Here is a 72089-nt window from a genome sequence, read left to right as displayed (position 1 = left end):
CAATGGCTAGCTGTGAATGGGAAGTTCAAGAATATAATAATTGCTCAGTCCCATAGAAAGAGTTTTTCAGATGGTCTGTGTAAGCTGGAATCCTGAAGAAGTGAATTCCAACAGATATACAGGAAAGTAAGTGCAAGCAGGCTAAAAAGAATGAACTCTTCCTCCCTCCCCTGTCCTTATGTAGGCCTCCAACAGAAGGTATGGCCCAGATTAAAGGTGTGCCTCAATAGCTGGGTCAAAAGCTTGTGTTTTCTATCCTCAAGATTGGAGTCATATGTATGCACTCCATTTACTAGTTCATTCCAGATATAATCAAGTTGTCAATCCAGAATAGCCATCACAATCCATTCCTTGCCAATTGGACACACAATTATATCTCCTTATGTCCAAATGAAAAAAATAACCAAGTCATAATGATGTGTAACATTATATAACTATCCCTTGTTCAACTGCAAATGAATAAACAATAAGCTTAGCTGGGTGGAATCCTGCCCCGAGGTCACCACTCCCTTAGTTCCATTTAATATCCTTAAACACAGGATTTGGCTCCATTCCACTTCCTGGTAGAATAATCTTTTAGCCATATATTTTATATATTTTCTTTCTAAACTTGCTATGCTTGATCAAAATATTCTTCATGAGAGTGAACCACAAGAAAGAGTCCATGCTAGACTTTTCTGAGACCTCCTTTGTCAATGCATTTACTCTCTTCACCATAGCCTCAGGCGGATTGTTCAGACAAGGGCAAAAAGCAGCCACATTCTTCACCAAAATATTACAAGAATGATCTCTATGCAACATACTAAAATTCTTTCCTCTGAAACCTCCTGAACCAGGCTCCCAAGTTCAAATCACCCTGAGGACTACTGTCTTTAATGCTTCTAGGAGAATGGTCCATTAGGCACCACTTAAAGCATTTTACTGCTTTTCTAATTCAAAGGCCCAAAATCAGCTTTCCTCCAAACAAAAGTGTGGTCAAAAACTATCACAACAATACCCCAGGTCTTGGTACAACTTCTGCTTAGTGTTTCATTGTTGTGAAGAGACAACATGACCAAGGCAACTCTTAAAAAGGATACCATTTAATTGGAGCTCAATTACAATTTCAGTGGTTCAGTCCATCATCATGGTGGTGGGAAGCCTGGCAGCAACCAAGCGGACCTGATGCTAGAGAAGGAGCTGAGAGTTCTACATCTTTATTAGAATGCAGCCAGAAGTGGACTGTTATCCCAGACAGCCAGAAGGAGACTCTAAAATTTCACACTGGGCAGAGATTGAGCACTAGGAGAACTCAAAGCCTATCTCCATAGTGACATGCTTCTTCCAACAAGGCCACGCCTACTTAGACAAGGCCACACTCCCTAATAAAACTTCCCATGGGTCTATGGGGATCAACCCTATTCAAACAATCATAGGAACCTATTCTCTCTCTCTGTCTCTCTCTCTGTCTCTCTGTCTCTCTCTCTCTCTGTCTCTCTCTCTCTCTCTCTCTCTCTCTCTCTCACACACACACACACACACACACACACACAGAGGCGGGGGGGGGGGGAGAAACAGTCACACAATTACCTTTGTTGGTTAAAGAATGATTCAAACACTCTTGTATAATAAAAGAGCTAACATGGTAGTAAGAAAGTCAAGCTTAGCCTTGTGCCTGCTGTAACAGTAACTGAGTTCACATGTGCAGCTGCCCTACTGTGCACAAAAACACTGTTGTTTCCCTAACTTCATCTACCACCTCTAGCTCTCACACTCTTTCAACCCTTTTTCTGCAATGATTCCAGAACATTTTGAGGAAGGAGGTGTAGAGACATCCTGTTTATGGGTAAGAATCATTATGCAATCTCTTTTTCTCTATCCTTTAATATTTATCGGTCTTTGGGTTAATCACCATCTACTGCAAGAAGTGTAACTGAAGAGGACTGAGAGATGCATTAATCTGTAGATATAGCAAGTTGTTAGGAGTCAGTTTAATATTATGTTGGTTTAGCAGAGTAAAAGTAATACGTTCTCTCTTATGATCTTTGATATGTTTAGCCATGGGTTGTTAGCTCAATAATGGTGGTAGGTATGAGTTCAAGCTTCTAGAGCAGGAATTGAAACCAAGCAGAAGGTGGTTGGTTGTTCCCATGGGGTTTATGCCACTATTACACCAGTGGACACGGCCTGCCAGGGCAGGCATTGTTGCAGTGCACATGGTTACTGCTGTGTATGTCTGATGATTACTTTGCTCCTCCAACAGTAAAAATAGAACTCCTTGCACTGTGAAAGTTATCAATTAGGGATGAAACTCCAAGTCTGTACCAGGTTTGTTCTCTGTCACATTCTAGAGGGTAACCAGGACCAATGGCAATACCAAGTCCAACTGTTTTCTAACTAGGAAAAATTCTAATTGCAAATCCTCGAAGATTTTTGTTGGTGGTGATTATGGTGGGAGTAGTTTGTTTTTAAATGTTTTGTTTTGTTTTGTTGTCTTAATTTCCTTGGTCTCACAAAGTAGCCTAGAGTTGTTTCAGGTTCACTATCTTCTTTATACATGCCTCAGATTCACAGAAATCCTCCTGTCTCAGCATGCAGAGTGAAAGAATTATTGTCTTGAAACATTATTAGAGACAACATTCTGGTTTTTGGTTTGTTTTGGTTTTTTGTTGTTGGTGGTGATGGTGGTGGTTTTTGTTTTTGTTTTGTTTGTTTGTTTGTTTTTCAAGACAGGGTTTCTCTGTGTAGTCCTGGCTGTCCTGGAACTCACTCTGTAGACCAGGCTGGCCTCAAACTCAGAAATCTGCCTGCCTCTGCCTCCCAAGTACTGGAATTAAAGGCGTGCGCCACCACCGCCCGGCTAGAGACAACATTCTACTGTTTCAACAAATTCTTCTCTAAATGATACTCACCTTACATAGACTTCTACTATCTAGGAAATTGTGGAACTGATTAATCTCAACAACTTATCCAATTCTTTCATATAATGCAACTATACATGGGTTTCAGTTTGCCCTCCCACTCCAAAAAAATAAGCCATATAAATTAGTGAAAAGAAGTGGAAGAAGAAAAAGGTACTTCAGCAGACTTAGATATGAGAATTACTTAATTCTTAAAAATCATGGTAGGAAACCTTTCAATTTTATACTGAATAAAATTGTTCATTATCGAGGATTTCAATATACTTGGACATTGTTTAAGGTCTTATCTCTTTTAGAGGAATAGAAATGTTTTTTTCTTCTCTGTGTTATGAATTTTTTCTCATGAATATGCAATACTGAAATTCTAAGCATTTATGACTCACCTAAGTTATAAAACTATGGACCCCATGCTTCATAATATTGTAAGACATGGGGAATCAGCCTGAGTTGACAGCCTCCCACAACTGCATTATTTGCCACCATCTTCCAGGAAGCATTGTAATGTCTATGTCACAGCAATGTGAAGAGACAAAAGAAGTCTTCAGGATTTATCTCCCATTGAATGAATATGCTCTGGCCATTAGAATGACCTATATGATTTTAATCAGTGTAACTTAGAAGCTATTAAATTACTTATCCTTGTTAATTTTCACATTTTTCTAATGAAAAACAACAAAAGCAACTTAATTTTGGAGGGGCTTAATTTAGCTTGAAGTTTGAGGGTGTGGTCCATCATGGCATGAAAGTCATGGAATCAGGAGACTGAGGCAGTAGCAGATCACTTTGCATCTATAGTCAGAGAACAGAGACAGATGCATGCTGGTTCTCAATTTTCTTCATTTCATCCAGCCCAGGACTCTTAACCAATGGATTAATTGCTATGCTGAATTAGATTGGGTCCTCCTACCTCCATTAACTCAACTTAGATGCTTTCTCAAAGACATCTCCATGTTTGTTTTTTAGCTGATTTTAGATCTTGACAAGTAGCCTATGAGCATTAACCATCATGTTACCAAATATATGCACAAAGAATGAAGGAACAGATGGATATATTCATGAGGAGGATCAACAGAATGTGTGACACATTGAGAGATTTTTACAAGTATTCTTCTATGGGAGTAAAAAGAGAGTGTGAAGGCAAAGTTGGTAACACTCATGAGTACAATGAAACAAAATATGGAGGAATGTCTGTAGAAATGGAGAAGTTGCTGTCCTCACCTGTGCATTGTCTCAGACGGTCATACAGAGTAAGAGAGTGCAAGCAGCTGGGTAGTAGATGACAATGGTACACTGCATGATTGGGCTGACTAGAGGTGTCTCTGGCTTCAAATGGAACTCTAAGAAAAACAATAATCAATGCTAATAGGTATTGATTCTTCCTCCCATAGGGGAATCTGTAAGTGGAACTACCAGCCCAGAAAAAGAGATCAGAAACAAAACATACGTTGATACATGCACAGAAGCAGAGCAGTTGACCACACAAATATGTTACTCTCATATGCCAGAGATCCTGCATTTTATTTGCTCTGCTTTTCTACTGTTCAGTTGAAGCAGTGAGACAAGGCTCTGATGTGTGCCTACATAGAAGTTCATACCTCAAGACCTGCTTGGCTATCTGAAGGCATAAGAAATACTTTGATACATGATAACCCCTAATTTCAGAGTATTTTGAATGAAAACAAAGAGATGTCTTAGTATCATGAAATGTTTTTAGCCAGCATCATGCTAGCTATAACAGATAACAATACTTAATTTACAGAGCCATTGACTTGCTTGATAACAACTGGTCATGGGTGAGTCTAATGTCTGATAATGGATGAAAGTCTATTTGAATTTATCATAACACACAAGTGACCATTATAAATATACTTCTGCTACAGCAGTGGAAAGGATTCTTGGGAGTGGACTGGTTATTACTGATAAGGATGAAGGGAAAAAATGTGGGAAAGCATGTGTCTAAGAATGTAAATATATTTATTATCCACAGCCTTGGATTGTTAAAAACCACAGTATAGATAACAAGTATGAAGGACATTGAGTAGGAGAGGACAAAAATGCACACAAGGATCAAGATGGTTTTTGTGGCTCTGTCTTCAGGGGAGACTCTGAGGGAGTGCTGAGCACCGTGAATGTACTGAAGTTGACTCTTGTGCCTATAAAGAATGCTCACCATGGAGACACTGGCCCAGACCATGAGACTCAAACACAGACCATCAGCGAAACAAACAAAGAACAAATGTAGTCCAGTAACACTATTGCCAAAAGCAAATGCTGAACAGTACCCTAAATTGATTTTCCTGGTGAAATTTTTTATAGTATTTGGTCCAATCACATCTATAGCTGTCTTGATATTTAAAAGCAGATGCAGAAGCCAGCTTACAGAGCAGAACTGAATCATGTATTTGGAGACGGAGTGTGTAAGTGTCATCAGCCTGGAGTGGCTGAGGCTGATTGTGATTGCTTGGAAGCAACTCAAGAGGGAGGTGCAGTGCAGGGAAACACCCCGGGACACTCGATTGCTGTACAGAGTAAGTTTACATAAGAGGTCATCCAGGAGATACTGCAACCCCAGCTGAACCATTATGTGAGGTGTCACTCTTGAGATAATAACCAAGGAATTGGCTAAAGTCAGATGCTTTAAAATCTGGTCTTTGGGCATCAAACATTTTCCAGTGACTACAGATGTGACATAATGAAGGAAAACTGACCAGTTGCCAAGGATCCCCACAGCTGCTTGAGAAAAGAATAAAATCCCCATTGGCAAGTTCTCAGGAATCATGTTCTTTTTACCTGAAGTAAACAAATTTAACCACATCAATACACCCAGAAAGAAATCGTTTGAATGTGCATTCATTTATCATAGCCTAAATTGTATCAATGTCTCATCAGGACAAATGTCTATCTTATAGCAGGTTACCCAAACAAACAAGATAAAGCACCATATTCAAATACATTTTGGGTCATCAAATGTGGGAGCAAGGCAAAGATGTAAACTTCAAATCATGGTTTTTACACTTTCTATACAGTTTTATAGTCTTCAAGTTTCTTCTACTGTTTTTTTTTTCTAAATGAATGTCCAATAGATATTTCTAACTTTTCTGAAAGAAGTTGGTGTATTAATACGAACAGTAGACTTGATCCACTCCTGTAATCCAGCTACTAAAACACACAAAAAAGTGGAAATTAAAAAGTATATCCAGAGACAGAAAAACTTGTGAGCAAAGGTAATGGAAAGAATAAATATAAGTAAAGAAACAGGCTGAGACAAATCAGAAAAAAATAGTATTTCTTAACAATTGAATTAACAAAAATGCCTACTAGCATTTTCTTATTTAAAAAATACAGTCATTTATGTTCATATTTCCCTAATTTAAAATGAGAGAAGAGTTTTTCTGTCTATGACTCTCTAATGTCTTTTGAGCTGACAAAGAATATGAAGTTTATAAGTAAGTGTGGTTCACCCAGCTAGAAAAAGTTAGTGAAATCCCAGTGTCAATAGACAATACGTGTCTCTTTGAATGCAGAGTCTCGCCAATAAATATTTATTGCAATGACATGCTACTGCACATTATGTTAGTCTTGCTGCAAGGTGAAGAAATGATAAGAAATGTTAGCAAGACAGATCTAACAGTCAGTTAAAAGACAAAGTGACTAACTGTATCCAAAGGTTCAAAACTGTATCAATGCTTGCACAACTCTGACTTTGAGAAAGCAACAACAAAATAAAAGAGATCAAATGGAGAATAAAAGGATGGAGTGAGAAGGCTATAGAGAGACTATGAGAGTCAGTACGTGTCATGCTAACACCTTCGAGAAAGAAAGGCCAATCCAAGATCGTCTCCTTAACCACGTAAGAAACATTTTTATCCTGAGCCAACAGGTGTTATTCTTTGACAGGGTTCCAAGAAGGAAAGTCTAGGGAATAAGACATTTAAAAAGGAGAGGACAAGTGACCTTAGGAGATCATGTGTAAGCTATGTCTTATGCCAAGCAAGCTTATAAAGAAGTAGAGAGGCAGGAGAAGAAAACATTCTGAAAGAAGCTATTGGAATTAGTAGGCATTTCAGAGGCAGTTAGAAACCTAGTACAATGTAAATTCCATGGAACCATGAGAGTAACTTTACCAAAGAATTTTAGTATTGGGTAACAGAGATCCTAAATTCACTATCTCCTGTAACTAGGCAAGGTCTGATTGGGAAAACAACCCAGCCACAAAACCTTCAACTTACAGTTTGTCCTCTCTGCAGAGTGCTGGAACAGGAGTCAATCAGAATTGTCATCAAAGAGACTTCATATAGAAGCTTATGGGAGCAGATGCAGAGTTCCACAACCCAATATTAGGCAGAGCTTAGGGAGTCCTGCAGAGGAAAGGCAGGAAGGATCAGAGGAACAGAGGAACTAGATCAGTCAAAGATATACCATGAGAACAGGGCTCTCAAAATCAACTTACTGGGACTCATGGGAACTTGAGAAATCAGGGAGCCTATAGGCATCTGACCTAGACACTCTATATGTTAGAGATGAGTAGGCTGGTGTTCTCATGGAAATCCTAATAGTGGAAGCAGAGACTCTTGCTGATTGTTTTGACTTCTTGTGGGACCCTTTTCTTCTTATTGAGTTGCTTTATCCAGCCTTTGATCTGATCATATATACCTGGTCTTGTTGTAGGTTCTCATGCCCTTTTTGATTGGTATCCTAGGGAGGCCTGCTCTTTTCTGAGGAGAGGGGGAAGGCTGAGGTGGGAGGGAGACTAAACTTTGTTTGTGATAAAATATGTAATTTATTTATTTATTTATTTATTTATTTATTTATAAAACAGCTCACCATCAAATATTAGACTCATTTGTAAGAGGTCAATAAGTAAAAAGTACTGAAGTAAGCAGATAGTATAAAGATATTCCCATAAGCAAATAGAAGTTGGTAACAGTGGAGTTAATAATGAAATTCATCAAAGAATTATGATTATTGAACTGGGGAAAATCTATACAGACCACTAACTAGACTAAAAGGCTGACATGTAATGAGTTGTTAAAGAGATTCCTCTGTGGATATTAGTTTACTCCTAGCATACATGCATTCCTGATGAATAACGATATATAAAGAGCCTGAATGCCCTACGAAAATAGCATACAACCTGAATGTTCCTTTACCTCCAAAGGATGTAAAAGCACTCTCTCTACGTCATCAAACAGTCAAAGGAGTCCTCTTCTTGAACTTCAGGAACCTTGATCCTAGAGAACAGGAATTTTCAAAGTTGATATGTTATTACACAGTGTAAATGCAAATGAACCCATGCCGTATGTCTCAGTCTCATTTTGAACAACAAACTTACTTAGATTTAAAATTTATCTAAAAATAACTACAGCACTTTATATGCTCTTTTCAGGGGAGAAAAGGGACAAAGTCAGCAAGAAGCTTATCAAGCTAAGTCGCACAATGGGACACAAAATGTCTCAAAGGCCTCACATACTGAGCACACACTGGCTTGGACAGATAACTCCAGCTTTTCAGGGGCATAAGCCGAGTTCCCAGGAACCACAACCTTAACTCCTTTGAGGCCCTGGTCCCAGCCCCAAACAAGGGAAAGAGTCCACTCTTCCAAACAGACCTAGGGTTGTTTAGCTTTCATAAGGACTTCTGCAAAGTTTTGTACAAGTCTAGCTCTCAGTGAATTTTCTAATCATGTGCCATGAATACATGGGCCTTAAGAAGGGTCCAGTGTAGGAAGGTGTTCCTGATGGCACCCGTATCAGAAGACGACACTCATGTAATTCTTTGTTGACATTCTTCTACTCATATACTTTTATACTTAGTCACATGGCAGTTGGATTAAGCTTCTACCATTAAGAGCTGTTACAAGACAGGGAAAGAGCAATCAAATACAAAGTTTAGAACAAGAGCGACTTAATACAGCCCACCTGCAAAGAATTAGACAGGAGAAGGGAGTAAGACAAAATATATTGGTTCATAGGGTACAATATGTCAGGCTATTAAGCAATGCTGGAATTTCAGATAAGATAATAGACACTGTATTCAAACAAGACAGCTCCAGTGAGTCAGATTACATGATGAACACCATATAGAGTTCAGGCATTCCAACCATCTATAATGAATAATAATTAATTCAAAAACGGTAGGGGAGGATGTAAAGAAAGATACAACATCTAGAAACAAAAGAGGCCATTGGTATATAAACGGTTCAATATGAAATTTCTTCACCAACGGGTAGAAAAATTAATAAAAGGTCCAAACCAGAAAACAAATGCTAGTCATCTCTCTGACATACTTCAATGGAAAATTTTTCATAAATTCATTTTGAAAAAGCAGAAAACTGTCTCTCAACCTGGATATCAACGGAGTCTGACAAGCTTTGTTTATAATCATAGTGGATGCACAGACAGATGAAAGCACTCAGAAGCAGCAGTTCCCAGAATTCCCTGTGGCTCTGCTCCATGTGCAGTGCTCCTCATTTGAGCCTAGCCTTGTCCAGGCCATTATGCTGTTTCTTAGGCTCTGAAATTGACAGGACTCTCCTCACTTTTTTTACTCAAACCCTGTGCTCATGTTTTAGAAATCTCCTGAGTTTCAGAATACACCAAGAATGATCAAAACCATACCTGTCAATGGTGAGCTTTCTCCTTCAGATTTTATTCAAGACTATTCTCACTGTGAGGTACTGAGGATAATAGTAACTGTGTTTTCCTGCAACCCCACAAACTGGTGCAGAAGGGTATTTATTGTCTCAAATTTTACAAAACTAACTAAAAGAATTCTCAGTTGAAACATAGAAATTCTGGCTGTCTGCAAAGAGAACAGCCAATCACAATGTGTATGAGCCATGCTGCTCAAAGTACATGCTATCCATTCAGTCACACAGAAGAATCTAATTAAAGCATCTATTAAAAAAAAAAAAAACTCTTTTAGGATGCTATTAATGACTTATGTCCCTGTGATTTTAAGGTTAGTAACTTGCCAGGCAGTGGTGGCACTTGGGAGGCAGAGGCAGGTGGATTTCTGAGTTCGAGGCCAGCATAGTCTACAGAGTGAGTTCCAGGACAGCCGGGACTACACAGAGAAACCCTGTCTCAAAAAAACAAAAAACAAAAGGTTAGTAACTTGGGGGTCTGGAAAGCGGAGACAGTGGTTAAGAATACTTGCTGCTCCTTCAGAGAATCCAGATTCTGTTTGAAGCACTAACATTGAGTGGCTCACAGCTGAGCTCAGCTATAACTTAAGGTAGAATCTGATACCTCTGGGCTCTACTTGCACCAACATACACATACCCATAAAAATGTGTGTACAAATAAGTGTTATTTTAAATAATAAATATGAATCTTAAAAGGAAAGATTAGTAATTTTATTCACCAGGAGAAAATAGAAAGAGCAGAATTCGGCCCCTAACAAGGATGATGTAGTGGCAGGAGACACATTACAAGTAAAAGTGTTTACTCAAGAGTCCATATCTGACTTTAGATCATACAACCTGCATGGCATTGCTGGGTGTTGTTGGTCACCAGCTTAGAAAAACACCACACCACACACACACACACACACACACACACACACACACACACACACTACATTTCTAGTATTATTTATCTATCAATCATTTATCTACCTCCCTAGCTATTTATATATCGATCTGGATGTTCTCATTTACAGATACATATTTATATCATAAATATGAATGAAAATGGGGAAGTATCACAAGATAGGGAGGGAAACATTGGAGCTTGTGGGAAGCGTTGGTCTGCACAGGAAATAGCTCACATTTCATGTGAAAGCCTTTTCAGCATATTGCTTCAATACTTAGCAATAGTGAGTCTCCCTTATTCTTTCTCCCTGTGACTTGGTCTAAGAGTATATATACTTACTGTGTGCTCTGTCAAACCACAGTGGAAGACATTGTGGTGAGGCATTGAGTATGCCTTGCTGAGATAAAACTCTGGTTTCTTACAAGCTTATAACTCCCTGGTCTTTGTCCCCTAAGGACCTGTGACTTTCAACTCTGGATTCATGGCAACAGGTGCATAAAGGATTGAGAATAACTTTTCAACGACTTTGCTTCAATTGCCTGTAATGAAAACATCCAGAATGAGACAGCAGACCCACGGAAGCAATTATGAGGACTTGGGAGAAAAACTTTTCTGTGAGTCCTTAGAGTACACAGGGTGTCACAAGCAGAGACACACAAGTCCCATTCCACGGTTTTACAAGGAAGTTACCTGGCTCTCTTTGAATCTGAGCAGATCTGACTGCTTCTCCTCAAGACCTCATATATTGGGAGATTTCAGAAGTTGAATAACCAGCATTAAGATGTATTAAAATTGGAGATTCCACAGTTTTTTAAATCTCACTTCTTAGTATCAGCATTCTCTAAGTGCTTCTTGCTTGTTTTGTTTGCTGTTAGAGTCCATTAATCTTGATGTCTAAAGAAAGTCCTTTGCATGTATTTACAACTATGTGAACTCCAATATTGAGCTATCATAAGTGAGACTTCTCTAAACTTTCTAGTAAATTTATTGTAATGCATTGTGTGCATGTATTTTGATGGCATGGGTTTCAGAGTCAATGAATTTTTGAAGTCTATGGAATTTTTTAAAAATAATTTTATTTACTATTTTAAAATTCCAAACACATTCACAATGTAGCTTGACTATATCTACTCCCCTGCCCCTTCTCCAATATTTCCTTTCCAGTAGATTTACCTCCCAATTTCACATTGTTTCTTTTTTTATTTGTCCTTATTAAACATCACCTATCAAATCCAGTTAGCGCTGCCCATATGCTCATGGATTTGTATCATTCACTATGGCTTGGACAAAACAGTTTTCAAACACCCAGGGAAAAGTGACTCTCCTGCTCTTAGACCCCATCCCCTGTAAATAGGTCCATATATATGAACGGGGCCTCAGTAACTCCTCCCCTACCCATGCTGGAATATGCCAGTGAAACTGAATTAATTTGCAGAGCCTTGTGTGGGTACCTGCAGGGCTGTGGTGTGCTCGGGCATGGGTCTTGTGGGTTGAATTATGGATCCCATGTCCGCCTCCCACAAGGGGCTAGGGCCGTGGCTCAGAGAGGCAGAGGCTCAGGAAGTTGACTGTGTTCACTGCACGCTGGCTCCGGGTGAAGTCAGACTGTGAAAAGCCACGAGACTTTGCTCCAGGGGTAGGAAACACAGTCTGAGGTCCTACGGGGGCCAAAGCACTTGGGTTGGGGGGCCCCTCAGGCCCTTAGACTCACAGGAGCTACTGAGAGGCCATGGAAAGGCCTACTGAAGTGAGGCATACCGGCTGGATCAGCCTGCAGCTGAAGTGGGGTGGGGGAGAAACTCTGGCTGTGTCCCATGGGGATGAGACTCTTGGTCATGGTGACTCACCTGGTTGGGTCTCCATGGCTGGAATGTAGAGAGGTCATCGGTGGGAGATTAGATGGCGGCTCTGTAGTTGAAAACCTTCTCCATGGTTTCCCACAGCAGGTCCCAAAGAAGAAATAAAGGCTATGGTCTTAATATATATATTGTCATGTTGCAAGATGGATTAAGCTATACCCCGGTATTCTCAGGGAGGGCCTGAGGTTAAATACTTTTTTGCAAGGAGGAGGGTCTGGGACAGAATATTTAATTGGCTATGCTCTCTGGCCTTTAGGTATCTCATTAATATAGAGATCTATCTTGAGGCTCTGTGGCCTGTAGTCATGCCCTCTACCTGTGAAGTGGCTAGTAGGGGCACTGTCCTACATGACTGATGGACACAGACCTCTCTGTGGGGGGCTGTAGCTATGTGAAAGGAGCCAGGGGCCCAGGAGCAAGGCCAAATTCCTACCATCTCTGAGGGTCTCCAGGGTTCAAAGCCTGCTCAACCAGATACCCAGATGCCTCTCACAGCCCACCACCCCACAGGTACCCATAGGAGCTCATAAGGGCAGCAGACATGTCATACACAGAAGACATTTTATAGCTCTCCTTCCTATCTTCTAGTTCTTAAACTTCTTTCTGTTTCTTCTTATATGTCATACCCCCCACATCTAGAGAGAAGGATGTTTGTACCTGAATACTTATAACCACTCATTCTAAGCAGCTGACTAGTTATTAGTCTTTATAAACTATAGCCTACTATAAAAGAAACTTCTCTAACAAAGGTTCAGTGTAGCACAAATCGATGAATACAAACATGAATATTTTAAAAGCAGTTTGGCAATATGACAATTTAGCAAAACAGCTATCATAGGTTATCCTATGAGAGCCTATGATTTCTCAAGCATTGGGGATTTGACTGGATTTACAGAACAAGGCATGAGCTCCCTCTTCAGACATGGACCACAAATCAGAAAGCAACTGATTAGCTCAGTAACAGCCATGCAACAACTGTAACTGCACTGATAGGCACATCTTGCTTGGGTAGGACATGACTGTAGCATGCAGGGTCCACTGCTGAATAAGAATGACTTCATTAAGGTTCTGTTGATGTACAGAGATGCCACGACCAGGGCAACTCTTATAAAGGAAAACATTTCATTGAGGCTGGCTTACAGATCAGAAGTTTCATTCGTTATCATTGTGGTAGGAAACATAGTAACTTGCAGAAAGACATAGTGCTGGAGAAGTTCTCTATCTAGATTGGCAGGCAGCATAAAGGAAGACAGAGACACGTTGTCCAGATTTGAACTTCTGAGACCTCAAAGCCTTCCCTCAGTAACCCATGTACTTCAAGACCACACTTCTTAATAATGCCACACCCTATGACCAAGCATCCAAACATGAGTTTACTGAGTCATTCCTATTCAAACCACTACATTCCACTGCTTGCCTCCCATAGGCTTATAATCATAAAATAATGCAGAAGTACATTCAGTACAACTTTTAAAAATCCTCATAGTATATTTAAAAGTACAAAGTTCAAAGTATCTCCTAAGATCCATGCATTCTCTTAGCTTTAATCCCCTGGCAAATCCAAATAAAAAAGGGAGATCGTGTGCTTTCAACATAGAATAGTACAGGATATATATTCTCTTTCTAAAATGTAGAGAACATAGTAAGGAAATACTGGACCAAAGCAAGACTGAAAACCAGCTGGGCAGACTCCAAACTCTCCCTCTCCATGTCTGATGTCAGAATACTCTTCAGATCTCTTACTTCTCTCATCTTTGTTGAATGAAACATAATTCTTTCTAGCGGTCTGGTTCCACTCCATGTTAGCAGTTCCATGGCAGATATCCCATGGCTCTGGCATCTCCAACCTCTTGGGGTCTCCAAGGTAACCCAGGCTCCCGTTCATAGTTTCATGCAATGGCTTCTCTAGGTCTGTCTAAATCATACTCTCAAGGGGTGTCCCTTTTCTAGGCAAGGATACCACTGCCACACACCTGGCCTCAGTCTTTCCTCAGTCTCAGATGGAGATTCTATAATTTAATCCCACTATCCTACACATTAAAGCCAAAGCCTTATTCCTGATACAGCCAGGTTCTGCTGCTTTTTGGGGGCTGGAACATGATCTCCTCCTTCAATGATACCTTCACCAGCTTTCTGTCTTCACTGTATTCCTTTACTATATATGTTTGACTGTCCTGAAATTCAATCTGTAGACCAAGCTGGCTTCAAACTCAGATTCCTCTGCCTCTGCCTCTGCCTCTGCCTCTGCCTCTGCCTCTGCCTCTGCCTCTGCCTCTGCCTCTGCCTCTGCCTCTGCCTCTGCCTCTGCCTCTGCCTCTGCCTCTGCCTCTGCCTCTGCCTCTGCCTCTGCCTCTGCCTCTGCCTCTGCCTCTGCCTCTGCCTCTGCCTCTGCCTCTGCCTCTGCCTCTGCCTCTGCCTCTGCCTCTGCCTCTGCCTCTGCCTCTGCCTCTGCCTCTGCCTCTGCCTCTGCCTCTGCCTCTGCCTCTGCCTCTGCCTCTGCCTCTGCCTAGTCCTGGGATTAAGAAAAAAAACTTATGTTTTCACTGAAGACTCTAGGCTTTTCTTTAATACCCTTTCAAAAGTTGGAAACATAGCTGGGTATAATCTTGCCCAAGGTCACCACTCCCTTTATTCCATATAACATCAGACTTCTTTGTTCTGTTTGTCTCCTCAAAATCAGCATTCAGATACATTCCACTTTCAGATGCTCCTTTTCTGTTACAAATATACATTTTGTAATTTTCCTCGCTCAGCCTGCTCTATTTCATTATAGATTTGCAGAAGTGTGGCCACTAATAACCACACAACATAGTCCACACCAGGCTGATTCAAAATCTCTATAAATGCAATCAATCCAAAACTCTACCATTTAACCTAAGACAGGTTTTTTCAGAGAGTAAAAACAAAACTCCACATTCTTCACCAAAATATCACAAGATGGTCTCTAGGACACACACTGACATTCTATTTCTCTAAAACCTCTTAGAACAGGGCTCCATAGTTCAGTATCTTCCATGTTCCTAAAAGTATGGCCCATTAAGTTACACTTAAAGCACTCAATTGTTTCTTTTCTAATCCAAAGTCCCAAAGTGTTTCATACTCCTCCAAACAAAAGCATGGTCAGGCCCCTTGTACCAATTTATCTCTTTGTTAGGGTTTTACTGCTGTGAAGAGACACCATGACCATGAAAATTTTCCTTAAAAACATTTAATTGGATCTGGCTTAAAGTTCAGAGGTTTAGTTCATTATCATCATGGTAGGAAGCATGGTAAGTAAACATTCAAACACATGAGTCTACAGGGATATGTTTCAACAATACAAGTATATTTTGAGATGATAGTCTTAGATTATCAAAAAGTTACTATATAAAGAACCAGAATGGAGGATAATGAGTAGAAGGAAACAAAAGTCCACATGAGGATCAGAATGGGCTGGGTGGTTCTAGACACAGGGAAGACACTTGAGCAGTACTTGGCATTGTGAATATACTCTACCTGTCCCTTTGTCCCTGCTGAGAATGTTCATTATGGTGACACTATCCAAGACAATGAGACCCAAACACATACCATCAGTAAAGCAGAACAGGAACATATACAGTGTTCCAGAAACAAAACCAACTTAGCATCCAAAATTGAATGTTATTGCCATTTCTGCTCTTTTGGGGACCAGTCACTGTCGTGGCACTTATGATGTTTAGAATCATATGCACAAACCAGCTGAATGAGCAGTGGTGACTGCTGTATTTTATGGCTCTGTATGTAAGTTTCATCCACCTTGTGCTGCTGGACTGATTGTGATTGCTTGGAAACAGCAGAGAACATAAGTGCTGCACAGGGGAACTCCCCAGGACACACAGCAAGTTTATATATGAAGACACTCAGGAAAAATTTTAATCCATAATCATAAATATCTTGACATTAAAAGAGCTAACACGTGGGGTCTAAATTTATGGAAGAACATTCCCAGAAAGGACACTAAATTTCTTCTGTCTGTTGTCCTCTGGTTTCAGGTCCTAGGTCTATGTTCCCTCCAGTCTCTTCAGGTGAGAAGTTTACCACTGGAGAAAAAAAATGTTTTGTGTGCCTGTGGTATGTGAGAATATTTGAAAGTGTGGGTGCCTGTGTGGCACAGTGTACATGTGAAGGTCAGAGCACAACATACACTGTCAGTCATCCCCTTCTACATCATTTGAGACAGAATTTCTTCATTTTGACATTTGATGCTGTATATAGCAGGTTAGTTAGTGAACAAGCTTCTGGAGACTCTCCAGTCTCATCCCCAACTCTGTAGCAGACCTTCTGCTTTGTCTTCTACTCACTGCCCCTATTCCTAGAGGAAAAATTATATCCTGGTGAAATGCCATGATTTCTTCCCTCCTGTGGACCTTCTCAAACCAGCCCCCAAACCAATCCCCATTTCTAAAGTTCAGCTCCCAATACACAGAAACACGTTATACCTGGAACAACAAGTAGCCATATATATCAGGACCCAAGAAGAACTTCCTACCAGAAAACACACAGCTAGCACACACTCCTAAGAACCAGGGAAGGCAAAAGAAACCAAATAACAAAACATCCACCCAACAAAGAAAGACCTGATATCAGTACCCACACTTAAAATTTCCCCAATCCCAGATGTCTAGACACCAGAGTAAAACACAATAACAGCTAGGACAATATGGCACCATTAGAGCCCAGCAATCCTACTAGAGCAGGTCCTGGGTATTCCAACATAGCTGAAACACAAGGAAAAGACTTTTAAACAGTTTTTATGGACATGATTTCTTAAAGAGGAAATTAATAAATCCTTAATGAAATCTATGAAAGCACAAATCATGGAAGGAAATAAAGACCTGAAAGTAGAAATAGAATCAAAGAAGAAAACCTGAACTGGGAGAAATCTAGAAATGAAAAATTTAGGAATTTGAAGAGGAAATTCAGAGGTAAACTTCACCCATTCAATAAAAGAAATGGAAGAGAGAATCTCGGGCACTGAGATGAAATGGATATTATATTAGACAATGAAAATGTTAAATGTTAAATCTAAAAAAGTGCTGACAAGGGGATACTGTGAAAAGACCAAATCTCAGAATAATAGGAATAAGTAAAGGAGAAGAAACCCATGTCAAAAGCAAAAAAAATTATTTTCAACAAAATAATAAAAGAAAATATACTTATCTTAAAGAAGGAGATACCTCTCAATGTATACCAAATTGACAGGGTCAGAAAAGAATGTCCAATCCCCACATAATAATTAGCACACTAAAATGCAAAAAAATATTAAAAACTTCAAGGAAAATAAACTAATATGTTAAGCCAGATTAAGTAGAATTACACCTGATCTCATAGATTCTAATACACAGAGAGACCTACACCCAGCAAAATTTTCAATCACAATATATGGAGAAAGTAAGGCATTCCATGGGGGTGGGGGGAGAACTCCCAAGACACAACAGTGATTACATTAGCTGAAATTCCCAACGAAGGGAGAGAGAACCTGTTGAGACCATATCCAGCGGTTAGGCATAGCTCCCAGCTCCTGGTTGAGAGATGGGGCCACCCACCCATCTCAAAAATATTAGCCCAGACTTGCTCCTGTTTAAAGAAAATGCAGGGACAAAAAGTGAGGCAGAGACTGAAGGAAAAGCCATCCAGCAGAGACTGCCCCACCTAGGGATCCATCCCATCTGTAGACACCAACTCAGATACTATTGCTGATGCCAAGAAGCACTTCCAGACAGGATCCTGGTATGGCTGTCCCCTAAAGAGGCTCTTCCAGAGCCTGACCAATACAGATGTACACAGCCAAACATCGGACTGAACATGGGAACATGGGAACCCCAATGGAGGAGTTAGGGCAAAGACTGAAGGAGCTGAAGGGTTTTGCAACCCCATAGGAAGAACAACAATATCAACCAACCAGACTCCCCAGAGCTCCCAGTAACTAAACCACCTACCAAAGAATACACATGGAGGGACACATGTCTCCTGCTGCATATGTAGCAGAAGATGGCATCAATGGGAGGGGAGGTCCTTGGTCCTGTGAAGGCTCCATGCCCCAGCATGGGGGAATGCTAGGGATGTGAGGTGGGAATGGGTGGGTGGGGGAACACCCTTATATACGTAGGGAGGAGGGGAATAGTATAGGAGGTTTGTGGAGGTGAAATCAGGAAGGGGGATACCATTTGAAATGTAAATAAATAAAATAACCAATAAAAAATAAATAAATTTTTAAAAATAAATTAAAAAAAAAAGAAATACACCCAAGCCTACAGAAGTTGCTAGGAAAAAAAAACCACCAATCAAAAGAGGTTAACTCCACCTAAATCAACACAGGGAATAAATAAACCCAAAGCAGAAATTCAAGTGAGGACAGACAGACAGACACACACAAACACACACACACACACACACACACACACAGAGTAACAAGAAAATAACTAGAATCAACAAACACTGCTCAATGATATCAATCATTACAATTTCCCAGTAAAAAATAAAAATAAAAAATAAAAAATAAAAAAATAAAAACCTAACAGAATCATTGTGAAAACAGGATCTATACTTCTGCTACTTCCAAAAACATACCTTAACATGAAGGATAGTCATCACCGCAGTATAAAAGTAAGGAAAAAGTTACTCCAAGTAAATGAACCTAAGCAAGCTGATGCAGCCATTTTAATGTCTGATAAAACAGACTTCAAACCAAAACTAATCAGAAGAGATATGAACAGATATTACATAATCATTAAAAAAAATCTGCCAAGGGAATATGTAATCAAGCAGAAGGGTACTGAAATTCATAAAAGAAACACCACTACAACTTGAATCATATATTTGAAATGCCAACATACTGATAGTGGAAGACTTTAATATTCCACTCTCACAAATAGACAGGTTATCCAGACATAATAATAATAAAACAAATGCTAGCGCTAACTGGTGTTATAAACCAAGTGGACCTAATAACTATTAATTGAATATTTCACGCAAACACAAAAGAATATAGTGTCTGTTCAGTACCTCATAAAACTCTAACATTGACCACATATAAGGACACAATGCTTATCTCGGTAGATACAAGAAAACTGAAATAACATTCTGAAACCTGACAACTGATCAAAGCTGAATATCAACAGAACTTTCACTTGCATGGTTAGGGTTACCCCAAGATATTTTATATTATTTGTGGCTATTGTGAAGGGTGTTGTTTATCTAATTTCTTTCTCAACCTGATTATCATTTGTATAAATAAAGGCTACTGATTTCTTTGAGTTAATTTTATATCCAGCCACTTTGCTGAAGTTGTTTATAGATGTAGGAGTTCTCTGGTAGAATTTTGGGGGTTGCTTATGTATACTATCATATTATCTGCAAATACAGATATTTTGACTTCTTCCTTTCCAATTTGTATCTCCTTGGTCTCATTTAGTTGTCTTATTACTATGGTTAGAATATGGTTATTGAATAGATACAGAGAGGGCAACCTTGTTTTGTCCCTGATTTTAGCAGAATTGTTTTAAGTTTTCCTTCTTTTAGCTTGATGTTGGCTACTGGCTTGCTGTATATTGTTTTGATTATGTTTAGGTATGCGTCTTGTATTGCCAATCTATCTAATACTTTTAACATGAAGGGGTTTTGGATTTTATCAAAGGCTAATTCAGCATCTAATGAGATTATTGTGTGATTTTTTTTTCTTTCAGGTTGTATATATGATGGATTTTCATATACCGAACCATTCCTGCATCCCTGGGATGAATCCTACTTGATCTTGATAAATGATGTCTTTGATGTGTTCCTGGATTCGCTTAGCTCTTCTTTGAAACTCTGATAGAATTCTGTACTAAAACCATCTGGCCCTGGGCTTTTTTAGTTGGGAGACTTTAATGACTGCTTCTATATTTTAGGGGTTATAGGGCTGTTTAAATGGTCTACTTAATGTTGATAACTTCAGTAAGTGGTATCTGTCTAGAAAATTGTCCATTTCATTTAGATTTTCCAATTTTGTTGAAGACCTTTTGAAGTAAGATCTAATGCCACTTTGAGTTTTCTCAGTGTCTGCTGTTATTTCATTTCTGATTTTGTTTATTGGGATTCTCTCTTTCTCTCTCTTCCTCCCTCCCCCAATCTGTCTCTCTATCTTTTCATTGACTTTGCTAAGGATTTCTCTATCTTGTTGACTTTCTCAAAGAACCAGCTCTTGGTTTCATTGATTCTTTGTATTGTTTTTTTGTTTGTTTGTTTGTTTGTTTCTAACTGATTGAGTTAATCCTGATTTTGATTATTTCCTGCCTTCTACTTCTCTTTGGTGAGCTTGCTTCTTTTATTTCCCAGAGCTTCCAGGTGTGCATTTACATTGCTTGTCTGAGAACTTTCTAATTGCTTTAGGGGAGGAACTTAGTACTATAAACTTTCCTCTCAGCACTGCTTACATTGTGTTCCAAAAATTTGGGTATGTCGGTACCTTGATTTTCATTGAATTATAGAAAGTCTTTAATTTCTTTATTTCTTCCTTGCCCCAGAAATTGTTGAGTAGAGACTTGTTCAATTTCACTGAGTGTGTAGGCTTTCTGGTGTGTGATTTTTTTTAAGCCCAGCTTTAATCCATGATGGTCTGATAAGATACAAGGCGTTATTTCAATTTTCCAAATCTGTTGAGACTTACCTTGTTACCTAGAATATGGTCAATTTTGGAGAAGAATCCATGAGGAAGATGGTATATTCTTTTGTGCTTGGGTGAAATATCCTAAAGATATGTTAGGTCCACTTGATTCATAATGTCTGTTTGTTTCATTATATTTCTGTTTAGTTTTTGTTTGGATGTCCTGTCAATTGGTGAGAGTGGAGTGTTGAAGTATCCTATATGGTTTGGTGTGAGATTTAAGATTTATCAATGTTTCTTTTACAAATGTGGGTGCCCTTGTGTTTGGGACATACGTGTTCAGAACTGAGATATCATCTTGGTAGATTTTTTTCCTTTGATGAGTATGAAGTGTCCTCTGTATCTTTTGATTAATTTTGGTGGAAAGTCTGTTTTATTTTATATGTGAATGGCTACTCTATTTTCTCCAGAGGAGAAGAGGAGGGAGCTGAGGAAAGGGTTGTATGAGGGAGTGACCAGGAGGGGGACAGTGAGCAGGCTGTAAAGTGAATAAGTAAATCATAAAATAAATGTTTTAAAAAATTTAAAAAATATTTTAAAAGATAAGATAAATATTGACTATGGGAAAAAATAAAATTGAAGCAAAATCCCTGATATTTTGAAGCTATATTATCAAGGAGCTATTTTTGTAATATGCAGAAAGGGCTCACAAATTATACAATATTAGAGATACAATTAATACAGAGAAGGAAATATAACTGTATTACAAACAAAAATTTTAAAAAATTCCATCACATGAAAATGTAAATAAAACTAATATTGAGATATCTGAATAAAAAACAAACACACACACTATATATATGTAATATATTATATATATATAATATATACCTTTAATATATATTTATTATATATTATATATAAATATATTAATTATATATAATTATATATTATTATGTATAATATATTAATTATATATAACTAATATTATATATTGGGAACATACATATATATTTTTTTTTCCCAAATAGGCCAGAAGGTATTGATTATGGTTTCATGTTGTCACAGTTATTTAGAAGAGATGAATCAATAGATTTTTTATGTATATTCAAAATGCTGCTTCCCCTCTGAGTGGCTCATCACTGAGTCCCACCCCTTATATCCACTCCCCTTTGTCTCTGAAAGGATGGAGTATTGCTCCACCCTGATGCATTAACTTTCTGCAGGATTAGATGCATCCAACTGAGAAAAGACAAGACAGCCCTCTGCCACATCTGTTCTGAGGACCTGGGTCTAGCCTGTTTATGCTCTTTAGTTGGTGGCTCCATATCTGAGGACTCCCAGGGATCCAGGTTAGTTGACACTGTTGGTCTTCCTACAGGGTTTCTATACCCTTCAAGGCCTTCTATCTTTCCCCCAATTGTTCCATAAGGGGCCTCTACCTCATTCTAGTTTGGCAGTGGGTATTTGCATCTGTTTCAGTCAGCTGCTGGGTAGTCTCTCATGGGACAGTTATGCTAGGCTCCTCTCTGTAAGAATAGTAAAGTATCATTAATAGTGTCACAGATTTTTGTTTGCCCATGGTATAGGTCTCAAGTTGTGCCAGTTATTGGTTGGCATTTTTTTCAGCCTCTGCTCCATCTTTGTCCCTGCATTTCTTTTAGATATGACAAATTTTGAGTGGAAAGTTTTATAGGTGGGTGTCTTTATCCCTCCACTGGGGGTCCTATCTGGCTACAGGAAATGGCCTCTTCAGATTTCATGTCCCTGCTGTTAGATATCTCAGAGGTCACTGGAATTGGCTCCTGGCATCATGACCTATCCCAGGTCTCTAGGACTTTCTAGAGATTCCCTTCACCTACCCCTGGCAGCTGCATATTTCTATGCATTCTCTTGGCCCTCTGGACCTCTCTCCTATCTCTTTCCATACCTGATCCTGTCCCCCTATTCCACTCACTACTCCCACCCAGATTCCCCCTACCTCTGCTTCCCAAGCCTATTCTGTTTCCCCTTATATGTGGGATTCAAGCATTCTCATTTGGACCTTCCTTCTTGTTCAACTTCTTTAAATGTGTGTGGTATATCCTGGGCATTCTGTACTTTGTGGCTAATATTCACTTGCTAGTGATTATATATCATGTATGCCCTTTTGAGTCTGGGTTACCTCACTGAGGATAATATTTTTTTATTTCCACCCATTTGCCTGCAACATTAATGGTGTCCTTATTTTTAATAGATGAATAGTATTCCATTGCATAAAGGAACATTTTTTTTTTATTCATTCTTCAGTTGTGTGACATCTGTGTTGTTTCCAGTTTCTGGCTACCATGAATAGGGTGGTTATGAACACAGTGGAGCACTTATTCTTGTAGCATGGTGGAGCATCTTTTGGGTATATACCAAGAAGTGTTTGGTCTTCAGGTAGACTTATTTCCAATTTTCTGATTAAAAAAAGCCAGATTAATTTTCAGAGTGGTTGTACAAGTTTGCAATCACACCAGCAATGCAGGCATGCTGCCCTTTCTCCACATCCTCACCAGCATCTGCTGTCCCTTGAGGTCTTTTTTCTTAGCCACTCTGCTTGCTGTAAGGTAGAATCTCAGGGTTGTTTTGATTTGCATTTTCCTGATGACTAAGGATGTTGAATGTTTCTTTAATTGTTTCTCAACCATTCTAGATTCCTCTGTTGAAATTTCTTTTGTTTAGCTCTGTAACCCCTTTTTAAATTGAGTTACTTGGTTTGTTGGACTCTTGAGTTCTTTATATATTTTGGATATTGGCCCTCTGTTAGATGTAAAGTGAATGTCTTTCCCCAACCTGTAGGCAGCTGTTTTGTCCTGTTGACAGTGTCCTTTGCCTTACAGCTTCTTAGTAGAGCCTGAGCCATTGGTATTCTATTTGGGGAATTGTCTCCTGTACCAGTGCATTCAAGGCTATTTTTGCTTTCACTTTTATTAGATAGATTTAGTGGATTCGGTTTTATGTTGAGGTCCTTGATCTACTTGGACTTGAGTTTTGTGCAGGATAAATATGGCTCTATTTGCATCTTTCTACATGCAGATGTCCAGCTAAACCAGCACTGTCAACATCTAGTGCTTTGGGATCTCTGGGTAAGGGTTATGCAATAATCAGAACAAAGGTGATGCAGAGTAAAGTGAACAACTTCATATATTATTGAATTCTCCAGTTTCTTTTATGGGTAATCAGAATAAAGATTCCAAACAGCTTCTAATTATCAACAGCTTCTAATTATCAAGCAGTGGTTTATCCAATTTCAAGGTGACCTAAACCTCCTTGCAGACTGAGAAATCTGTCTACAGTCCAACTCTATTAAGTGTTGCTTAGTTTATAAAAATCAAACGATTTTTCTCTTGAGAAAAAGATCATGAAGGTTACTTCCTCAGCCATGTGGCTTACTTGACAGAACATCAGGATTCTCAGATATCCTCAAGTCACCTTGCAGCTAACAGACTGGAAGCAGTTACCTCATGTCATCTCTCTATACAGCACTATGCTCTCAAAGAACCAACTCTTGGTTTTATTATTTGTATTGTTCTGTTTCTAATGGATTGATTTCAGGCCTGAGTTTGACTATTTCCTGCCATCTACTCTTCTTGGGTGTGTTTGCTTCTTTTTGTTCTAGAGCTCTGAGGTATGCTGTTAAGTTGCTAGTATGAGATGTCTCCATTTTCTTTGGGAAGGCACTCAGTTTAGCTCTGTACCCCCTTTTAAGTAAATTTTCCTCTTAACATTACTTTCACTGTGTCCCATAAATTTGGGTATGTTGTTCCTTCATTTTCACTGAATCTTAGAAAGACTTTAATTTTTTTCTTTATCTCTTACCTGACCAAGTGATTATTGAATAGAGAGTTGTTCAGTTTCCATGAATCAATAAAATATTAAGCATGCTTATCAAGGCTTGTTGGAACCTGCCTTAAAACCTAGCACTCTGAAGGCAATGGTGAGTGGGTGGATATCTGAGTGTTTAAGGCTAGCCTGGTCTACATATCAAGTTCCAGGACAGTCAGGACTACATAGAAAACCTGTTGGAAAAACAAAAACAAGAATAAAGAATAATGTTAAATCACCCTGTGTGGGAGGAGACACCTTTTTATTCCAAAACAAAGGAGGGAAAAACAGATTGACCTCTGTTGAGTTCATGCACAGCCTAATCTAGATACTCAGTTCGAGGCCTGAGACACTGTCTGAAAAGGAAGGAGAAAAAGAGAGGGGTGGTAGAAGGAAAAGTTCAGTGATTAGAAGTACTTGCTGTTCTTTCAGATGATCCAGAATAATGTAGTTATAGTTTGAATACCCTCCCAACATCCTCTGTGTGGCCCCAAGAAGGGATAGAACCTATAGGAAGTAGGGCCTTCTGGGAAGTCCTTAGATCCATGAAACTATTGAATTCTCAGTAACTGTAGGATTTTAAACTGTATCTCTTGCTCCCCTTCAAAAAAATTACAAAGAAGCATTATAAATTAGACATTAGTAATTACTCAATAAAGGAAAAGAATGATAAATATCTCCTGCTTAGAATAACTAAAGTTAAAAGCAATACCAGCATTCTGGGAACTCAGTGTCACAGAACACTGCATATAGGAGCTGGAGATCCAGAGATAAATTAGTAAATAGTAGAAAGCTAATTTCCATCACAGAATTGTGTTAACACTTTTTACGTCTCTTTTTTTATTGTTTGAGACTTTCAGATGTGCATATGTTTTAATGAAATCACCCTCCATACCCTCCCTACAATTCCTATCCTATCCCCCACCACTTTAAACACACTTAACCCACTTATGTTTTCTATATGTGCATGGGCTTAGGATCATCTACACCCTATGTTAGGAACATGGGTACACCCTATGTTCTGAATCCCTGAAGAAAATCAAATTTCCCTCCCCCAGCAGTCATCGATAGTCAACAGCTCTTCAGCTAGGGGTGAGACTTCGCACCCACTTCCCTGTCTGGTTTTATCTTGTGCAGGTTTAAGGCATGCTGTTATACAACTGTGGGTTCATATGTGCAACATATGTGGAAACATATGTCCATATGTGTCAGAAAATGATGAAATGTTGTTTATTCTTCTTTTTAAAGTATATATTAACATGTATGCAGAATAATGGTGTTTGTTATAGCATTTTCATACATGTATACTATATTCTTTCATCATATTCATACCCCCATTACTATCTCATATCCACTTATCCCTCGGATGCTTTCTTCCTAGCACTTGATCTTCTACTGACCTTTATCATCCTGTCAATTTTGCAAGAGAGAGGAAATATGGTGTTTTTTCTCAATTTTTACTTTTTTCATTTTATTAGTTATTCAATAATTTTTATAGATTATTTTGATCCTTTTCAACCACTCTCATACATTTCTGGGAATTTCCTTTTCTCTAGGTTTCTAGCTTATCCCAGAGATCCTGCAACCCACTTACCCACCCCACCCCATGCCCAGATTCCAGTTGTCTCTCCCAGAAATCTCTCCCTCCTTCCTCCCCCCAACCTGTTCCCTCCTGTTCCCATTCCCACACAAAAACCTACTCAATACCCTTCCCATACCCATATACTCAGAATGTCTATTCTACTTCTCTTAGTGAGATTCACAGATCCCTCCTTAAGCCTGCCTTGTTACTTGGCACATGGAGTGGAACGTGACAGAGATACACACCACAATCAGGATGGCTTGAATGGCTCTGTCTTCAGGTGAGACTCAGAGAATTCTGATCACTGTGGATGTATTGGACTTGCTTCTTGTGCCTGTAGAGGAACCTCACCATGGAGATAGTGGTCCAGGCCATGATACACAGATAAAGAACATCAATGAAACAGATCAAGAATAAATATAGTGGAGGCTACAGAGCCTCCAGAACCAACTGATGAGCAGTAGTCCACATTTAATTTCTTAGTAAAATGTCTGTTGGTATCAAGGGCAGTATCTCTCATAGCAATTCTGCTATTTAGAAGTAGGTTCATGAGCCAGTTGAAAGAACAGGGGAAAACAATGTACTTGGTGGTTCTCTCTTTAAGCTTTATCCTCCTAGAGTTGCTGAGGTTGACTTGGAAGCAACTCAAGAGACATGTAGGATGACAGGAAGCCCCTTGGGCTATACAATGAAGGCATATAACAAATTTCATAGTCATCGGGAAATATTTCAACCCCAGCTCTGTCATTGTTTGAGGAATAGCTCTTGAGATCACAGACATACAGTGGCAAAAGTCACATGCTTTAAAAGTTTATCTTTAAATATAGACATGAAATAACAAACCAGAAATGACCAGTTGCCCAGTATTTCTGCAACTGTCTGGAGAAATAATCACCATTGGCAAACTCTCAGGAACCATCCTCTTGTCATCTAAGAAAAGGCAAATGTATCCAAATCAAGAGATGTAAAAATACAATGTTTTAGTAAGGTTTACCTTTGTGTTCGTTCTCACCTGTCTCTGGTTTCTAGGAAAACATTTACTTGGGGCTGGCTTACAGTTTCAGAGGTTCAGTCCAGAATCATCATTGCAGAAATCATGGCAATGTGCAGGCAGACAGGGTGCTGGAGAAGCCAAGAGTTCTACATCTTGATTCAAAGGCATCACATGGAGACTGTCTCAACAATGGGCATAGCTTGAGCATAGATATGAGACCTCAAATCCTGCTTCCATAGTGAAACACTTCCTCCACAAGGCCACGCCTACTATGACAAGGCCACAGTCCCTACAGGGCAAGTATTCAAACACATGAGTCTTTAGGGGCCATTAAAAAATCTTGAGTTTTAAAATTTCTGTCCATTCATCAAAATGTTTCTCTTAGGGAGCAATCCTGAGCTAGTATAAGACTTATTGGTACTTGAAAATTTCTGCACCTTACAATGGCTTTAGAAAGCTACAAACTTAGGTGGGGATGCAGAGTTTACTTCAAACCCACAAGTGTGTGGAAAGCTACACATTTCAAATAAGCTCCAGAAGTAGATGAGGAACCAGAGTGAGGACCAGATATGACCTTGCTCAAGGATCACAGGTAGTGAAAAGATCCTCAAATCAGAGGACAATTTATAATGCCAGGTATGAAGTCCTAGCTGACACAAAATAAAGCCTTACCCTCAGAGGAAGATTGGAGACAGTGGGTCTGACTTTAAATGCCAGTCTACTAGAGGGATAGCATACATCAAATCTACTTAGTTCTTCACTGAACATTGGAATCACCAGGAAGAAAGAAAGAAAGAAAGAAAGAAAGAAAGAAAGAAAGAAAGAAAGAAAGAAAGAAAGAAAGACACAGAGAGAGAGAGAGAGGAAGAGAGAGGGAGGGAGGGGAGGAGGGAGGAGGGAAGGAAGGAAGGGAGGGAGGAAGGAAGGAAGGAAGGAAGAAGCAAAACAACAAAGCAGAAGTGGTTAAGTTTTTACAAAAACAAAAAAATGGAAAAGAAAGAAAACCTCAACTAACACACTAACTCCAGATGTACAGTCCCAGCTCAGAAACAAAGCAGAAGACAGTAAGATTCTCCCACAAGTAGATGAGGGATTTACAAATCTTATTTGTAAATTATATGAGGCTATACTTAAAAGACCTGAAGACCACCCACCAGAAAATCCCTTTGGCTGATAAATATATTCAACAAAAAGCAAGATACGAATTTAACACTAAAACCGAGTGACCTATTTATTTATTTATTTATTTATTTACATCCCATCATAATGACACCAAACAAAACCTACCTAGAAGAACTACCAGACAAAGAATTCAAAAAATGATTTTAAGTGTGTTCAAATAATTCAAAGGTGTGAATAAACTCTAAAAGAACAAAAAGATGAATGAAATGGGAAAGGGGATGGTAAAATATGAAAATAACAGTAAAAGTGCTTAAAAAAATACCTGACCTGAAATGATACTGCAAGTAAATAAATTCTTTTTATAAAGCCACTGTTCTCTTGATGCCAAAACAAGACAAAGAGTCAATATCAAAACAGAATTATAGATGAATCTTCTTGATGAATATAGATCCAAAAGGGCTCAGTAAAATAGTTGTAAACTAAATGCAAAGTAGTCTTTCATACCTCACTCTGTTTTCTGCCTGATCCATTCTACTGATGAAGCTTTCTACTGAGGATTTTATTAGGCTTCTTAAGTTTTTCATTTACTACATCTCCTATATCATTTCAGGTTGGGTGTCTATCATTTCTGCCATTACTTTCAGATCTTGGGATTCCTTCCCCCATTTAATTCATCCCTTTGTTTTTGATCAAATTAAAAAGATCGTCCACTGTCATTCATTCAGCTTTTCCCAAGAGACGCACAGGTGGTCCAACATTACAAAAGAAATAAATGTAATACATTACATAAATAGATTAAAGGAGAGAACCGCGTGACTATTAGAATCACAAAGGGGTTTTGAAAAAAATCTGTCTCTTCATAAATAAAAGTCCTAGAGAATCTGGGAATATGGAAGACATAGCAATATAATAAAGGCACAATATACCAAGCCAAATTCATACTAAGTGAATACAACTTGAAGTATGTCCAAGAAAATCAGGAACAAGACAAGCATACCCATCCTCCACACTCTTGTTTAACATAATGAGTGTGTGAAGTCTTAGCTAGAAGAAGACAAGTGAAGGAGATAAAGGGGATATAAATAGGAAAAAAATAAGTTAAAGTATCTTATTTGTAAATTATATGAGGCTATACTTAAAAAACCTAAAGACCACCCACCAGAAAATCCCTTTGGCTGATAAATACATTCAACAAAAATCAAGATACAAGTTTAACACTAAAACCGAGTGACTTATTTATTTATTTATTTATTTATTTATTTATTTATATCCCAAACACTGACACCCCTCCCAGTTGTTCTTCCCCTCACAAAATCTCTCCCTTCATGGCCCCTCTCTTTCTCCTATGAGAGGGTTTGCTCCCCCATTCCCCTACCCTGGTGCATAGTCTTTGCAGGATTAGGTACATCCTCTCCTACTGAGGTCAGACAAGGTACCCCTGTTGGGGAATGGATTCCACAGTTAGGCTATAGCTAAGGAATAGCCTCTGATCCAGTTGTTAAGGAATACATATGGAGACTGAGGTGCATGTCTGCTACACCTATGCCAAGGGCCTCAGTCTAGCCCATGTAGGCTCTTTGGTTTGTGGCTCAGGTTCTGAGAGCTCCCAAGGGTCCAGGTTAGTAGGCTCTGTTGTTCTTCCTGTAGAGTTCCTATCCCCTTCAGGGCTGTCACTCCTTCCTCTAACACTTCCATAAAAGTCCCTGACCTCCATCCAATGTTTGGCTGTGGGCATGTGCATCTGTTTTGGTCAAATGCTAGGTGGAGGGAGCCTCTCAGAGGACAGTTATGCTAGGCTCCTGTCTGCAAGCATAAGAGAGTATCATTAATAGTGTCAGGAATTGGTGTTTGTCCATGGGATGGGTCCATTTATAAAAAACAACAAATATACCAAGAAAGAAATCAGGGAAACAGTATTATACCCAATGGGCTCCAGAATCTTGGAATAAATCTTGGAATAAATCTTGGAATAAATCTCACTAAAGAAGAGAAAGACTTGAAGAAGGAAAACTTCAAGAAATTGGAGAAATATCAAAATTAGAAAGGCCCACCCCCATGCTCATGAATTGGTAGGATTAATATTGTAAAAATGACCATCCCATCAAAAACAATGTTCAAATTCAATTCAATCTGCATCAAAATTTCAATATAATTCTTTACAGAAGTTGAAAAAAACTATTTAAAATATAATAAAATATATAAAATATAACAATAATAATAATAATAATAAAATAATAAAAATAAAAATATAATAAAAATATGTTTAAAAAGACCTCAAATATCCAAGGAAAATTTTGAATAAGAAAAAATCCTGCCAGAAGAATCACCGTATCAGATTCCAAGTAATACTGGAGAACCATGGTGATAAAAGCAGCCTGACACTGACACAAAAGTAGACACAGTTTTCAGTGAGGGACACTAAGAACCCAGATATAAGGTGAAACGCAACCATCCGATTTTTTTTTCTAAGATCACAAGAGTATATATTGGAGAACGTCTAGCATCTTTAACAAATGGCTTTGGGAAATCTGGATGTCTACATGCAGAAGAATGAAAGGGATCCTAATGTCTGAACCAGCATAAGAGCAATTCCAACGAGATCAACATCTCAGGTTTAGGCCTATATCGTGGAACTGCCAGAAGAAAGAGTAGGAAGGAACCCTTCAGGATATAGGCTGAGGTAAAATTTTCCTGAACTAGACTATTATACCATCAAAACTATTCAATATGATTAAGGAAAAAATTTAAAAAAATACATAGTAAAATAGAAGGACCTATGTACTTGATGGCTCTGTGTTTATGCTTCATCCAACTCGTCTTACTAGAGCTGACTGTGGTTGCTTGGCAATAAATCAGAAGACATGTGGCATATAGTGAAACCCCCTGCAGTCCTCGAGAAAAGAAAAATGTAAGTTTACACCCAATGCCATCTAAGAATTATTTCATTCCAAACTCTGCCATTAACTTGGGAAATCCTCTAGAAATAATACACAAGCAGTTGGTACAAGTCAAGTGCTTTACAGTCAGGATTTTAAGCATCAAGCTCTTTTTAGTCATTCCTGGGTTTCAATAATGAAGCAGAACTGAAGAATTTCCCAGGATTCCTACTGCAGTCTGCAAGGTGAAGACTGTACCCATTGCCAAATACTCTGGTTTCATTTTCTCACAGTAGAAAATGTTGTTTATGTTAGGCTAACTAACCTGGGAGAGAAACTTACAAATATATACTACTTTTATTAAAGTACATAAATAAAAACAGATGACTTAATTTGGCAGACAACTTGCCTATCAGGGCTCTGGGTTTCATTCCCATCAATACAACAGTCATCTAAAAGGTCTTCAATTTACCCTGTATATAAAGCTTTCTCAAAGATTTATGTTTTATTAAAAAAAACCTCTTGCATTTATTCATAGAAACAGTTACTTTGTGGTAATTTTGATAATAGAATAATGTACATGTCATGATATTTAATAATAGAGACATGTAAATAATATGAGTTTTAATATTTCTCTCCATTATTCAAATTGCTTTCTCAAGTTTATTTCAGTCATTGAGGATTGCTGTGTTTATTTCATAGACTTTTCTAAAATCAAAGAATTATTGCTGTCATCTCATTTCTCCTAATATAAATGGTGTAAATTGTTTTCCAGGAAATATGAACAAACTCACCAGAAACAAGACCACAATCGCCGGGCAGTGGTGGCACACGCCTTTAATCCCAGCACTTGGGAGGCAGAGGTAGGTGGATTTCTGAGTTCGAGGGCAGCCTGGTCTACCAAGTGAGTTCCAGGACAGCCAAGGCTACACAGAGAAACCCTTTCTCGAAAAACCAAAAAAAAAAAAAAAAAAAACAAAAAAAACAACAACAAAAAAAAAAAACACAATAGTACCAAAACCACATAAAACTATTATCATGTCAGCTCCCAAGCACCTCCATAAGAAGTTACCAGTTCTCCTTATTGGCACAAAAATCAAATTACACTCATCCAGTCCTGAAAAGTTCATAGAAATGACACCAAGACATCTTGAACATTCCTTACTCCGGGCACAAGAAGCGTATTTCTGGTTGTACTTAATTCATGGATTTTCCTGAGGGCCAAACACTACAATCAAAATCAAATCAAATCTTGCACCCAGGTTGCAAGTTTAACTTCAATCCAGTTCTGGCTCCAGATCATTCACCAAAATGATCCAAGGCTTCCATACAAACATCAGTGTAGAGCCTGTGCACGGATAGTGTGCCCTGAGCTGGAACCTGTAAAGAGGTAATGGTTTCATGTGATGTTTGAAAAGATAACATGAGGTTTAGGGGGAAGTAAAGGTGCTACCATGTATCCAATGATATAGGAAATTTAAAATAACATAGAAATTGTTTGTAATAACAAAACTAGTTAGGCAATGCAGCTGTAAGATTCAATTGAGTACATCATAATTGGAAGTAATGGAAGAACATTAAGTGGTGATGAGGATATATTTCAGTTGGTAAAATGCTTGCATAGCACACACAAGCACAGAGCTTGACTGCAGAACAACATGGGTGTGGGAAGCCATGGCAAGGCCTTACTCTTGGCAAACACTCACCCTTGGCTCTCCTATCTACTATTCTTCTTTCTGCTTACCTTCCATGATTCACTTGTCTGGGAACTCCAGAACTTCAAACAAGGCCTCATAGCAACCCACCTTAGTAGCCCTTCCTCCTGATCTCTAGATTTAGCCAACATCCTGCTAGATAGATGTTTTTAGAACCCCTGGTAACAGAAAGGCTTTGTGAGAACAACAAGTATAACTTAGTTAGACCCTGCATCTGCAGCTAGCTTCCTCCACCTGCAAAGCCCTCTTTCCTTTCCTACCCCTCGCCATATCCTGTTTTCAGAGTATATAACCTGTGTGAACAATAAAAATTTTGCCAGCTTGATCAGACTTCTTGACTTGCTGTGTGCCTCCTTATTTTCTCTCACATCTCAGTCCTCTCCACAGGGTCTAAGGGTCCCACTTGGTTGTCCAGCTGGCCTGGACACATAGGCTGAGTGTATTGGAACATACCTGCAATCCCAGCCATTGGGAGGTAGAGGCAGATGCTTCAGGTGTTCAGGGTGACTCTCACCTACATAGTAAGCTCTAGGCCAGTCTGTACTACATCAGTCTCCATATCATTAACTTATCTTCAATTTATTTCCCTCCTCCCCTGCAAAGACTGTACCCCCTTCTCCCAAGACCTAGTCATTTTCCAGGTCCAACCTACACCTCTGCTTCAGCCCAGCCTCTTGAGCCAGGCGCATTCCTAAGCATGGAGTGCTCACCCCAACTCTCAGACAAGCCCTGCGTCCCACACCCAACCCAGTAGCCCAACCTGGTGAGTCCCTTCCCAGATTCCAGTTGTGGGACAAAAGGGACAGACCCTAAGCAGCTTAATGTGTCACATCACACACACACACACACACACACACACACACACACCCAACAACAAAAATTGCACATGACCAGTTCTCACTGAAAAAAAATACAAACATCATGAAGAACAAAATAGGGTGTCTCCTTCAATGTCTACCAGTTCTATCAAAATGTTCCCCAATGAGAATCACCTAGTTCAGTGCTTCTCAACCTGTGGGGTCATAAACCCCTGGGATTCACATGACCCTTTCACAGGGTTGCCTAAGACCATCAGAAAACATAGATATTTATATTGTGACTGATAACAGAAGCAAAGTTACATTTATGAAGTACCAATAAAAATAATTTTACTTTTATAAAGTTGCAGGTCACCACAACATGGTGACCTGTATCAATGGGCCACAGCATTAGGAAAGTAGAGAACCACTGACCTACTTTATTCTATGGATTTTCAAAAGACAATCATGAACTTTATTAAAGAATTCAGAGAATTTAAAAAAAGACACAAAGAAATAGCTGAATAAACATAAAGAGAATGAACACGCAATTATGCCCCCAAAAGTACAAACAATAAGTGAAATAAAATGATAAATACAATCTAGTATTTAGAAGCTGAATTCAATAAAGGAATAAAACCACTGAAGAGAGCTCAATCTGAAATGGATATAGAATTGAAAAACTCTATCTGCTGATTTGAAAACTCAGAGGAAAGCCTTATAAAGAGAATGGATTAAGTAGAAAATAAAATATCAGGTCTTTAAGACAAGTTAGGGCAGTGAGACTTCGTAAGAGAGAGCAAAGAGAGGCAGGAACTGTGGAACAAAATGAGAAGAGCAAATGCTTTTGAATTATAAGTACAGATGAGGGAAAAGAAACTCCATTAACATGTTAACATGGTAAGTAGAACGGAGCAGAAATATGGCTCCACCAGTAGAGTGCCTGACACAGATCATGAGAACTTGAATGAAGATCCCCAGAACCTACATAAAAGCTGGGCATTGTGATACAAGTCTGGAAGGCCAGGCCTAATGGGGCACAGAGATGGTGAACCCCTGAAGCTCATTGTCTGCCCATCCTAGCTGAAATACAAATACAATCATCTGGGGTTTACAGGGCCACAAAACCAGGCACAAGCCTATATTCCATATCAATTTTCATGGATAGTTCAAAGTAAAGAAGAAACATATTCATTATGTACCCTCCATCTACCTATGCATGGGTGGGAATTCCTCGGATCCAGTCAGTTCTTCATACAAAGCCTGGAAATCTCGACTTTACAACAGTTTATCATGTTTAGTGAGCAAAGTTATGCCGAGAAGTTGGCATCTAAATATTCAGCTGAATTCATATAACTTCCAGACCAATGATGTTTTAGCAAAAAAAAAAGGGGGGGCTAGAGTCCCTTTTTGGTTCCCCGGAAGTTAAGAGTGTGTACTGCTCTTGCAGAGGAACCGAGTTCAGTTCCAGAACTCACATTAGGTAAGCCACAGCCATCTGTAACTCTACCTCCTGGTATTCAACATCTTGTTCTGGACCCTGCAGGTTCCTGCACTCACACAGCACGCATCCACCAGCAAACACATAATTTTAAAAAATATATATGATTTTTTAAAGAAAGAGTAAAAAAAAAATACAAAGAAGGAAGAACAAAGAATAGATGAAGCGGGGAAAGGGAAAATTAGCAAGAGTCACCTTCTCCTATGCCAGCTGCATCTCAGACTTCTTATCTCACATCTCTTGTTATGAGGAGAAAAAAAAAAAAACATACACCTGTATGCCCTGTGATGCTGTGGAGGTGAGTGGATCTGAGTTTAATCTGTCCTGTGGTGATGAGGAGATTCTACTCTCTAATTTATAGCTGTATTATTCTCTGGATTCCTCACTGGACCAGAGATTTGCATGTTTACTCTAGGTCTATCACAACGTCTACAGAGGGGACTGAAAAGAACTTTTAAACATTGTTGCTCCGATTAGATGTCAGTAAAAACATGTACAATTACATGACCAAATCCAAGGAAGCAATTAAGATGGGTTAGGAAGAATCCTTTCTGATCCCTGGACTAGACCAAATATTATAGGAATTAGTGCAGAAGGCACAAAACTCCAACACAGTAACAACAACGAAAAATGTAGGAGCTAGATTTGGCCAGTTTAGAGACTGCCTAGGCGCCATTTCCAAATACCTGATATTCTGGGACATTTAACAGTTGTTAAGAACATAAGCTTTGGGGTAGACAGATGGCTCAGTGGTTAAGAGAATGGTTAAGAAAAATCTGCTGCTCTTGCAGAGGGCCTGAGTTCAATTCCCAGCACCTAGGCCGGCTGCTCACAACTGTAGCTCCAGTTACACAGAATCCAATGCCATCTTCCACTGGCATCTGCACTCAGGTACACAAACCCACACAGAAACTATTATGAAGACCTTGGTTTGGACCGTCTTTTAAATGAGTCCTGGTTCACACACACTTGCATTTTGAATGTGTAGACTACATGGCAGATTTTCCAGGTAATGACTGTGTTTTTCTTCCTCAGAATATTCACAAGCCACTTTCCAAAATGTTAATAACATGTACACTTCCATCATCAATGGCTAAGGGTTTCCTCCTGCCATATTCTTGCAAACTCTTCATTGTCCAAATTTGGAAATATTTCCAACTCTGTTCATAAATATTTTTTATGTTTTTCAGCCATAAATTGTATTTTTTCTGAAAACTATTAATTTAATTATTTTTGTCTCTAAAATATTTATTTTCATAAATGGTCTGCCAAATTATTGTCCATCGTTTCTGATGTTGTATTGATTAAATATTATGTGTCGTTCAGATAACAGCATTTTCAGCTTCATATTGACAATTGATTTTATTTTTATGTGCATAAATGTGTGTGTTGAGGGGAGGGAGTACCTGTGTCTCGGTTCCCTCAAAAGCCAGGAGAGGAACTCCAAAGAACTGGAGTTGCAGCTGAACCAAACTCCAGTGCCCTGCAAAAGCAGTAAACACTAAGCAGTAAACTGCTAAGCCATCTTACCAGCCCTATGAGCTCCTAAGTTTTCAGCGTCTTCTACACATGACAGGACTGTTCCACTCTTGAGCACACTGGGCTGTCTGCCCAAGACCTGCATGTAGGGGATCAAGCCAGTGGACTTTTCAAAAAGGAGAGGAGAAGGGTTCATGAGCTTCTAGTTGGGGAGCTATTAAAGTTAGTGGATAAGGAGGAGGAAGAGTCCATTTTCTTTAATGATGTAAACCATGATAAGCTCATACTCCCGTGGGTGGCCCCACACCCATGCACACATGGGAAATACTAATTGGACATGGGGTGGGGGGCGGATAAGGAAACAGAAACAGGGACAAAGAGAGAAGGGGGGCAGAGGATGAAAATCAGGAAAGGGCAGAAAGGTAGATCTGGGAAGAATTAGGGGGAGTGGTAAGCAAATACAGTCAAAAGACACTATATGCAATGAGAGATCTTGTCTCAGAGACTAAGGTGGAGAATGCCAGAGGATATTCAACTTCCTGCTGTAGCCTCTGAATGCATGCACACAGACACACTCACGAGTATGTGTACCCACTGCATGCACAAACTCCAAACCAGCTGGAAAGGATATCAGCAAGAGGGGCAAGAATAAGAGAAGGTAATGACAGTTGGAAGGATGTGTTCATAGTGCACTGTATACAAGTAAGGAATTATCCAATTTCTAATTATTTTTAAAGAATTAGTTGTTTTATCAGTACCTGTATGAACTGGAGAAACTATTTTAAAAGAGCAAAAAGGACACTTGCTTTGGGAAGATAAACGTTAAAAGACATCAAAAAAAGTTTTAAAGGTACCTGGGTCTAGTAAATTATATCACAACTGTTTTAAAAACAAATATTTAATATCTACCACTCCTAATCACTATGTTTAATTAATACCCGTGTTCTTGGGCCATTTGCAGCAAGTCAATCAATATGTTGGAAACAGAATCTAAAAATGGTTGTTACTACATACTCTCCCAGACTCCATGAACAGTAACATCTCAGCAGATGAAAACTGATCTCAAAAGTACTGATAGAAGGAAACTGGGAAAGGCCACAAACCTGGGCTTAGAATAGCACTGAATGTTTTAACTTAAGAAACCGACAGGTGGTCTGTTTAAAATGTATGTTAAACTTACTTATCTATGGTCAATGTAGGCATGTCATATGACAAAAACCTTAAGGAAATTTTTTCTTCCAGTATTCAAAATCAATTGTTCTACACAACAAAATACTATTCATAACACTAGAGCATGAGCAAAATCCTGTGTATCTTTTTTGTTACACTCTGTCCTATCTGTTAAAATAAATTTGGGTTTGGCATGGTGTAACAAGCCTTTAACTCCAGCCCTTGTAAAGCAGGGAGGCAGAGGCTGGAGGATCTCTGTGAGTTCTAGGCCAGCCCAGTCTATATAACAAGCTCCAGAATACCAGAATAGCCAGGACTACATAGAGAGACACGCTCTCAAAATTAATAATAATAATAATAATAAATTCACTGAAAGAAAATAAAAAATACATGAACAGCCATTTTATTACAGATGTATCAGCAGCAATTAAGCACATAAAAAACGTGTTTTATTTCAGAATACTTAAGGAAATACAATGAAATACATAGTGAAATGTCACAGTAGACTCACCAAATGGGGTAAAATTTTAAAGGACTATCCATATGGTTGGTATACACGCCAGGATGGAGAGAAACAGCCACTTTCACATTCTGCTGGTGGGAATGCAAGAGGGAGCAAACACATCACAGTTGGCACTTCCTAAATTGTTCTTAAAATAATCATCTATAACTCCTGTATTACAATCTGAGTTATTAACACAAGGTACTTAAAATGCATAACTATATAAAGACTGACATACTCAAAGCAGCTTTATTTGTCATATGGAAAATCTACAAAGAAATTCTGTAAATAAATTAATGGATAAACAAACAGTAGTTGATTCATACAGAACACTATTCAGCAGCAGTAGCAACTTTTCATATAAGCATCACTGTTGAATCTTGAACTATACAACATATATATACATATATATATATAAAACCATACATGTTTTGATAGCAATAATTTAAAACTCTAAATGATGTAAACTAATCTGTTGCTTAAGAAAAAGCAGGGTCTGAAGAGATGGCTCAGCACTTAAGACCACTAGATGTTCTTCCAGGAAACCTGGGTTCAGTTCCCAGTACCCACATGGTGGCCCACAACTATCTGTAACTCCAGTCCCAGGAGATCCTACTCCCTCTTTAGGCCTCCTCAGGCACTAGGCACACATTCATTCATACATGCAGAGAAAACACCCATACACCTAAAAAATAAAGTTTAAATTAAAAAAAAAAAAATCACTGGTTTCCAGGAGAGATAGGAAATGTAAATAAAGGAGCATGTTGTAAATACACAGATGACAGGTAAATTCATCTTCATAACTGTAATGATTTCAAGACTTTACCAAATTGAGGTTTTGTTTTTGAGATAGAGTCATGCTATGTTTCCCACACTGAGCCACAAACTCCTGGGCTCATGGGATCCTCATTCCTCAGCCTTTCTAGAAATTGGAACTCCAAGCATATGCCACAGTGCCATGTTATGCCCTTTAAGTATCAATCACACAGATGATACATAAATAACGACATGAAAAGTAGCCCAAAACAGTATACCTGGATGCCCAGCTCTTCTCAAAAAATTTTCACAAGACGATACAGATTCCATCACCTTGCTTCTCAGAATCTGAGAGTCACAGCCTTGCTCCACCGGCAGCCAATCTTGGTAAGGAATAAAAGTTACTGGCCCTCACATACTCCCTCCCCCACCGAATTATCTTCCTCCCCTTGTTTCTCTGACTGAACAGCTTTGGCCCCTAGCAGAGCCAGGGGAATAGAGGAATCCACAAAATCATCTTACTTTTTTCTCTGACAAAAACTCACAGCCACAAGAAATAACTATAAAGACCTTGAGAATTTGTCAACTCACACAAAGTCCCTGGAACATCAATAGGTGAAGTTTTCATAGAAGCATGTTCCAGGGTCAGAGAGATGGCTCAGCAGGTAACAGCATTTGCCAAAAGCCTGATGACCTGAATTCAATCTCTGGAGCCCACATGGTAGAATAGAATCAACTCCAATAGCTGCCTTCTGACCTTCACACATGTACCATAGTCCATGTACACCAAGCCACATATATGCACAATAAAGAAATGCAGAATAATTTTCATATCCATTAACTCAGTTCCTGTCCCAATCACTACCCCATACACACAGCAAATGGCTCCAGTGCAAAGCCTGCAGAAGAGATTACCTTCAACAGTGCTAGGAATTATGTGATATCCCGGTGGAAAAGTAAACAGAATGTTCAGGTGACACGGGAATACCTGGGGTTGCCATAACACTCCTCTTCATGAAGACTTCTTACCTCCTCAAAATCATAGTACGTTCAGTAAGTCAGGAACAAAGGAACACAAAACCCAACAGTCTTTCCTGTGAGGGCAGAGGTAGCCATGAAAATCAGATCAATGCCCCACATAGCTGCTTCCTGCCGCTCTACCATACCTTCTAAAATAGAAAGTGAGCATATCTATGGAGTTGGTCCACCCCTTCATGCTGACATCACAGGTCAGCTGATAAATCACACCACAGAATAAACAGAACCTTCAAGATCAAAGAAGCATAAACAAACTCCCTTTTCAAAAGTTAGGTCAGAGTAATGTACAGCACGCGTTTCACAAGGTGGTGAATTCCAACCTGGAAATATTCATCAGGAGCACAGTGTGAGAACAAAACCTTTCCTGAACAAGGTTATCTTTCCTAGCAAAATTGAAAGCACAACTCAGACCACACTTTCCGAATAAGATTGCTGCCCTAAAAGGAAAGGAGGGGTCGCCAATAAGGCTGGAGTGGAGTAGAGAGGTCTGCATTTTTAAGCACTCAGCAGGGATAATCAGACTCGTAATCCTCCAGATGGCAAGAGTTACAGAGTTTCTACCAGACACTGTGAATGCCATAAATCAGGACATGGCCCTGGGCATACTAAAAACTGGAATGAGTCTCCTCAAAAGTTTCCCCCATATTTGAAATAAACTCCATTTCTGAAGCCCAGGTGAATAATCTCTGAACTCAGAGAGGACTGTGGGTAACCTCTAGTGTTACTACACTTATTAAACAGCAGGGGGTTTTTTGAGCCGAATTTGAAAGAAGTTTTATTAAACACTGGCCAGGTTGATGGACACTGGCCAGGTCCATACCTGGGATTCCCAGAGAATGGCCACCAATTATCTTAGCTGCTTATAACAGCAAAACCCACAAGGCTGCACACTTCTCACCTGTGTCCAATCAAGGGCAGGCATGAATCTATATGCGCTTTCTGCAAATGTGCTTCTCACCTAGATGTGATAAAGAACACCCTTAGCAGCACATTTCTTACGTGATAGACTCTTCCTGGTTGTGAACTCGCTGGTGTCGAACAAGATTCGATCTACGGCTAAAGGATTTCTCACAGTCATGACACTCATAAGGTCTTTCTCCGGTGTGAACCCTTTGGTGCTGAATCAGGTCAGATTTATGGGTAAAGGGCTTGCCACATTCACTACATTCAAAAGGCTTTTCTCCACTGTGGCTTCTCTGGTGTTGGATCAGGCTAGCACTCTGGCTAAAGGACTTTCCACATTCGCTACATTCATAAGGTCTTTCTCCAGTGTGCAGTCGCTGATGTTGGATCAGGCTAGCACTCTGACTAAAGGCTTTCCCACATTCAACACACTCATAAGGCTTCTCTCCAGTATGAACTCTCCGGTGCTGGATGAGGCTAGAACATTGTCTGAATGACTTCCCACATTCTTCACACTCATAAGGTCTCGTGCCGGTGTGAATTCTTTGGTGCTGGATGAGGTCAGATTTCCGGGTGAACGATGTGCCACACTCCCCACATTTGTAAGGCCTTTCTCCAGTGTGAACTCTTTGGTGCTGGATGAGGATGAATTTTCGACTGAAGGATTTCTCACACTCACTGCACTTATAAGGCCTGTCACCAGTGTGCACTCTCCGGTGTCGAATGAGGTTGGAGAACTGCCTGAAGTATTTTCCACACTCGCCACACTCATAAGGTTTTTCCCCACTATGAATTCGCTCGTGTTGAGTGAGTTCAGCTTTGCAACTAAAGGCTTTCCCACAGTCACTACACTGGTGAGGCATTTCTCCAGTGTGGACTCGCCTGTGTCTGATGAGATTAAAGATCTGTCTGAAGGATTTCCCACATTCGTAGCACTCGTATGGCCTTTCTCCAGTATGAATTCTGTGGTGTCTAAAGAGGCTAGAGTTTTGTCTGAAGGATTTCCCACACTGTTCACACTGATAAGGCCTTTCTCCCGTGTGGATTCTCTGGTGTTCAGTGAGGTTGGATTTGTAGGTGAAGGATTTTCTACATTCCACACACTCATAATGTACTCTAGCACTGTGGTGTCTCTGATGGTAAATGAGTTCAGACTTATAGACAAAGGCTTTTCCACATTCAGTGCATTTATAGGGCTTTTCCTGAGGACGAATTCTGTCTTGTGCATCGAGGCGGCACATTTTGCTGAAGGACTTCTCATGAGGACTATGCTCATGTGTCCTTTGTCCCCGGTGACTGTCCTGGTGCTGAGCATGTCTGTAATTGCAGGAGAAGGCTTTCTCATACTTGCCACACTCGGATGGCCTTTTCTCAGAGGAGGCACTTGGACACTGAACAAGTGCGTGTTTGCAGCTTGAACCTTTTTGGCATTCACCGTCCTTACAATGTTTGTCTCCTTTCAAAAGTGCTTCCCCACACTTGACGCTGCTGTGAGGCTGTTCACTATCACAAGTGGGCTGCTGCTGAGGACAGCCTGTGGAGGAGAGGGCCTCCTCGCCATCCTTCCCACTGATGAGCAGCTTGGTCAATACATGGGATGTACAGCTTGACATAGCTGAGTCCCTGTGAGAATCCCCTTCGCAGGACTTTTCTCCACTGTAACTCTTCTGATGCTGGTTACTGTCGTCATTCAAACTGGAACCTGTTCTGCCCGAGCACAACATCTGCACAAGGCATGTGCTCGGGAACTCAGTCTGGTGCAAAATGTCTCCCAAAGCTGGGACAGGTATCTCAAGATGAGTCTCCTGGGGAGATGGACTTGTGTTACACCCCACCCAGTCTGTAGGTGCATTATACTCAGAAGCTCCATCTTCACCCTGCGTTCCAGTACAGGAACCTGAAATCAGAGAAATACATGTTGAGATGCTAATGAGATGGTACTGGAGAGGAAGAAGCCCATAACAAAGGTAAGCTAGACATAGAAAGCAACAGCACAGCTGCACTTAGATTACACCTCACTCTAAACACTTGGGAATCTACGGCAAAAGGGCTTATACATCTGAGGTTAGCCTGTGATACATAGAAAAGGGATTATCACAGAAAAAAAATAATAATAGAGAAGAGGCAATGAAAGCACTGGAATGTTCCAAGAACAAAAGAGCTGCAGACATACTGAGGGGGCTGCTTTCAAATACAGAATGGGATATATCACACCAAATAAAACACAGGGATAAGGTGCAGGAACAGACAAGCAGGGTCTCCAAGCAATTTCTCAGCAAACAGCCTTCACCAAGAGGTGTCCATAGGGGATGTGTCTACACTGAACTAAAGTCCCCAAATGAAGCTGGAGATCAAGGACTAATTAAAGCTATGGAAGTGCCTCACAACACCTTGTGTCAAAACTAAGAATGTAACGGAGCATCGAGGTAGCCAAGAGCCAAAAGTTGCAGGTGCAGTCACCAGATGCCAAAGTATTAAACACGGAGTAAAGGTAGCAATGAGATATGAGTGACTCCTTTACTAAAACACTGCAGGCACTCTGCTGCCTCCTGAGACAATGCAGACATGTCCTTCCCTGGGTGCCTACCACTAGGTCTGGTCTCCTTTAAGACAGTCTTGACTTATCAACTCTATGAGGCAATCAAGACCTTTCCTGCATCCCCAAACACATGGGACATGAGAAATGCAAATATTGAGAGAGAAGGGAGGGGGGAGAAAGAGAGAAAGCATGTGAGTGACCCACACGAACTCATAGCAACTTAATATAAAATAGTATACAGGAAACAAACATAACAAAACACTGAAGAGTCCTTCGAGAACAGCTCATGATTCATTTTAAAATAAACATGACAACACTGGCAATTCCTCACAAAGGTAGCCATAAAGAAATGACAACTAAGCCTGGTGCATGCCTTTAATTCTAGCATTCGGGAGGCAGAGGAAGATGAATCTCTGTGAGTTCAGGGCCAGCCTGATCTACATAGTGGGTTCCAATACATCTGGGGCTATGTAGAGAGACACTTTCTCCCAAAAGAAAAAGAAAGAGAGAGAGAGAGAGAGAGAGACAGAGACAGAGACAGAGACAGAGACAGAGACAGAGAGAGAAAGAAACAGTAAGAAAAGAAAGAAATGACAATTACAGGAACTAGGCAGAAACCAAGACATAGGACACTGTAGAGAAAGTTTGAGACTTGTTATGACTCCTAAGATAGTAATCACTCTCAGGTAAAAATAAAGGTGGATGCCACTCTGGACACTGGGAACGATGCAAGGACCTTACCCAGAGATGCTACAAGTGCTAGGTTTTCCAGCATCACACTGCAGTACAGGAGCCTCTGGGCCTTATCAAGGAGCATCCACTCTTCCTGGGAGAAGTGAATGGCCACATCCTCAAAGGACACATCCTATTACAATGGAAACAATTAAGCTTATAATCGGTTTCTCTTTCAGAATTCCAAGCACTCCAATCCTGGTACCCAAATATACATCCCTTGCTTTCTGTATTTTCCATCTCATATCAGAGGAGACACTGGGCCATTGATGCCCACTTTCTGCCCACTGATATTGTAGCCTTCCATGAGAACACAGGGAGATAAACAAAAAGATGAAATCTAACCTCAAGGCCTACGATGAAGGCTACTACCCCCTCTTATCAACGCTGTGGCTGTCACAGATACTAGTGAGGGAGAAAAATGGTCAGAGAGAAGATAGGCTAACTTGAATTTAGTCTTGTCAGACAATAGCGCTGAAGGCCCTAAAATTATTCCAGACCCAAGGAATATGGGCTCACCTCTTTATGCTATGACTTCCGACTGCTCCTGGGGCAATTAGTTCACCCTCTGAATTACCTCTGCACATCTGTGCATGCAAGAGGTCAATGTCGGTGTCATGTTCAATTGTTTTCTATCTTATTTGCTGAGATAAGGCTTCTCAATAAAACTGGAACTCACCAGTTTAACCAGACTAGCTAGCCAGTGAACTCCAGGGGCCTGCCTGTCTCTGCTCCCCACCCTCAATCCCAGTGCTGAGGTTATACACATGGTCCATAGGGCCCATGCTTTATATGGGTGCTGGAAATCCGAACTCAGGTCCTCATCCATGAAAAGCAAGCACTTTGTCCACTGAGCCATCTCCCTAGTCCCACACACAACACTCTGAATCATACTTGTCTTGTATGATTACATTCCCACAGCCAAGATTACAAGATTACAAGGCCATGAATAACAGGAAAAAAAAAAAAAAGTTTATGATCCATCTCCTTCTGAAGGCTCCATAGTAATGGACATCTCCCATCTAATCCTATCAGCCCATGAGGAAATCACAGGCTTGAATAGCACTTACTCCAGGCTCCCTCAGTCTCACTGACTACTCATTTACAGCACCAATATGTAGAAGGATGATAGGCAACATCTAACTCTGGCCCTGATACATAGAGCTGTGTGGGGCCATGAAGGGATGGCTTGGTTTCTGGTGTGGCACAGGCCTCAAACCCCAACCCCAATGGGGCAATGGCAGGTGTTCGGCCATGCCCCCAGACCCAAGGCTCCTGACATGCCATTGACCTGTGCCTTGCAGTCACGTCACGTAGAGTAGAGCAATGCAGCCCCTCCCAAAGAGGTGTCACCTAACCCAGGTAGAGGGTATAACCACAGGCTTCAGCCTCAAGAGATTTCCACATTAATGAGATACTGAAAGGCCAGAGGGAGTAGCCAACTACGCATTTCTTTTCCCAGACCCTCCTCTCTCCCGATCCCTATTTAAGTCAGGTCCTCCCTGAACTAAGTGGGGGTGCATCTAGATCCAACTACCATCCCATCCGCTATGAAAATAAAGCTTTGGAAACCCACGGACTTTCACGTGTCTTTTGGGGGCCCATTGCGCTTCCCAGAGGACCTCTCTGCATTCTAGTTGTAGAGGCCTGCGTCTTCAAGCAAGCTAGTTGCCAAGCCAAGCTACAGTAACCGAGTCTCTTCCCGCCTCATTACTCTCAGCGTGCGGGTTTGTCTCATGCGCCGTTCTGCAGTCCCGGAATGGCAGCCCCTGGCCTTCGGGCCCACTTGAGAACCCTGTCCCCCTCCCCCAACCTCAGGTTGAGTCTGCTCCCACCCAGGCACCCGGGGCAGTGTCAGAAGAATGCAGTTGAACTTCCTGTGCACGCTCCTGCTGCCCAGAGTCATGGTCCCAGACGACTGGGGTGGCAGACCCTTGGGAATCACAACCGCCCAACAAGATTCAGAAACCCAGGCCCTCGAGCCCATGCATGAGCCATCATTTTCCCTGCAGAACTGCACGCTTTACTATCATAGAACTGCCCAGTAATCCTGCACATCCTTCATCCCATATACAATCAAACAAGGATTCGCAAATTTCATTACTATATCAAGACCTTGAGATCATCAGTTTGCACTTTCACCTCAAAAACATAAACCTCTTTGTTCCACACACCTCTCTATCCTTGCTCATATACAACCACAGCTACGCACTGAAAACAGCCCCATTGGTTACTCAACACACGGGATCCAGAGAGTCCTTGGGAATTCAATCAGGATCCAACACCAAACCCCAACCCCAACCTCTCACAGACCCCACTACAAAGCAGTCCCAACCCTGTTATGATGGTAATCTACCTGATGCTATTCTTTGGTTCAACCCCACTCACTGTAGTGGTTTGAATAGGTTTGGTGCTCACAGACTCATGTGTTTGAATCCTCGGCCCATAGAAAGTGACACTATTAGGACATACGACCTTGTTGGAGTAGGTGCAACCTTGTTGAAGGAAGTATATGGGGGTGGGCTTTGAGGTCTCCAATGCTCAAGCTACGTACAGTGACACAGTCTCCTTCTGCTGCCTGCAGATCAAGATGTAGAACTCTAGGCTCCTCCAGTGCCGTGTCTGCATGCACGCTGCCATGATTCCCGCCAGGACAATAATGAACTAATGTGGGAGGTTTGGTCTTTTACTATGTATTGTAATGTTAAATACTGAACCCCAAGGCCTGGTTGCCCACAGAGAATCCACACACACAAATATAACATGACCTGGCTCCTTAATTTAAAACTATTGATTAAATACAGATGCTGGCAACCAATAGCTGGGCAGAAAAAATACAGGCCAGGTTTGGGGTTCTCAGCCTTAAGGTCTAAGCAAGAGCACAAGGAGAGAGCAGAAGGTGGGGGGAAGAGGAAGCCACCATGGGTGAATCATTAACACAGCCATGAGGGCTAGCCAACTGGAGTTAAGAGCTGCCCAGATGGAACATGGCAAATTATAACTTGGGCTTATAGGTGGGTAAATAGATTCTAATATCATAGAGAGTAAATGTCTGCCCAGCTCTGGTGCTGATTAAGGTTTATTATAATTATAAAAGTTGTGTGTTTTATCCAGGAACCGAATGATCAAAGGCAGAGCAAAACCCCCGATTGAGATTATATATTTCTACAACAGACTAAACCTCAGAAACTATAAGCCAGCCCAAGTTAAATGTTTCCTTTCTAAGAGTTGCCAGGGTCATGGTGTCTCTTCATAGTGATAAAACTGTAACTAAGACACCCACCAACAATCACCAGTGGAAGCCAGGTATTTTGACTCATGCCTATAATCCCAGTACTTGGGAGACTGTTACAAGTTCAAAGCTAGCTTGGGCTACACAGTGATGCAGCAGGCCCCTTTCAGCCCAATAGAAACTGCAGAGATAGCTGAAGACATCAAACCAGATGTGATGCCTAGAAAAGACACTAAAACCTGTCACACTACCTGTAAGTTGTACCGTGTGCTCCAGGGTTCCAGTTTCCCAGAGTCAGCAATCCATGCTGGGGTGGGCTTTTGTTGACATGGCTATCTAGTGACCCCTCACCCATATTCCTGTAAGTAACCCCAATAAAACTCACTGACTCACCAAGTTGTACTTTGGTCTGTCCCCAGTTCTCTGTCTGGGTCTCCTAGACATTTGTTCATGTCTCCACCAGTCAACACAACACCATTTCCCTTATTCCACAGTCAGTTTCCCATGCAGCAGTCGGAAACAAGGAGCCTGAGGAGAATAGGTTGGCTTGCCAGCCTTCTTCACACCCAAATTTCCCATTGCCATTTCCACATATAAAGCACACATTTTGCTGTTCGGAGAAATATTCTGGGTGTGAGTCCTGCACCTCACCGACCCTTATTCCAAGGAGAAAGGAGATCTTTCTGCACATGCCTTAGTAACTCTGTCTCCCCTTCAGGCACAGGCACATACTGGCACATGTGCAGGAGAAGCAACCTTCTACACTTCCATTCACGCTTGCCAAAATTTTCATACATCCCGCAGCCTACACATCTCTGGGCTAAGTGCTTAACCTGTTCAAGACTGCAAGGCCCAGGGCTACTAGGGCGCACTCAGATAATAGACCAAGAACACCACTAACCTAAAAACTGTATGGGAAGCATGCGGGTAATGGCAGGATCCACTTACCAGGCCAAGCTCCATAACTGGTTCTGACGTCAGGGGAACCTGAAAAAAGGAGGAGGCTGTGAGAAGCTAGCAGCCATAGGCAGTCTTCACGGGCTTCAGTCACGCAGTGACGCTGCTCACCGTGGAGTTAGACCTGGGATGACTACAAATCTGTCTATGCAGTGGTCCACAGTTTTCAATCTCACCTGAGAGCTGTCACACCTGAAGCATTACTCTCTCCTGCCCCTCATGCCTCCTCCTGTTTGTCCTTCTTCTGAGTAACTTCAGGAAAATTTAGAATCCTATTTCCTAACAGGGTCTCTGTTCACAATTCTCACTGGCTCCCAGTGTCCGAAGAACTACATTGAGATCAAATTCCTCCGGTGCAAATCGACCTCACAACTGCTTCCACAAACACTTGGAGGCTAGGTCTCCTTATCTTCCCTGCCTAGCCGCCCTCCCAGGTCTTTGCAGGAGTCATCCCCTCTGCAACACTCACAAACCCCAGCACACAGATGTCCTCCTACCAGGAGCACCAGCTAGAAGCTTCGGGGTAATGATGGGGCCTCTCCCAGGGCTCTAGCGCTCGGGTGAGAGCCGCAGGACGGAGCACTTACCTTGGCCAGGTTCCTGTGCGTGGCCACAGCCATTGGATTCTGCAGAGGAAGCAAGGACCAGGTCACTGAGGTCTCTTCCCTAGGCCTGGCTCGGGGTACGTGGGCGAGTCTCTGGGCCTCAGCATGGCCTCTGTACCGCCGAGCAGCTCTTGCTCTGCCATCCGAACCGCCCACGCTCAGCTTCCAGTTAGGTAAACAAGCCCCAGAAACGCCAAAAAAGACCGCCTAGAAGACCACGCTGGAAGTCCAGCTCCAGACACGAACCGCACAAACACGCCCCCAAAAAAAATAAAAATAAAAATAAACGCCGAATTTCCATTGGCTCAACTCCACACACCCCCCCCCCCCGATCGTCTCGCGTATTGCATCCAGGGAAATGTAGTTTCCATCGCTCCCCAGGCAGGTGCCAGGCCGAGCCTGACCCCTGTGAACTTAGTTTAAAAGAAAACAGGCATGCAGATGTGAGTTTGTGACTACAGCTTTCTGGTGAGGGAAAGATACTTAAATGAAGCTGTTCCAGTATTTCTGGGATCTGATGTATGGCTGATAACCTTTGTGATGGTACCTTATTTCAGACGCCATGAAGGTCGTTGTGCATCAAGAAGCTACAAAGAAACAAATTCAAATGAACATATCCCATATAGTAGTTTAGGAGCAATATGTGTTTCTGTGTATCTGTATCTATATTTGTATATGTACATATACACTGAGGGACTCTATGATGCAGTTCTCTCTCATGAGGTCATTTATGGTGTTTCAGATATTTATGGGTCACCCATGTGCCTTTAAGAACCCCTCACCAGTGCTCACACACAAACGTTCTGTGTGTGTGTGTGTGTGTGTGTGTGTGTGTGTGTGTGTGTGTGTGTGCACGCGCGCGTGCGCATATCCATCACATTCACAGTTAAGAGCAGATGAAGAATGAATGTATGCATGCTTCAGAAACATTATTTGTACAGAATTTTTTGACCCCTTTCCCTCACCATTTTCCTCTCGACCTGCCTCCAGAATATTGTTTTTTTTTTTTCTTTTTTGGGGTTTTCAAGGCAGAATCTCTCTGTGTAACCTTGGCTGTCTTGTAACTAGCTCTGTAGACCACACTGGCCTCAAACTCACAGAGATCCACCCATCTCTGCCTCTTCAGTGCTGGGATTAAAGGCATGCACCATAATCATATACTCATGCACCATAATGAGGAGATGTACTATGTGTTAGACTCTTCTAAGACTTCTCAGAAACCCTTATGAAAAAAAAAAAAAAAGGAAAATTAATACTGTGTTGAAGAGGGGACTTTGTTCCAGTCTTTAGCTGGAACTAGGGCTTCAAAGGAGTTAAGTTCGTGGTTATCCTCCTGAAAAAAAAAATACTGGAGTTATCTGTCTAGGTCCACTGTGTGCTCAGTATGTGAGGCCTTTGAGATATTCTGTGCTCCCTTGTGCAACTTTGCTTGATTAGCTTCCAGCTTACTCAGTCCCATTTCTCCCCCGCACATTGCATATAAGATGCCATATTTCTAAATAAACTGGCTTGGCATAAGACATAGCATGTGCAAGACCATTTAAGCCCACCTGTTCTCTGTTCTCTCCTCTCTCTCCTCTCTCCTCTCTCCTCTCTCCTCTCTCCTCCTCTCTCCTCTCTCTCTCCTCTCTCCTCTCTCCTCTCTCCTCTCTCCTCTCTGCTCTCTCCTCTCTCCTCTCCTCTCCTCTCTCCTCTCCCCTCTCTCCTCTCTCCTCTCTCCCCTCTCCCCTCTCCCCTCTCCCCTCTCCCCTCTCCCCTCTCCCCTCTCCCCTCTCCCCTCTCCCCTCTCCCCCTCTCCCCCCTCCCCCCCCCCCCCTCCTCCCCCCCCCCCCCCGCTTCCCCGCTCCCCCCTGGCCGCGGTACTCCCCCCCCTCCTCGCCCCCCTCTCCCCTCTCCCCTCTCCCCTCTCCCCTCTCCCCTCTCCCCTCTCCCCTCTCCCCTCTCCCCTCTCCCCTCTCCCCTCTCCCCTCTCCCCTCTCCCCTCTCCCCTCTCCCCTCTCCCCTCTCCCCTCTCCCCTCTCCCCTCTCCCCTCTCCCCTCTCCCCTCTCTCTCTCTCTCTCTCTCTCTCTCTCTCTCTCTCATCTCTAACCCCTGGACTTTTCCTGTGAGAACCCTGTCAAGGAATAACACCTGCTGGCTCCGGGCAGAAAAGTTCCTTACCTGGTTAGGGAAATGGTCTTGGATTGGCCTTCCTTTTTGAAAGATGTTAACATAAGCAGATGCTCTCAGAGTCTCTCCCTAGCCTTGTTCCTCCACCCTTTTATCCACCACTTTCTCCCTTATGTTTTGTTGCTGCTTTCTCAAAGTCACAGTTGTGAAAGCACTGACACAGTTCTGAACCCTAATCATTGGAGTACATTTACTGACTCTTGTCTCTTTGACTGGCTGTTAGATCTGTTTGCTAACACTTCATATCATTGCTTCACATTACAGTGAGCCCGACATAATAGAGTTACTCTTCATGGGGGAGGCTCTGCATTCGGATAGATTCTCACTCGGTATTTGATGACACTGTGTAGAATATGGCTAATGTTTTCTAGCTGGGTGGCCCCAACATACTTATAAACTTCACATTGTGTGTCTGCTGGAAAAACTTCAGAGACCCATAGCAAGAAAACCTTTTTATAAATTAACTCTTTATAACTTTTTATAAGAAACTCTTTATAAATTAACAAAATATGAACATAAAGGACTGTGTTTTTAAAGGAGTGGTAGTAAGAATTTTCATTGGATTCAATTTTTAAGTATTTCTCATTCTTTTTTATTATTTGTCTAAGCCTGTCATTCAACATTTTTATTCCTTCTATACTCCTTGCCCACAAGTTCTTGTGTCTCTTGTGACAGTTTTTCATCTCCTTTTTTGTTTGTTTGTATGTTTGTTTGAGTAGCTAGATTACTGGGAGGATTAAGTCTTTTGTTGGCATTATTACACTCAATTCATTCAGAAAAGTTAGAAGTATCTATTGGAAAATAATTTATAAAAAAAGCATTAGAAAAACTATGAAGACTGAGAATTCATATCTACAACTTTTTCTCATTCCCACAAATGCTAGTCCATGTTATGTTAGACCATGATATTGTATCTTGATGGGTTATATAACTTGAGATAAGATGGCCTTTTTGCCTTAATGGACTTTTTTTTTTTTTTACAGTAAAAACACTACCTAGGCTCACAGCTCACACAGATGTATGTGGTCAATTGTCATGTGTGAGACACACCAATAGCAAGTTCAAGTGAACATTGTGTTTCCCATTTTTGAGGATACAGGAGTGTATTCTGAATTCTCCATCCCTATTATTATTGTATCTTGATGGGTTATATAAATTGATGATTCTCTTCTCCCTCTCTGCACTGTCCCTTGCACTGTTCCACCTGCAGGAGCTGCTTTTCAGCTCTGACTTTACATGTGTGTTCTTTTGACCCATCCTCATTTCTCCAGTACTTCTTTTCCTTTCATGAGGTTATCTCTCTAATTTTAAGCCCTATAGCCACAATCCCATAAATACATATTAAAAGCTAATATCTGCAGATGAGAGAGATCATTCAGTCTTAGTCTTCCTGAATCTTGGTCACATTGTCTGTATTCACTGGCAAAAGACTGATACCTAAAGACCAGATTTTAAAGCATCTGACGTTAGCCAATTCCTTGGTTATTATCTCAAGAGTGACACCTCACATAAGGTTCAGCTGGGAGTGCAGTATCTCCTGGATGACCTCTTATGTAAACTTACTCTCTACAGCAATCGAGCGTCCCAGGGTGTTTCCCTGCACTGCACCTGCCTCTTGAGTTGCTTCCAAGCAATCACAATCAGTTCCAGACACTGCAGGTGGGTGAAACTCTCACACTCAATCTCCAAGTACATGGTTAGGTTCTGCTCTCTAAGCTGGCTTGTGCATCTGCTTCTAAACATCAGGACACCTATACAAGTAATTGGTTCTCATAATAACAAAAATTTTACTAAGAAATTCAAGTTGGGGTATTGTTCAACATTAGCTTTTAGCAATATTGTAACTCTACTAAATCTTTTCTTTCTTTGTTTCGCTGATGGTCTGTGTTTTGAGTCTCATGGTCTGGGCCAGTGTCTCCATGGTGAGCATTCTCTATAGGCACAAGAGTCAGCTACAATACATTCACATTACCCAGCATTCCCTCATAGTCTTCGCTGAAGTAAGATGTCCTGTCCAGCAGGGCATTAAACAGGGATCCGGGGAGGTCACCTGGAAGAGAACAGGAGGGGTGGTGCGGGGAACAGGCAAAGACGCAAAGAACCACGGCTTGTCTATAGGCTGACCAAACCGTAATTTTTACTTTTTCACACATGGGTTATATACACAAAAAGGCAGGATGTGGGGAAGGGGATGACACAGGAGTGTAGGTGTTCAGGGGGAGTACAGATATCTTCTAGAACAGTGGTCAGCTGGGTGAAGGTTCAGGGGACAGGACACTATGACTCTGCCAATGATTCACTTTTCCTTATCTAATTTGGTACTATCCACCAAGGCTGCCCAAGGTCTATGACTCCTCAGGCTTCCACCAAAGATGCTTGTTTACAATAGCTTCTAGCCATCTGTTTCAGTGTTTTTCCACAGAGACCCAAGAATTTGTGTTAGCAGGCTGACTTAGGCCTATGGCTGATTTCAGGCCTTCAGTGTATAAGCAAAGTTGCCCCTGACAGTAACAGCCACAAACCCATCTTGATTCTTGTGTGCACATTTGTCTTCTCCTACTTAATGTCCATCATACTGGGTATCTAACCACAATATTTGACAATTTAAGGGTATGAATAATCACCTTATTTATATTCATAGACGTGTTTTCCCACATTTTGCCCCTTTATTCTTATCACTAATAAAGTCTTCTCCCAAGAACCATTTTATGTGGTCATTTGTGTGCTTTGGTAGATTTAAATATTCTTCATCCATTACTGACCATTATGCTCACCCATGACCAGGTGTTATGAAGCAACTCGATGGCTCTGTAAATTAACCATCAGCTATTATAGCTATCACAATGCTAGCTAAACAGCTCCAAAATATTAAGATGTTTCTTTGTTTTCATTTTAAATGCTCCATAGTTAAGGGTTTTTGTGTACTGAAGAGTACATTATGCTTGCAGATATCCAATTGGCTTTTGAGATATGAATGTCTCTGCAGACATATGCTGAACTCTTGTCCTACTGCTTCAACTGAACAAAAGAATAGAAGCACAAAGAAAGCCCAGGGTCTTCAACACATTGAGAATAATATGTTTGTGTGATCAACCACACTGTATGTATTCATATGTCAGATATACTAATATTTTACATCTGATCTCATGGTCCAAGCTTATGTCTCCACTTTAATCTCCTCTCTGGGAAGATGAGGCAAGTTATGACTGTTTGGTGTGCCTATTGTTTTCTCAGAGTTCCAACTGAAGCCAGAGAAACTTCTACCCACACCCCTGCTGTGTACAACAGTCACCTCTCAGTTGCTTGTACCCTGGTATTTTGTAAGAAGAGTAGCTTCTACATTTCTAAAAACCAGTCTTCATATGTTGTCTCATTGTACTAGTCAGTGTTGACAACTTTGTCTCCACACTCTGTTGAGATTTGGTCTGCTGCTATGTAATGTAATCTTAAATAATTGCCCCCAAGTCTGGTTGCCCCCAGGGTCAAGGACGTTCTCATGTATACCAAGGGATGCTATGTAACCTTGCTTCTTAATTTAAAACTATTGGTTAAATAAAGATGCCAATAGCCAGTAGATAAGATGTAGTCAGGGTTCCCAGTTCCTTGGAATTGGAAGAGGACCACAAGAAAGAGGGAAAAGGTGGAGAGAGAAGAGTCTATGAGGCAGGTGAACCATAAAAACATGGCCAATTGGAATAAGAGTAGCCCAGGTGTCGGGCCTAACACAAGGTCTGATCTCCATTCCACCTTCAGCCTTCAGTCACAGGTGGAGGGTGTGAACAGGCCCTAGAGAGATTTACATACTAATGAGGTACCTGAAGGCCAGAGGTGGAGCCAATTAAACAGTCCTCCCCAGCCCCTCCCTCTTTCTCCCCTCCCCTTTTAACTCAAGTCCATCCTGAGTTTTAGAGGGTATGCATCCAGATCCATCCACGTCCGTCTGCCATGTGAATAAACTGGTTTTGGAAACCAAGGGACTTCCTCCTGTGTTGGGGCCACCATGAGGAACCCTGAGGAGCCGGGGAGAGGCTTTTAGTTAATGAGCAGCCGGGCCCAACTTCCAGCTGGAGGAACCCAGAGCTTTCCCAGCCGACTACCCACAGCATGGCGGGAGGAACCCTGGGATCCCCAGTCTTATTTTATTCCTACACCCAGGTAGAAAATGGTAAGTCATATTTTGTGGTTATTGTCAGGGAAATATATACTAACAGCACTGAGGATAGATACCTGCCCATCTCTAGTGTTTTAAAGGCTTATAAATATAAAATTTTGTGTCTTTTATCTCAGAACTATCTGATCCAAGGAGGGGTAGAAATTCCTGATTAATATTAAATACTAAAAACAACACTCATTTTTCACTTCCATGGAAAACATATATTTTTATCTCTCAATATGTCACAAGTTCTCTTGATTCCTGTTCATGAATATATTCATATGTCCCTTTATTTGTGCAGCTGTTAGCCTCATTGTTGACCAAACAGTATTAGGTCATGTGATGGTAAATACTGATAGTCAACAGGGTATAGAACCACCTAGGAGACCTACTTCTGTACATGTCTTTGAGGTTTGTTATAAGTTTGTTTAATGGAGGTAAGAGGACCAAATATAATTCTGTGAAGTCATCAACCCATTAGTTAGGGTCCTTAACTGAATAAAAAGGAAAAAACAATTGAGAACCAGCTTTCATCTTTCTCTGCTATCTGACCACAGATGCAATGTGATTATCTGCCTCAGTCTCTTCCTTGCCATGATGGACTGTACCCTCAAACTCCAAGAGAAAATAAACCCCTTCTCCCTTATTGCAATTTGATCTGGGTTTGGGGTTTATTTTGTGTTTGTCTTTGTTTTCATTTGTTTTATTTTTGTCAAAATAGTTAGAAAATTAACTAAGGCAAGTAATTCAATAGCATTCTATATTATACTGATAAAAATCATAGGGACATCACATAGGTTACAGCACTTTTAAAGAGAGTTAAACTCTGAATATATTTTTGCCTCTTCATGTTCCTATGATATGGATATTACAATGATTACTAGCAGATGATAGCAAATGCTGGAATTTGGGCAGGTGGGCTGTCAACTTGGGCAAATCTTACAACTTGGGCAGGTCTTACAACATTATGTGGAGCATGGAGTCAATATTTTTCTAACCTGAGTGGTTAAGACATGCTTAGAGTCTCAACATTGTATATGCATAAGGAAAAAAGTTAAGGAGACAAAAACTGTCTTCCTATGAAATGAAGGAAATAAGAGTGTCAACAATGGCCAAGTCCATTGAAATCAATGGCAATTAACAGTTTATTCATCATATGCCATGATTTTTAAGATTAATGTTGTTCTCATATATTCATATCTAAGTCTTTTGAATTACTTTTTCCTTCTTCCAATTCTGCTTTTTACTAATTTATGTGTGTCTGGGGAAAAATTAAAGCGTGTGTTTGTGTCTGAATACTGGGTTATAGGAAAGAATGGAGTAAGTTTTTGAGATAAATCAGGTCCATGGTTTTGCAGATAGTAGAAGTCTACATGTGGTAAGAATCATTTAGATAATTTGTGGAGAACTTGAGGACTGCCAGTCTTAGTATTGCAATGCAATAATTTTACCATTCTCTCAAACTTAGAGAGAAGGTTTACTGTGAATCTGAGGCCAGCCTTGGCCAGATATTGAATTTGAGAGTAACCTGGTCTACCTTCTGAGACCTAACCAACACAAAAAGAATGAAACATTTAAAAAACAAAAACAAAACACTACAACCACTGACAACAAAAACCTCTGAAGACTAAGAATGAAAAAGTAGTAATGGTCTTAAAAAGTAGAACTTGGAATTGCCATTGCTCTTGGCTATCCTCCAAAATGTGACAAAGAAATCAAGCTGATATTTACCTGAAAGACACATCTCTACTGGTTAATTTCCACAAGGCAAGGGAGTTTTATTTACACTTCTGGAAAAGCAAAATAATCATTAATCATACTCTGCTACGACACTATGCAGAATAACAACTGACTAGGACATGCCTCTTGGTGTAATAGTGACACACACACACAGAATATAGGAATAACAAACTACTTTCTGATTGTGTTTAAGTCCTGCTTCATAAGCTGAAACCCATGCCTGGCTCCTTTATTGGGCAAAAAACTCAATGCAAAACAGGTGACAGGCACTAAGAGAGAACATATCACATTTTTAGTGCTAAATGAACATATTATTAAACTGGCTCCTAACAACTTGCTGTAACCATGGGTTAATTCATCTCTTAGGCCTCTTGTACTAAGCTTTTACTTGGAGTAAATGGTAATTAGCTCAGATACCAACCCATAACATCCAAATACAAAGAATAAATGATTGCATGATAATGTTTATCTTTAAGCAGGATGTTTCTGTTACTTCCTCTCCCCTATATATTTAGAAATCATTGTAGAAAAGGGGGTGCAAATGTGTTGAATGAGTTTAAGGAAACAGTATTTTCTGCACAACAAGACAGTTGCACGTGTGAACTCACAGTGGTTGTGACAACATGCAGAAGATCTGCACAAGATAGACGGGTGGTAAAAAGAATAGCATTTTAATGAACTGGGGAAATAGGTGAACATGATTAAAAGCCATGAACACCAAAATCTTAGAGAACTAATATAAAATTTAAAAAGTAGTACTTAATATTTGTTTAAACCATGACAGTTTTCTTAGCTAGTCTGATTTCATTTTACAGCACATATTTACTGAAAACTTTGTCTTAGGTTAGTGGAAAGATCTCAATTTACTTTTCATATACAAAGTACACACACACACACCCCACCTGAATATGAAAAGTCATATTACCTATGCTTCTCCCTATAGTCTTAGCCAGTAAGCCAGTACTTTTAAATGTGATTCCCATTGACATCTGATGTATATGTATGAATATATATGCTCATTCTTTTCATTCCTAAGGACATGACTATGGTGAAGGGGTTCAATAGCTCCCACATGACAGTCTCACACCAAGTCATCATTTAGTAAATAATCACAAACCATAACAAGTATTGACAACCACTTTTCTAACTTTCAGTCTACAGAGAGAAATACAAACACACTTTGGCCATCAATTCTATGACATTACTTCATATACCCAAACCTCTGATATTTCTAGTGAAATATTACCTATGTGTTGCACGCACCTCTTTTGTGTCCCCTTCGCCCGTGAAAAAGGACACGGAGGCAGTAATCGGGTATCACTACAGACGAGGCTTTACTTCTTGTAACAGCAAAAGCGGAAAAGACCCCAAGCCCGGGAAAGGCACTGCTATATATACCCTAGAGTGGCGTGTTCACTTCTGATTGGCTGTTCACTCATCACCCCATATTACGCCCCGGGATGGGCAGTGACTTTGGCGCGCCTTTTGCCTTTTGCACCTGCGCAGTCAGTTGTTTACAAGTGGGAGGACAGGATGTCCACGCCATCTTAGAATGGCGAATCACTGCGGCTCCCAACACCTATGTGGCTCTCTCCTTATACAAGGGCATAAGCACCTTTTTTTTCTATGAAACAAGGTGCATATATTGGCAGGGTGTGGCAGGGTGTGGGTGGGGCAGATCTTGGGTGTCATTCCTGAGATAGTAATTTGTTTTGATATAAGCTCGCCCACTGGGACCTACAAATCATTGATTACAGTGGAGGGTCAGCCATAGATGTCAACCTGTCTCTACCTCACCATCTATCTCTTCAATCCCAATCTACTAGGTAAGTTAGCTAAGTCAAGTCATGAGTGATGGCCTAGAAGGTAACATCTGCTGTTTTTCCAGAGGACTAGTCTCAGTTTTCAGTACACACATCAGGTGGCCTACAAACACTCTAATTCAACTTCAGTGTATCTGACCCTCTCTTCTGGCCTCCCAAAAAATCTATACATGTTTGAGCAACACTCACCCCTATATACATGTACATATACATATATTACATATACATATGGGGAAAGTTAGGGATATAGGGGAACTGGGGTTAGATGAATATATGTACACATAAATAAAAATTTAAATGTAAAAATAAATCCTTTTTCTTCTTTGTTGTTTTGAGTCAGAGTTTCACTGTGTAGCTCCAGCTGTCCTGGATCTTGCTCTGTAGACCAATTTGGCCTCAAATTTAGAGATCTGCTTGCCTCTACCCACTAAGGGCTGATTTAAAGGCATGTGCCACTCTGTCTATCTAAATAATAAATCTTAAAAAGAGAATCTCTTTACTCTCATCTAGTTACTCATACTTTTATGTTGTAGGATTCTATAGGAAAACAAGCGAACCGCCGGTGGCTCGGCCCTTAAGGCTCCCACCCGCAGAGGGCGCACCGTCTCTTGGTGCGCGGGTTCGAGTCCTGCCATCGTGTCCCGTTTCCTGCGTCTTGTGGGGAAAAAAAAAAAAAAAGAAAGAAAACAGCCCATAATCATTATCCCATACACTCAGATAATTATCATTCTGGCTTTTGTGCCTGTGAATCTGCCTACTGTGCTATGAAACCATCATTCTGGTTTCTGTGTCTATGAATCTGTCTACTGTGCTAGATCATGTAGATTAAACTGTACAATAATTTCACTGATCATGTATAGTTTCCTCAGATCGATCCATATCTTAGCGTGAGTTAGAATTTCCTTCTTTGAAAAAAAAACCCTCTGTATAAACAAACAACATTATGTTTACACAGTCATTGGATAACTTTTTGTATCTTAGATATTGCAAACAGTATTGAAATTTCAAAATAATTTATAATGAGCCTATGGGCTTCTGTTGTTTTATGCCTGTGTGTTTGTCTGCCTGTGTGTGTTTGTGTGTGTGTGTGTGTGTGTGTGTGTGTGTGTGAAAACATTGCATGCACACAGGTACCTTGAGAGTCCAGAGGAGAGCACAGGACAAAGCTAGTGTTACATCTACTTGAGTAATCTCCAGTGGACAAGAAGCAACTAAAGAAATGTCAGTAGGGTACTTACTATGATAAAATATACACAACGAAAATGTAATGCTTTGCCAATTTCATTCAAATTAGGTCTTTTTAAGTATATTATTTTATGTTGTGGCCATCACAGTCCTGCAACTGTGCAAAGTTACATCATGCAGAAAAGAACTGTGTCAATTAAACACTGATGTCCTAATTCCTATTTCCCCAGCTCTGATGGACAACAGATTTATATTTCAGTCTGTATGGCTTTGTTTTAGCTACCATGTATGGTATGCATAGATTCATTTCTCCTAGTTTAATGTCACTCCATGAATTCTATGTATACAATTTGTTAATCTATTCTTCCATCCTTTGCCATTTAAGTTGATTCTAACTCTTGTCTACAGGGACAACCATAAAAATTCTGGAGAGTTTATTTTTCAATTCCTTGGACTAGACAGGAATGGCTGGATATATTTATGGCTTTTGCTTGTTCGCTTGCTTACTTACTTGCTTGTGTGACTATGTTTCCTGTAGCCTAAATTGGGCTTGATTTCAATATGCAGCTTAGGAGAACATTGAATTCCTGATGCTCTTGTCTTTGTCTTGAGAGCTGGTATTACAAACCCCTGCCTCCACAGCAAGGAATTAATGAATTAAATAATAATTTTGTTGTGGTTGTTCCTGTTTGTTGTTTGTTTTTACCTAGAGTGGATCCATTTTTCCCTTTAATTAAGCATAGATCTTTGCTCATACAGTTGTAATCTGATTAAAGCTTCCCTTCCCTCTACTCCTTCCAGTTCCTCCCTATTTCCTCTCTGGTTCCACGCCATTTCTTTTTCTCAATCAATAAAAAAAAATTGAAAGGACAAAGCAACACCTTAAAAAATGAAGTATCAAAAGATAAAACCAAAACCAACCTATCAAAATTGGACAGGACAAGCAAACAGTAAAATAAAAAAAAAACTCCAAGAGAAAGCACAGATATCAGAGACCTACTAGTTCACACACTCAGCTGTCTCATAAAATTACTTAACAAAATGATAATATATGCAGTGTACTTGGTGCAGACCATGTAGGTCCCATGATTGGTACTTTAGTCTCTGTGAGCTTGACACAGATGGTCTACAGACTTTTGTTCTCCTCATGTTCTCTATACTCAGTATCTTCCCAACTTCATGTGCTTCCTCTTCTCCCAGATTCCCTGAGTTCTTATCTGGAGGAATTTTGCCTGCTTCTTTGAAAGTCTTCATGTCAGGCAGACTCAAGTCATCACAGGGTCTGCTGGCAGATTTCCTGGTATCCTGACAGATGGAACGATACAAAGAGGAGATATATTTGAGGCTCAAGGTGCGGGGCTGAATGGTCTATTAACCTTGGTGGAAGAAACAAGGAGCCTCCAGATGGGAACAGATATTCTATGTATATTTTAGCCATTGTTTCTGCTAACTTGTTATTGTGTGGGGTCTAAAAAAGCTGCACAGATTAAATTCACTGCTGCAATATTCACTGACAGACCTTCAATCTATCTCTTATCTCTGTGTCTTCTTTCTGCCTTTCCTATCCTTTTTTTAAAAAGATTTAAAAAATTTAATTAATTAAAAAAGATTTAAAAGATTTATTTTATTGTGTGTGAGTACAATTTATTGTATGTGAGTACAGACACCCCAGAAAAGGGCGCCAGATCCCATTACAGATGGTTGTGAGCCACCATGTGGTTGCTGGGAATTGAACTCAGGACCTCTGGAAGAGCAGAAGGTGCTCTTAACCGCTTAGCCATCTCTCCAGCCCCCGCCTTTCCTATCCTTAATCCTGGCATGTCAGAGGATTCTCTCTCTCTCTCTCTATCTCTCTCTCTCTCTCTCTCTCTCTCTCTCTCTCCCTCTCCCTCTCTTTCCTCCCCCCCCACCCTCTCGTTCTCTAAGTTCTGCCTATGAGACTCTGAATTTTTTCCAATCTGCTCCTGGGAGAACTTTCACTGAAGATGTCTGAATAAGGCACTAATCTGAGTATAGTACATCAGTCCCATCAGCTGCAGATTTCTATGGCTATATGTGTATCTCCCCTGTGGGAGGGTTCTAAGACATGATTGTTACTCATTAACACAGAGGCCTAGACATCTCTGTTGAATGGGTGGGTTTTTTTTTCCTCTTGGTTTTTGCTTCCACCTTGGATGTTAGGAGAATGTGGTGACTGTGTTCTGAGTGGTAAGACATTTCTTTGTAGACCTTTCTTCATGACCAGTTAAGCTGGTGTGTTTCTAGTGAATGCTAGCTGATGTTGACAGCTGAGAAATATGATAACTTTGGGGAAAGATGTATAGAAGGGATCTTTGTTATTCCTTGGGGATGGGATCAAAGTGGAACACTACAGCAGATTTTCTGTTCAAGAACTGGGGATGAAACTAGGACAATTGGACCTGGGCAAACAGACAGAAAGAAGTTCCCTTAGGATTTCTATTGCTGTGAAGACATACCATACCAATGGCAACCCCTCTAAAAGAAAACATTTCACTGAATTCTGGCTTACAGTTGAGGGGTTTAGTCCATTATGTTCATGTTGGGAAGCATGGCTGCATGCAGGCAGATGTGGGGCTGAAAACATAGCTGTGAGGTCTACACACGGATTTGAAGGAAGCAAGAAGACAGAGTAACACAAATCACAGCTTGAGCATGTGAAGCCTCAAAGCCCTCCCTGCTCCAGTGACACACTTCCTCCAAGGCCAGACTAACTCCAAGAAGGCCATATATCCTAATAATGCTACTGCACATGAGCCATTTTCATTCAATCTCCCATAGATGTTAATCTACCTCCAACTTAATTGTTGTCCTGCATGAGCGTAAGAAACCCTTATGTTGGCTTAAAGTGTCTGCTGAAGTTTGGGGCTTCAACAAAACACCAACTGGGGAGGCAAACATTGAACTGGGGAGATTTATGGAATTGACAACACATAAGAAGAGAAGGATAGGGATGGCAGCCACAGATGTTCTGCTGCAGAGCTGGGGATGAGACAGGGTGATTCAACACAGGGGAACATAGCAAATGGTACTGTTTTGAAGACAGGGTCTCTTGTAACCTAAACTGAGATCTAAGGGGATAAATAGCTGAGGATATCTTTGTAGTCTAAGACTAATGCTTTCGGTTAGAAAATGGGTACATCATAGGCTTAGATGGAAGTTGTATGGAATTTTTAGAAAATAAATACTCATTTGTTTACATTTTAAACCATGTTTACTAAGAAGCAACAAGAAGCAAAAATTACCAGTTTTATTTAATATCATATCACAAGGTTTTTATGGATAAGCAAGCATGTAAATGAATATATAAGCCTACAAATATTATGAAAAGGTGACTACATAAAATTGGACATGTCCTCTAGGAAGCTCAAAATGCAGATCCCATAGTCAGACTTTGTGCTTTCTTCATATGAGAAATGAAGCAACAATGAGAAGTACAAGAATCAGTGCCATTGAATACAAAGGGACTGAGTGTTGGAAAGCCCAGTGACACCAGTACACAGGTGTTCAGCAGCCAGTGGCTTGGGTTCGAAGTCCGGGTTATCCAAAGTGATAAGATGGAAGATAGAGAGTAAAAGGAGAGAAACATGGTCACCAGGATCAGGATGGTCCATGTGGCTCGGTCCTCATGGGCAGGCTTTGGGGACAGGCTATGGCTATGAATGTACTGGACTCGCTGCTTGTGCTTACGTAGGACAAGAACCATGGAGCCACTGGCCCAGGCCATGAGTACCAGACACATAATATCGCTCAGGGATAAAATTACTCCTGTTAGTAAGAAACCCCATCTCTCAATCATAGTAGAAGAACAGTATCTGTGGATTCCTTTGGCAGTCAGGTTTTTACTATTCTGTGGGGCATTTGCAATCTTGGTTACATGGATATTGAGCATGAGGTGCAGGAGCCAGCAAAGGAAACAGTAGCTGCCAATCCACTTTGAGGACCTAATTCTGAGGCTCAGCCACCCAGAAGTATTGGAGTGAAGCTTAATTGCCTGAAAGCCACTGAGGAGAGAAGTGGTGCTGAGGGAGACCCCTCTGGCCACTCTGTACAAACAGAGGATAAGTTTGCACCCAGCATCCCCTAGGAAAGATGTCAACCCAAAAGTAGCCACTGTTTGAGGGATCCCTTTGGAGAGAAGAACCAGGTTGTTTGAAATGATGAGCTGATTGAGAATCACATTTCTGGGTCTCATCGCTTGTACAGTGAAAAATGGGAAGTTATACCTATGAAAGAGGGAGGAATTGCCAAGGATTCCAACAGTGGTCTGAATGAGGAACACTATTCCCCAGTTTAGGTCAAAGGAAACTAATGCATCCATTTCTAGGACAGGACTGTGAGCATCCTTTATTTGAGTCAGAGAAATACAAAGATGAGTTGTTACTTATGGTGGTATGAATGAGAAAACCTCCAGAGACTTAGAATATTTAAATCATTTCTTCATAGTTTATGACATTATGATTCTTTAGGAGCTGATGCCTTGCTGGAAGATGTCTATCACTGGGAGGAAGAGAGGAATCCCTGAGTGTGGATATCCTGGCTCCACTTCCTGTTACTTTTCTTGTGTGTTTAATCATCCAGCCTCCTCCTCTTCCCTCGGAAATGTGTCTGACTGTTTTGGTATCTTATCTTGCATAATAAACTATCCTTCTGGAGCCATAAGGAAAAACAAATTTCTCTCTTCTCTACCTTAGGTTTGGTTTTAATATTTTATCACAGCATCAGATAAAACCAGTATAGTTTACTCCTCTCTAATCTAGAAATGTCTTTTCTATAAAAATCAGTAGTTCTCACGAAGATTAACATTATAAGCTGACTTTTTTTCTTTTTTTGGATGTTCAAGGTCTTTGAGCAGCATTGTTTGTAGCCACACACTCAAAGCTCTCCACTCAGTCCCTGGAATTTTCAGTGACTTGACATTGCTCTGAGAAAGAGATATGCAGGTGTGGACCTGATAAAGCTGACCTGTTGACTGTATCCCTTTAAGGAAACACCAGTGTTTAAAAAAGAGAAAAATAGTATAATGCAGAGATCAATTTTTCCTTTTTTATCTTTAAATGTGAAAGTAAATCACCAATTTCAGAAATAGCTTTGTGAAAGTCAGTAAGTAATGCAGAGAAGACAGAATGGAGCTGGCCACCACAAAGTGATAGTCCTTCTTGAATTTGCTTAGAAGATAATGGCTCAGCAGATAAAGCTGCTGTCAGACTTGATCACTTGGGTTGAATCCTTGGGACATATGTGGTAGAAGAACAAACTAAAATGCTACATGTTGTCCCATGCCCTCCAAATGAACAACATGGCATATGTAACCAAAAACATGTACGTTATAAATGTAAGTGGAGAGATGGCTTGGTGTTTAAAAGCACTTCAGACTTTTTTTGAAAACCCAAGTTTAGTACCCAGCATACACCTTGTCAAGTTCACAACTTCCTGTAATTTCAGCTCCAGGAGTTTGTCTGTATCTTTTGGACTCTTTTAGCAATGCACTCAAGTGTACATATTTGTGTGTGCATGCACATATGACCAAACAACACATAAACAAATGAGAATAAAAGAAATACATTTTAAAAAAGATATAAAGGATAAAACTATATTTTTCTTAAACATATATAATACCAAAACTTGTGTCTAGAATAATTCACAAGTAATCAGGCACTTGCTTAGAATGCACACGGCACAGGGTTCAATTATCATACACACAAAAAAACCCCAACAAACATTGCAAGACAAAAGCAAAATCAAAAAGCTGGTCTTTAAGAAATGATAAGAGCTAAATAATGGGAAGTCCAGGTCTCTCTTGGTAGCAAAACTTTATCTCCACCAAGTGTTTATGGTCCACTTTGTACAGTAAGTTCATCTTTCAGGTAACCTATGAGACAAAAATACAGTACTTATCTAGGTTTCTTCAGTGGCATTATTGAAAGTAAAACCATATCAACCAATGAAATTCAATGTGCAATATGTGCATATTGTAATATTATGTTAAATATATGGTGACATTAAAATAGAAAAATTGGCCAGGTGGATGGAATCCACCTTTACCTCTAGAACACTTGAGGCAGAAGCAGCAGATATCTGACCGGTCAAAACTGGTCTGATCTACACAGGGAGTTTCAGGCCAGTCAGGGATACATTGTGAGAACCTGCCTAAACCCAATAATGCCGGCCCAGAGGAATAATAGAACAAAATCACGGGAAATATAATGTTTTTCAAGTTAAAATTAAGATCCATCAAAACAATAATTGTCCTTTTTTTAACAAAATTTTATTTGTTCGAAATTAATGCTATTACATTACAATAAGTTATGTAACTGGCATTCAATTTTGAAAAACACTAAAATCCAGATAACGTACAGGTAGGTTAAGAGAAGGAAATGCTAAAAACTGAAATATTTCTAATAGAATTCTTAATTTACACTATGCCCAAGGTGTGTAGCTCAGGAGTAAAATGATTGCCCAAAATGCACACGCCTCCAGCTCCAATTCTTAGTCATAATTAAGAGTAGGCAGATTAAACTGCAGTGTTACAGACAATGGAGCCAATTCATACATCTGTGAGTAAATATACTCACTGTATCCTCAGCAGTGAAGTGTGGACACGAGAGACACATGCAGAATCAAGAAAATATCTCACCCTTTAACCTGCTAGGATCCTGATCCCTGTGTCCTTTAATAACAGATGTTATTGGTGAAAACACAAATACCCTCCTCTTTTTCTGTATTAAAGAGATACCTGTGGAGAAATAAGTAAAGAATAAGCTAGATACAACTTGCAGAATAAGGACAAGAAAATGCAACTCAAATATGGGCTGTGCTTTCACAGCCTCAAGAGAGGGTGAGGGAAACCCTGGCAGTCTTGAGACTGATACAGGGCATGCAGAGTCATCAAGGCACTGTCACTATGGCCACATGACAGAGACACAGGTAATGTATTGATGAACTGTAATTCTTCCTATTCAGAATCCTAAAAACATCTTAGACAATTTGGGGTGAGTTTTTCTGATATTTGTGAAAAGGTATATTTACCTTCATCACATGATTTTAGTACTTTCTGTGACAATGAAATTAATTGAATAATGAAATCCATCCTGCTGCCAATGGCTAGTTGGAAAGCAACACTGTATGGCTGTGTGGGTCTTACTGAAAACACTCAGAGGCATGTTCACAGATCTATCTGAGCACAGCATGGACCACAAATGTGTTCATTGTCCTAGCTAGCCTTGCATGTAGGCTGGAATGAGTGGATATGTGAACCCATGTGTTCTTGGCCAACTCTGAACGACATTACTAGAACCTATCTCAAAATTTTGTATATCTACACCATTCTCTTTAAGACATTTCCAGAGAAAGAAATCTATGAAAAAGGAGGCAACTTACCAAGCCATGTTTGGTGGGGCAGTAGTCACTTTGACCACTCTCAGACAATCTGCACAGAAGAGCATCTCATCCCTGAGATAAAGATTTGACATTCCATGAGGTCATCCTGCAGGGAGGTGATTATCATTTCTCCTTTGAGTGTAGTGACAGTGCCTGCAAGGAGATTAGAAATCATCTCAAAAAAACACCTGCACCATGTTCAAATTTCTATAAGCAATTAGAGTTATTAGTGACAATTCAGGCCAGGGCAGGGGATAAAAAGAAAAACACCATCTAAGATTGCTAAAGAACACCAGGTGGAACTGGTGAGGTACAAAGGGCACTGAAGTCTAAGAAGTGGGAATAAGCTTGGCTGTGAATCTTGCCACCTTGAGGGCTTCATTTCTCAGTGTGATTATTTGTCAATCCAGAAAAATTCACACCATGCATACCTAGAAGAGGAAAGATGAGATGGTGTGACTAGACTTGCTTGGTCTGACATTTGTTTTCAGAAAAAAAAAAAAAAGATCAAAAATTGATACTCTGACTCCCAGAAGTGAATTTAGAGTAGCTTTTATTAACATTTTATACATGTATTATTGGGACCTGATGTGTGTCTCATTGTTTTTTGGGGGGTTCATAAGAAAAGACTGGCATGAGGAAGATGCCTAAACATTTAAAGGAGCTTGCCTCCAAGAATGATAACCTGAGTTTGATCCTGCTGGGGACAGAAAACCATGACAAAGAGATGGCATGTGGGACACTGAGAAGCAGAAGACACATCCCTACAGGGAACCCACCATCAGAAATAAGGAACTACCTGCAGTAGGCCAAGATGGAGACATCTTAGAAGCCCAGGGTCCAGCAGAGAGAAAGAGAGAGAGAGAGAGAGAGAGAGAGAGAGAGAGAGAGAGAGAGAGAGAGAGAGGAGAATAAAAAATAAATACTCAATTAAATAAAAAATTTTAAAGCTGGCAAATTTCTGCCTCAAGTCTTGTCTATTCATGATAGAGAACATATTTCTTGGATCCAGCAGAAAGATCGGTCCTGGTGTGGTTTTTTTTTTTTAATCCAATATATTAAATTTGGCTTTTCCAAAAATAGAGAATGTTAATATTGACAATTACAGGGCACAATCTTGTTTCATTCTTGTTTTCAATTGAAGTGTGGGATTTCCCCCCTTTTTTGATTAACTTCTTGATTGTTTATTTTTTGGTTTTTTTTGTTTTTAATTTTATTTAATATTTTATTTACATTTAAGATGCCATCCCCTTTCCCCATTTCCCCTCCCTAGAAAACCCCTGTCCCATGCCCCCCTTTCCTTTTTGCTTTTATACAATTTTTTAAAATGTTAATCAAAGGATTTATAAGTTTGATAATGCTCAATCAGAAGCATAACCTAATACCCAACCTAGATATAAAAACTATCTCTGACTGGTGGAGACCTGTGAACATCTGCCTCCATGCCCCCTCTCTCTTTCTCTTTCTCATCACCTAGTTTCTCCTCTTCTTCATCTTCTCTCCTTGCTCCATCTCTTCCTCTCAATACTCCTTCCCACTTAGCTCCTCCTACATATCACTCTTCCTGTTAAAATAAAACTTTTCTGTCAAAATACAGTTAGAGCATACTTATTTCTAATTGTACCAGTGAGGTACAAGATAGTCCTAATACCCAGTCCATCATTTTATTGACTAACTAGAACCTCTGTCATCTCTTCTAACTAAAACACTTTTTTTTTTTTTTTGGCTTTAGAATGAATGTCAGCTGAAAACTATCTACTCAGATCTTTTCTCTCAAAGTAAATAGCCAGGATTGGCTATGAGACTATAGATCTTCAACCCTGTCAGAAATCCAGAATGACTGAGTTAACTGAAATTATGGGAAGCACTAAACATAGCTCCTAAAACTTAGCCAATTTATAGAGACCGCTGAACACCTGAAAAGCCCCTATACTACCGAACGTTGGAGCATCAAATCTTCAGCCTTCTGGCCCAGAATCATCTGACAGACCTAGTGATGCAGGATTATTAAGGGCTGATTACTCTGTCTAGGCAGATATAATCAGTCGACTATTCTGCATGTGTGTCCTTTTCTGGACAATAATTTGTCTGTAGATGGAAAGAGGCAATTCTTGCCTAGTGGCTGTCACCACACAACTGGCGTAACTCCAAGGATGCTCAATTTCTTCTTAGAATCCACGACAGGAAGCTGTCAAGAGCAGACAGGTCTCTAATCAGAATGGACATTAATATATAAATATTTGTAGCGTCATTTCTATGGACTTCTGACATTTTGAAAACCAACTATCCATGTAAGGTAACCTGGACTGTTGTCTGTTCACTCCTCTCAGCTATTTCTAAATAAAATATGGGAAACCTCCTAACATTAAACTCAAAGCCATGAATTTGCTATAGTCCCTTAACTCATAGGTTAACCATCCCAAATCAGTTAAAAAAGTTAAAGAAGGACTGGGTCTAGGCCTTGTATTTCTAAATGTGTTATACAGGCACATTGCCCATGAGAGTATCAATATTCATCTCACTTTTATATTAATAAGAAGCTCGTACCAATGAAAACCTTAAATTTGTAATCAAAGTAAATTTTGTGCCATTTAAGAAGTTATAACTTCATCTTGATATTAATTATAAAGATTTCTACCAATAGGTTATGGCTATGCAATAAGTCCTAGCTAATCCTCCCTGTTCCAACAAAACCACTACTTTTCCCTAGAAAGACAGACCATTATTAACCACATTAGTCCCCAAGACCAGGGAATAGAGGCGCTGACTCTTCTTTAACTTCTTCAAGCTGATTAAGGACGTTGAGATATTAGAAGAGGGGTGGGGGGAAGAGTAAGTTGATAAGCCTCTGATGCTGTGTCTTCACTGAATCCAGATGGAATTCCAGGACATCAGAGGTTTGGGCAGGTCTGCTCAGTATGCTTGATGAGTAGATACACCAAGGCTGTGTATTCTGCAATATACAATTCTTAGACCAAGTTTTAGTATCAAGAAAAAAAATTTCCCCCCCCCAGGGGGGCTGACTTTTTTTTAATGATGTTGGTTCTAACAACTTTTCTTTTTCCCCCTTTTTAAAATTGGTTGTAATATTTACATTTCAGATTTTATCCCCTTGCGCCACTTCCTCCCACCACCCAGAAACCTCCTATCCCATCCCCCTCCTCATGCTTCTATGAGGCAGTGACCGCACCTACACCCCCCCCCACTATCCCCTTCCCACCCTCACATTCCCCCCCACACTCTGTGTTTATTTTTTTATCAGACCGAGAAACTCCTCTTCCACCTATGTCCGACAAGGCCATCCTCCCCTACATATACCTCTGGAGTCTTGGGTCCCTCCCTATGTGTTCCCAGGCTGGTGATTTAGACACTGGGGGGGGGGGTTCTGATTGTTTGGTATTGTTGCTTTCCTCCTGGGGTCGCAAATCCTTTCTGCTCCTTCAGTCCTCTCTCTAAGTTCTCTATTAGGAAACCCCTGATCATATCAGTGGTTAATTGTGAACATTGTCCTCTGAGTGTGTTAGTCTTTGGCAGACCTCTAAGGAGACAGCTATATCATGTTCCTCACATTATGCACTTCCAGCCATCCACAACAGTGTTTAGCTTAGGTGGCTGTACATGGGATGAATACCGAGGTGGAGTGGTCTCCTGATGGCCCCTCCTTCAGTTTCTGTCCCATGTTTTGTTTCCATATTTGCTCCCTTGAGCATTTTTGTTCTCGTTCTAAGTAGAACTGAGGCATCCCCTCTTGGTCTTCCTTCTTCATGAGCTTCATGTGGTCTGCTGGTTGAGTCTTCACTAATCCTAGCTTTGGGGCTAACATCCGCTTAACAGTGAGTAAATACCCTGTGTGTTCTTTTGTGATTGGGTTAACTCACTCAAGATGATATTTTCTAGTTCCATCCATTTACCTAAAAATTTCTCAAATTCATTATTTTTAATAGCTGAGTAATACTCCATTGTGTAGATGTACCACATCGTTTGTATCCATTCCTCTGTTGAGGGACATCTTGGTTCTTTCCAGCTTCTGACTATTATAAATAAGGCTACTATGAACATAGTGGAGCATATGTCTTTATTATATGTTGGAGCATCTTCTGGGTATATGCCCAGGAGTGCTATAGCTGGATCCTCAGGTAATGCTATGTCCAGTTTTCTGAAGAACTGCCAGACTGATTTCCAGAGTGGTTGTACCAGCTTGCAATCCCACCAACAATGGAGGAGTGTTCCTCTTTCTCCACATCCTCGCCAGCATCTACTATCACCTGAGTTTTTGATCTTATCCATTCTGATTGGTGTGAGGTGGTATCTCAGGGTTGTTTTGATTTGCATTTCCCTGATGACTAAGGATGTGGAGCATTTCTTAAGGTGTTTC

The 72089-nt window shown here is 40.4% G+C and overlaps 3 protein-coding genes and 1 pseudogene across 6 annotated transcripts; 1 reads left to right on the top strand and 3 right to left on the bottom strand.

Moving 5' to 3' along the window:
* Nucleotides 1-4737: 4737 nt before the first annotated feature.
* LOC143440745 (vomeronasal type-1 receptor 4-like) lies at nucleotides 4738-5715 on the bottom strand. The gene has a single exon (XM_076927526.1). It carries the CDS (start codon nucleotides 5713-5715, stop codon nucleotides 4738-4740), a length of 978 nt encoding a protein of 325 aa, XP_076783641.1.
* Nucleotides 5716-32305: 26590 nt separating this feature from the next.
* Nucleotides 32306-49533, bottom strand: Znf551 (zinc finger protein 551). 4 transcript variants are annotated; one of them, XR_013108189.1, is made up of 6 exons: nucleotides 49228-49533; nucleotides 48632-48670; nucleotides 44461-44584; nucleotides 41277-43077; nucleotides 38493-40333; nucleotides 32306-32699 (listed from the first exon to the last, which is right to left on the bottom strand). XR_013108189.1 is itself a non-coding variant. In XM_076927499.1 (5 exons), exons 1-5 carry the CDS (start codon nucleotides 49258-49260, stop codon nucleotides 40279-40281), a joined length of 2052 nt encoding a protein of 683 aa, XP_076783614.1. In that variant the 5' UTR covers nucleotides 49261-49533; the 3' UTR covers nucleotides 38369-40278. The 4 variants fall into 4 exon arrangements, 1 of the variants encoding a protein (XP_076783614.1); XR_013108190.1 differs by lacking the exon at nucleotides 32306-32699 and having other exon boundaries at nucleotides 38369-38572; nucleotides 39518-40333; XR_013108191.1 differs by lacking the exon at nucleotides 32306-32699 and having other exon boundaries at nucleotides 38369-40333; nucleotides 41176-43077; nucleotides 49228-49532.
* A 3282-nt stretch (nucleotides 49534-52815) lies between these two features.
* On the top strand, nucleotides 52816-54195 carry LOC143440549 (vomeronasal type-1 receptor 4-like; annotated as a pseudogene).
* Nucleotides 54196-63701: 9506 nt separating this feature from the next.
* On the bottom strand, nucleotides 63702-64655 carry LOC143440747 (vomeronasal type-1 receptor 1-like). The gene has a single exon (XM_076927528.1). It carries the CDS (start codon nucleotides 64653-64655, stop codon nucleotides 63702-63704), a length of 954 nt encoding a protein of 317 aa, XP_076783643.1.
* Between the last annotated feature and the right edge of the window lie 7434 nt (nucleotides 64656-72089).

The sequence above is a fragment of the Arvicanthis niloticus genome, chromosome 30 (assembly GCF_011762505.2).
Source record: "Arvicanthis niloticus isolate mArvNil1 chromosome 30, mArvNil1.pat.X, whole genome shotgun sequence".
Classification (NCBI taxonomy): Eukaryota; Metazoa; Chordata; class Mammalia; order Rodentia; family Muridae; genus Arvicanthis; species Arvicanthis niloticus.
The sequence above is the reverse complement of the archived record's forward strand: the minus strand, read 5'-3'. Positions and strand labels throughout refer to the sequence as shown.

Excerpts from the sequence above, each read along its gene's own strand:
- LOC143440745 (XM_076927526.1), bottom strand. The coding sequence starts at position 5,715 with ATGTGGTTAAATTTGTTTACTTCAGGTAAAAAGAACATGATTCCTGAG.
- Znf551 (XM_076927499.1), bottom strand. The coding sequence starts at position 49,260 with ATGGCTGTGGCCACGCACAGGAACCTGGCCAAG. Across the intron at positions 48,671-49,227 it reads CGCACAGGAACCTGGCCAAG|GTTCCCCTGACGTCAGAACC; the intron begins GTAAGTGCTCCG and ends TCCTTTTTTCAG. Across the intron at positions 43,078-44,460 it reads AGCACTTGTAGCATCTCTGG|GTTCCTGTACTGGAACGCAG; the intron begins GTAAGGTCCTTG and ends CTCTGATTTCAG.
- LOC143440747 (XM_076927528.1), bottom strand. The coding sequence starts at position 64,655 with ATGGATGCATTAGTTTCCTTTGACCTAAACTGGGGAATAGTGTTCCTC.